Here is a 71,640-nt window from a genome sequence, read left to right as displayed (position 1 = left end):
GCGTGAGTGATACAAAGCCAGGAATAATTTATCCTGAAATGTGAACATGTAATTTCACTGGAAATGAAACCAGTGAATAGATCAGCAGTGGGAAAAAACACTTTCTCTGGTATTTTCTTTCCTGGCTCCCCGCCTCCAAATATCTACTCGACAATATCAAAAAGAGAAGCCTGTCAAAATCTGAAAACCAGGGTCTGTGAAATTGAGCTGCACCCTCTGGCAGAGGAGCCGGCATAAATCCAGTGGTTGTTATGGTGCGGGGGAAAGGCTGCCGGGTCAACGAGGGAAAGACAGAACCCCGGGAAACCCTGCATCTGTCAGAATCCTCGTTACGCTGCCCTCTGCCCCAGTGGCGGCGGCTCTGAGAGCAGAGCCGGCAGGCGCCGACCGCCGTCGTGCAGCACAGCTACCCAGAGGCCAAGCCGAGTACTTCTCCCTGGACCGCACATCCTCCGGAATTTCTTCCTCCAGAGCCTTCCTTCTTGCCGCGTTTTTAAATCCGTGCCTCTGATTCACCCCTGGCTTCAGCCCAAGTCATCCATCCCATCCACTCCTAAGTGCCAGCAAGTGCCACGGAGCCCCAAATGACAGCCCCCCTGGCCCCCCCAAGGCTTGAGCTGGAGCCAAGTGTGTTCTGATCTGGATTCTGTGCGTTTGGCACGTCTGCCTCACAGACGCACTGTCAGTTCCTCCCTGGTCTAGAGCCTAAGAGATGATAACAATCCACCGAGACGCGGTTTATCTTTCCCGCACAGACGGACAAAGCTTTGTCAGCCTCCCGGAAAGGTTTAATCAGATGTCTTTGAATATGTGAGAGGGAATACAGCCCGCTTAATAAACATGTCTTGCTTAAAAAACTCTTTGTAATAGCTCAAGATTTGTTTCCCTTTCTTCTCTTGACTTTTTTTTAATGCCTTTGAAAGCTGCCATTTGAGGCGCCTGATGTCTGAACTTTCCCCGCTCCGCGTGCGCACACGGAGGAGAAGAAAAGCCGGCTATTGTGGGCCGGTCTTCTTTTTGGCAGGAGAGATAAGGCCCGGAGAAAGCTGCCAGGCCGTCCTGAAATTTAAGAAGACATGCAACCAACCCAGAAGCGCTGGGCGCTGGGCTTTTAGGGATGCTCTTATATTATTTATACAGAGAGACAAAGATACACCAAAAAAATTCCCTTAGATGGAAGAAAATAGGGCACATCAACACCATGAACAAACTAATCAACCGTCACGAGAGCATGAAAGCCAAGCCGACGTGTGCTTTTTCTAAAGGATGAAACTTTCTGGGCTCCGGGTGTGTTGAGACCCAGAAAATAATCGCTTCTATGGTTTGCTTTTGTCCTTTTTCAAAAACGAGAACGCTGCGTCCTCTGAAAAGCTCACTGTTTTGAGAATCATGGACTGTTTAGAGCCTCGTCCACGCACCGAAATAACGCCCATCCTCCTTCCAAACCTCTAGCGGCCTCGCCATTGACAGGCACATCCAAAGCTACACGTCATCTGCTGGGAGAGCCCACGGCGTGTCGCCCTCACACCCCAGCCCGAGGTTTGTGGGTGTCACTGGGCAAAGGTTTCTTGCTGTCACGGATCAGGCCAGCGGGAGGAGGCTCGGCTGTTTCCTGGAGCACCTGCCACCTCGGCCCCTTAACTCAGGGTCTCGGCACCTGGACCCCCGTCTGCACACTGAGGGCCAACCCCAGATCAGGGGAAATAAATGAGATACAGGGTGTAAACTCCAGGAAAGGGCTGGCACGTGCGTGCCCTCATTCGAATACGAGCTGCGTGCGAGGACCACATTTTTTGCCCTTAATGTCCCTCCAGAGGCACAAAGGATTCCCGTTTGTCTAATATCCGGCCTGAAATGATTTTGAAACAAACTGGCTCAAACGGTCTGAATAAGTTCCTTCGCCACTGTCAGTTCTTCTTTGATTTACAAGGCATTCTGACACATTTTTGCATCAATTCACAAATCACCCCCTAAAACAACATTCCCTGGGAAACGCTGAATTTATGAGATGCTAAGCCAGGCCAGCAAGACGCAGGCCGACAACTGGAAATTAATCGGCCCCCATCCATCTTTATAATCCTGTACTTTGCTCACTGGTGAGTCTCTGTTTGCAAAACTGAAGCTGATGATGCTCCAAAGACGCAGGAACGAGCTGTAATCGGTCCTCTCGAGGCGCTCTAGCTCGCTGAAAAATGCGAACGCACTGGCAGAAAACCTCATAAAACAGCGGGGATCCTGGGGCATCGGGTTGCTCTGGACGCCGCCCCAGCGGCTTCCCGCCTCCCCCGCTCCTGCCTCTCCCACGCGGCCCAGAGCTGAGGCCCTTCCCAGCCGCCCTCAGACACCATGCTCTCCAGGGAGACGCAGGGGAGCCCACACCGGGCGTCTGCGGTGGCTGATCTTACATGTGCACCTGTCCCGGGGGAGGGACGCCCAGGTGGCAGTGAAAGGATTTCTGGGTGCGTCTGTGACAGTGTCTCCGGCACAGGTTAGTGTTTAAATCGGGAGACAGGTAAGTCAGTAATCCGTGTGGGCCTCGGCAATCCACGGAGGGCCCACTCGATCGGAACAGCGGGGGGCCAGCGTGGGGTCACTCTCTGCCAGAGCTGGGACGCCACCTTCTCCTGCCCCAGGACATCAGGGCTCCTGGTTCTCAGGCCGCCAGACGGGACTGAACTGCACCACCCGCTCCCCTGGGCCTCCCCCTGCCCAGCGCGGGTCAGGGGGCTTCACCGCCTCCATCATTACGTGAGCCAGTTCCTTCTGTGAACCCTTCCGAAGTCTAGCTCCATCCCTGCATCCACCCACCCACGACACCTGCCATCTCGACGCTGTCCGTCTGTCTGTCTACCCATCCCTCTATCTAGCCACCTACCTACTTACATCTGCTACCTCTGTACTGTCTGTCTACCTCCATCTATCCATCTCGCTAGCTCCTATTGGTCTATTTCTCTGGAGAGCCTGGACGAATATAGGATTTAGGAAATTTTTCTTTTCTGATAAAAGTCAGTCTCAGACGTTATCCCTCCCACTTCTGCCCTGAACAGGAAGAGGCAGCCTGGAGTGGGTCAGCGTCTGGCAGCCCTGAAGCACCAAGAAGGCATGCCACATCTGGGGAGGCCTCCCCAACTGGACGCCAAGGCCCAGGACACATTTTAGGTCCTAAAACAGGAGGCGGTACAAACAGCATTTGTGGAATTATTGAAGCCTAGTATGTGGGGATTCTCTTTCCCAAGGTGCGTGATCTGCTCTGAAATAGGTGACTTGCACTAGTCCTTTTCTATTAATTAATAAGCGCATCCTTTTTTAACAAAAATAAGGACATCTATGTTTGCATTTCAGGCAATCTTAGTTAATGTCCTGAGTCTCTCAGTGCCCTTGAGAGAGACTTCTGGAAATAGCTGGGTCATTGTCTTTTCCTTGGTTTTTGTTATTTAGTTAACGTTCCTTTTCTTCTTTTTTTCTGCTGCACCCACACGTGCAGAAGTTCCTGGGCCAGGGATCGAACATGTACCAGAGCAGCAGCGACAATGCCAGATCCTTAACCACTAGGCCACCAGAGAACTCCAACACTCCATTTTTAAATTAGCAAGTACAAGAACATCATTCCTCAAATTCTTCAAGTTGTGTTATTTTATTCTCTATATAAATGAAGTCCATTTAGCAGTTACTATTACCGGGGCTTGCAAAACTCACTTCATTGAATGCTCTGAGCTATTTCAAGCCGTATTTATGACCTGAAGTTCCTATGGTTTCCTATATTCACTTCGGTGGTCTCGATTATAAACAGAAACTTCCCACATATTTAACAACTCGAGTAAATGTAATAAAGTGAATTTATAAATATAATGACTCCCAAGTTCTCTTAGACATTCCAATTCTGTGTACAAGTGTTACTAAATTATCTTACGCCTTTCAATTTAAAATAACAAGTCTAAATTTAACTAAGCAATTACACATTTTAATTTGGAATCATGCATCTAATCTCTTAGATGCGCCATGTGTCAAATCCCCTTAAATATTACAATTACTTAAAACACCAAATATACACAGATTGTTTCCACCAGCCAAAAAGTGTTGACACTCTGGGCCGCATTTATTTGATGCTCTGAGTCTTCATTCCAAACTTTTTGGATTTAGGTTCTGTCAAGTGGGTCAAGGCCATGTGCCCATGAATGAAGAAATCCCACCAGCCCAGGGAAATCAAGCAACCCCTCTGACACAGAGACAGAGGGTGAACCCAGGAACCCTGACACCCCAGAGAGTTTTACCGTAACCTCATCTGTCATGGTGAGCTTTTTTTTTTTTGGCAGGGGGGGTCTTTTTGCCATTTCTTGGGCCGCTCCCACAGCATATGGAGGTTCCCAGGCTAGGGGTCCAATCGGAGCTGTAGCCACCGGCCTACACCACAGCCACAGCAACACGGGATCCAAGCCTCGTCTGCGACCCACACCACAGCTCACGGCAACGCCAGATCCTCAACCCACCAAGCAAGGCCAGGGATCGAACCCACACCCTCATGGTTCCTAGTCGGATTCGTTAACCACTGAGCCACAGCGGGAACTCCCATGGTGATCCTTTTTAAAAATTGTTGTTATGCAACTCAATAACAAAAAAAACAAACAACGCAATTGAAAAGTGAGCAGAAGATCTAAATAGACGTTTCTGCAAAGAAGAGATATAGATGGCCAACAAGCATATGAAAAAGTGCTCAATTTCACTAATGATTAGAGAAATACAAAGCAACACTACCATGAAATACCACCTCACACCAGTCAGAACGGCCATCATTAATAAGCCCACGAATAACAAATGCTGGAGAGGCTGTGGAGAAAAGGGAACCCTCCTACACTGTTGGTGGGAATGTACGTTGGTACAACCACTATGGAAACAGTATGGAGGCACCTCAGGAAACTAAATATAGAACTACCATGTGAGCCAGCAATCCCACCTGTGGGCATATTTCCAGACAAAACTTTCACTGAAAAAGATACATGCACCTGCATGTTCGTTGCAGCTCTATTCACAACAGCCAAGACATGGAAACAACCTAAATGTCCATCGACAGATCGCTGGATTAAAAAGACATGGTACATATACACAAGGAATATTAGCCATAAAAAAGACAAAATAATACCATTTGCAGCAACATGGATGGAGCTAAAGACTCTCATCCGGAGTGAAGTAAGTCAGAAAGAGAAAGACAAATACCACTTGATAGCACTTATCTGTGGAATCTAATATATGAAACGGATGATCTTATCTAAAAATAACAAACAAACAAACAAAAAACAGAAACAGAGCATATGGCCAAGAAGAGCAGACTTGGGGTTCCAGGGTGGGGGAAGGCAGGGGGAGTGGGAGGGATGGGCACTTGGGGGTTTCTGGGGATGCAAACTGTTATATCTGGAGTGGACGGGCAAGCGGATCCTACTGTCCAGCACAGGGAAATGTGTGTGATTGGGTCACTTTGTTGTGCAACAGAACTTGATGAAGCTTTGTAAATCAACTATAATAATACTAGTAATGAAAACATAAATTTCAAAGAAATAAAAATAGCTGTTATGCCAGAACACACTCTCAGACCGTTCCCTCAAATTGGGTGGTTTTCAGCACGTTTCCTCCTGACTCAGTGGCTCCTGGCCCAATCCTTCCAGAAGCATTTTCAACATTCTGGGCTGATCCGGGGTCTGAAATCCTGGGACAGTCCAGGCCCTGGATTCCACCCCCTACTTCGGTCTGACTCTGCAGAGTCTGGCGCAGGTCTCCCTGACGACAGAGACGTGAGGGGTTTCTATTCTGCTAATTCTTTCGGGGTTGGGCCGTGATGCTCCCCCTCCCTGCCGGCTCCTGGTAACTCCCGGAATGAAAAGATGAGAAGGAAAGCTGAGCCCAGGGTCCTGCGCATTCCCACAGGATTTCTTCACTTGGAGTTAATTAATTTCAAAAAAAGAAAACATTCTTTCTTCCTCTGCAGAAGAGTCCACCACAGCCAGCTGCTGAATAGCGTCTTCAGTGATGCCTCCAGGCTCCCCGCGCACTCGGGGACTTTCCAAGGTCCCCCGGCGTGACCTCCTTCTCAGAAAGCCTGCACCACGTTGGTATTTTGAAAACAGATCGGCTGTGTTCCTGGACTCTCCTTCTCCATGTGAAAGGAGTGAGCCTGGTCCTAAGTGGTCAAAAATGGATAGAAAAACTGAAAAATAGTGACTATGGTTTTAGAGGTTCCATCCACACTGAAGTTTTTCCTGCTACTGCCTAAGCTTCGTGACACGTTCTCCGGACCTCAGTTGCTGTGTCTGTAAAAAAGACTGGTTTGGACTAAGGGGCCTCTGGGTTTGTTTTTAATGAATGTTTGTGCTATATTGCGGTAGGGTTGATTTTCAGTGCTGTGTTAGTTTCGCGTGTACAGCAAAGTGATTCAGTTACACATATGCACGTATCTGTGCCTTTTCAAACTCTTTTCCCTTAGAGGTGATTACAGAATATTGGTAGAGTTCCCTGTGCTAAGGTTTCTTCCTTTGAAAAGATCACACGTTAACGGGTTGGCCAGAGAGAGCAAAAGGAACCCAGCACCAATTATTTTTTATCAAGACCCTTGTCAGGGCAAAACCGAAGAGGTGGAATTTTCCCTTCCAAATTGCTTACTTTATGGGAGCAATATTTTCATAAACGGACCTGAACTTCCTGAGATAAGAGAATGCATGAACTTTCAGGTGACCTAAAAGGAACATTGCAAGGGAAAGAGACTGTGACAATTACGCCGACGGAAGTCTGGTGAGGTTCTCCGCATCCTGGGGAAGCCAGTAGCAGAAAGAGAGGGGTTTTAGGGGTTCCCATCGTGGCTCAGCGGTCACGAACCTGACTAGTATCCTTGAGGACGTGGGTTCAATCCCCAGCCTTGCTCAGTGGGTTAAGGATCTGGCGTTGCGGCGAGCTGTGGTGTAGGTTGTGGTGCAGACACGGCTCCAAATTGAGCCCTAGCCTGGGAACTTCCATACGTTGTGGGTGCAGCCCTAAAATACAAGAAAGAAAGAAAGAGAAAGAGAGAGAGAGAGAGAGAAGGAGGGAGGGAGGGAGGAAGGAAGGGGAGGGTTTTTAAGAGGATGCGCTGTTACAGTTCCTGGATCGCTTATCCACCCGGAGGACTGGGAGTCAATCCCGCTCTAGCTGGGACTGCGGTGCACACAGCAGCAAGACCACTTCTCAAGGCATCAGGACAGAAAGGACCGGGTCTGTGGGTAACAGCTGAAACCAGGGCGCGTGTCATTACACGGTAAGGTCTGTTCTAAGCACGTCACCAACACGGCGTCCTAAGTCCTGTGTCGTGTTCCCACGGGCAAGGCGCAAGAAAACACGCGTTCAGAGATAGAGTCACTTCTCAGACACCAAGCTGGGGACGGATGGAGTCGGGGTTGAGGCCGCTGCGTTCAGAGCCACTTGGTCTCAGGGAAGCTTTCGGCGCCTGCCCTGAGCCCCTCCCCGTGCTCCTCTGAAATCCCATTTCCTCCCTTTTCACCAAATGAACAGCAGGTCCTATTTCTTGAAGGTGGGTCCTGTTTCTAATCTCATGAGAACAGCTTCATTCTGGGCAGCAGTCTACGTTCCTGTTACAAAGACTCTGTTTCACCCTGGGCCTGTTTGGAGAAGGATGGGTTATCTGGAGAAAATGGCTTCAAATGTATGACTGGGCGTCTCGGGCAAAGGAGCAGGTGGCGTGTGCAGGGGAGTTCTCAGAGCGAACAAAGAAATCGCCTCTCCCCATCAGCCAGCAGTCGCTAAAATAGGAGAAAAACAGAAATGGAATGAAAGGCTCACACGTCATCGGTGTAAAGCCTTCTTTCGTGGGACCCACCAGCGGAGAGAGAGCCCATGCCTACATTTCCGAGACTTCATTCTTGGCTGGAAGCGCGTGCCTCTCCCTTAACTCTGAGGGGGTGGGGGGCAGGGGGCTCTCTGTTTGGAGGAAAAAGAGCTGCGCTTGCAGGCGAAGTAACGGGGAAGAGATGGCACATCACAGGCACCCCCTCAGATCTCTTTGGAAAACCCATTGGCATGGTGGGGGTGGACCCTTCAGCCCAACATTTGGGGCTCAGGGAAGAGCGAAATCTCACCACCGTCACTGAATCAAGCTGTGTCTACTTTGATTTCTCACACAAGACTCTGACCTCGCATTACTTTTAAAAATAAGAGCAAAAGCGACTCAAAATACGTTTTAAAAACTGCTTTAAAATGAGTGACAGTCGCAGTCCGTTTCCTCCAGACGTTCTGAAGCTGTTCCCCTCTTCAGGGAAGGACCATTCATGTTTTAAGACAGGAAGAGAGATGTTGCATAAGACAAACAGCTTCCCTTCTAAGGGCCCAGCTCCCTCGGGACTTAAGGGACCACCTTACAGGACAGGAGGACCTGAGGAGGAAACCAAGGGCCAGCCCATCCCAAAGTGTCCTACCCTGCGGGCATCTTGGCATCTCTGTGCTGCTTGAGCCATTCCTAATGAGCACGCCTCTCTCTGCATCCACGGCCACCTCCCTCTGCTGCCCACGCACATGTGAGAGGTCGGGGCTCACACTTGTTAGCCCTTCCTCAGTGGGCACAAGCTGGGCCAGCTAGACAGGGCACATAGAGCCACTGGAGGCCAGGCTTACAGTGACCACAGGGCACTGGGCTCCGTCATAAGCACACTAAGCATTGCCACAACTTACTTTTTCCATAACATTTTCACTCTGATTCTATTCTGGGTAGAGACCATATTTCCCAGAAGGAGCTCAATGAGGCATCGCCTGACAACTAGGCAGGACATTTTCCTAGCTCTACCTACGCTGTCAGCATCCCAAACATTACCGTGGGCTGTGGAAAAGCATAAGCCAGCTAACAGCATCCCAACAGAGGTGGCGGAAGGAGAAAGGGCGTGCTTTTAGGGGAAATTTTATCTGCTTTGACAACAAACCATCCAGCAGAGAGATGGGACCCCACTCTGGGGAAGAGCTAAGGATCCATCGAGGTCCATGTCTTCCGAGACAGGTGGTGCACAGGTGAGCTTCACACGGGGCCCCGGGGACTTGGGCAAGACGGGCTCCACACCCGAGATTGTGGGGAAGGCGAGGCCAGTAGCATGAACAGTGGGAGCTGCACCCTCGACTCTAGGGCAGCGTGTCCAACCCTAAAACCGAGAGAGCCTGGGATTTCCCCAAACACCGCAAGGACATTCGAACTGGACCCTGATCCCTTCAAGCTTCTGTGCATTTCTGTGCAGTCACCCCACCGGGGGCAGATACGAGGGAGTCATGAACTTGACGGCAGACAGGATGGGGGGGCAGCATCTTAGCTGCAATTTCCCTGCAGCAGCAGCAGCAGCAGCTCAGTCCTCCCGTCCAGCCTGAACAGGTGCCTGTGGTGTGTAGGAAAGCCAAGCCATGCCCATTACAACTGAACCCCGGCTGGCCTGCCATCTGCATGGGTAAAGCTCCCGCTGCCCACCCGGCCAGGGTCACACCGCACACCCCTCCGTGCAGCTTTGGAGGGGTACCTGGGGAGTGCGAAGCCATCCAGCCGTCTAAGTGGGCAGGACCACGGTCCTATAAAGGAGTGGGAGGCCATCTGAAGGGCGAGAACCCTGGGGCGTAAACTGGGCAGCCCCGGGCAAGCAGCAGGTGCTCTGACAGCCCGGCCGAGGACAGTCCCTCTCCAGCCCCAGGTGGGCGCGGGCTCCTGCGTGTCCCCTGCCCGCCTGTGGGTGACTCAGACCTGGTCACGGACCAAATGGGAAACCCTCCACTTTGTCAGCTCCTTGTGACTGTGAGTCTCGCGTTGCCCGAACAACCGTTGCACAAAAAACAGCTACAACCTCCTGAACAGCTGTTCATCGGCTCACTTTTGTCACAACAGAGAAGGCGAAGGTTTTTTTGTTTTTTGGCTTTTTTTTTTAAGGGTGTTGGGAATTAAAGAGTAAATTTTAGGTAAGAAGGCATTTTACCTGGTACTTAGGAAAGAAAAACCCTTTAGAGCCTGAAGCTCAATCAGATTCCTGCCGAGGTTTCACCACTCCTGGCTGCGGGCGGGTTTTCGGAGGCGCTGGGCCGGATCCTGAGCGTGTTCTGAGCGACCTCTTGTGGAAGCCTGAGTCTGGGCTGCACAGCTTGTGCTCAGCCCGTGCATTCGGGATGGGAAACCAGCCCCGGGCTCGCTCACTAACGGGGTCGTCAGTGAACACCCAGAACAAAGAACCATCTGCTTAGCTGTTCTCAAGGAGGCAATTTTGCAAGAAGATTGAGCAAATTATCAATTTGACACTGCAATTACCCAAAATAACTGAATTCTGTCTTCTTCCTACGTCAAATCATTTTAATTTACCAGGAAAAGGGAAGGGGACATGAACAACTTTTAATTATCAAGACTCCGCTGATTTGGCCCCCCTCCCCCTCCCCCTCCCCCTCCCCCGAAACTGAGCCATTTAACGTCAAGATGCAGCCGCTCAAGGGGCCGCCTGAATGGGAAAGTGTCTGAGGTTTGGCTTTAATCCTTGCCCGGCCTGAGATGTAAACGCACGGCGGGCTCACCTCCTTCCCCCCGAACCCCAGGCTGCACGGGGCTCAGACCCAGGGACCCGAGGTCCACGGAGCGTTTCCGTGACGTCTCTCCGCACGTGCTGGGGACCCCGCGGCGGAGGGACCCGACCTCAGATGCAAAGTCTCCCTGGTTCAAGTGTTGGAGTCTCTACGGCAGCGGAGCAGCGAATCGCACTGCTTTAAGGCTCCAGGGGGCGGGTGCCCCGTGGACCCCGAACACGTTCTGCTTGGAATCTGGAAGCATCTGGGGAAGACGCCAGGCCTCAGGTATCACAGTGTTGTGTGTTTATCCAACACCACCAGCGGGCTAAGCATGCAGCACACACAGTCACCCATCGTCTGCACAGAAACGTAAGGTGACCTCTGCAGTTCCCTCTGCGGCACAGACGACCTCAGCGTGACAAGGGGAGCTCTTAGTGGCACTGGTGGTGCCTGGGCCTCTCTCGTTCCACCCCTGAGCCCGTGTGCCGCCGTCCTCTGCCCCCTGCCTGTTTTCAAGGCCAGGGTGCTGGGAAGTGGTGGACCTGAATTCTGAACTTGGATGTGCTCCAGGCGAGAGGCCCGCTCGCGGTGGGATTCCCCTGGCAGCCCCCACCCCCCACCCCCGAGGGTTCGCTTCCCACTCTCCGCCTGGGGCGTCCTGATCCACCCAGGCTTCCTGTAAAAGAGAAAAGAAAGGACAGCCCAGGCTGGTGAAGCCCCAGCACCGAGAAGGGTGTGCCCGCAGGGAAGGGCTGTTCCCTGACCAGAGGAAGCACCGCCCACGCTTGTGACACCACCCCACAGGGGGCTATGTGGGGGGGTCGCTTACCTGCTTGTGCATGAAGTGACACTGAATCCCTGAGTGTGATACCCCCCGCCCCCGGCCCCTGAACGCCCCTCTCCTTTACGTTTGAAAAGGTAACTGGAGTGCGGTTGACTTCCAGCATCGTGTTGGTTTCAGGCGGATGGTTATACACACACACCTATCCCTTCCTTCCCCCACATGGATTATGACAGACGACTGAGGAGCGTCACATGGCATTCTGGCTCACAGCCTTGGCTAAAAGGAGGGTGTTCAGAGGAAAGTCTTCAATTTTCCTTGGTGTGACTCTGTCCCTGCAGTAATTTGCACTGTCTATGTTTAAAGGTTTTCCTAATTGAACAGGTGCGGGAAACAAGAGGTCGGTGGCTGTATTTGCACAAAGTGTCAGAGCACAGCCATCGCTCACGAACAGTTGTTGAGTGTACTTATCCCATTAATACTGCACGGGGGGCGGGGGGGGTGTCAGAGAGAGAGAGAAGCCCGTGACGTCCCAAACTCAGGGTCAGGATGGGGAAAAGAAAGCCTCTGGAGGGAAATGCTGGCTTCTTGACCTTGAGGTACGTGCGGACTCAAGAAACTAATTGAAAAACCGAGAATATATGATCAGACATGTGCCTTGAGTTCGCAGAAGGGTAAAACACCACTTCCAAGCCTAGAAATATGACTGCCATGTAAAAATAAAATAAACACATGTCCGAGAATGTACTTCCCTCATTAATAAATAAGGAAGCAAGATATTAAGAGCAGCTCAGCAGAAACTGTCAACATCAGGGACACTCACAGGCGCTCAGAACCTGAGTGAATTTGCCAATAGATGCAAAACAGTTAAAGGGTCTACGAGCCAATAAAAAATCGTACTTTCCATAGAAAGGAAATCCGTTGCATCTCTACGAGGTGGAATTCATTTGCATTTGCTACAGACAAAAAGCATCCGCATGCATGTCTCTTTTCTGCCCTGACATCTATTCCTGCAGATCCGTAACCTAGCCTGGTGAGCAGAAAGTGAAGGATAAGAGCCCCGCCTCCACAACGTGGACCCCAGAGGGGCCGCCAGGCCACACCCAGCTCTCCACCCGAAAGGCCCCAGCCAACTCCTGCACCTGCACCCCCTCGGAGGATGTCCTTCTGTGGGAGCAGCTGTGCCCTGAGCCAGGACTGAGTTCTGGGGGACTAAGTCCTAGAAGCCAGCGGTCACCGGCAATTCACACCAGAATTGCCACCCCAATCCCGAATTTGCAAATTGCAGTTCTTAATAAATCCTGTGAAACAAACCCTTGCAGAAAAGCATCCAGACTACAGGGAAAACCAAGAATTCAGCAGTGGCTGGGGAATGCAGTATTAAATAGAAGATTTGCCTAATCAGGAGGAAAACAAAAGCACATTTTCTCCCTGAGTGAGGATCGTGGGGACAGGTAGCACTTTTAGGTGCATGGACTCCAAGGGGCAGACACTGCAGGAGAGGCCAGGCTGTCCACGTTCACATCTGATCGGAGCAGAGGTGCGCAGAATGTGGCCTAAAGCCCTCGGAGGTTCAGAGTTCTCTGCAGAGGCTGAACAGAAATTGTATTCAGCCCCCAGGGAGGCATTTGTCTCAGGTTTGTGTCAGCCACGCCGGCACTCACAGCTAGAAACATTCACGTGAAGACTTTTTTCCTCTGGCCCATCTTAAATTTCTATGCACCCCAAACCTGACTCAGCCGCAGATTTCTGGCGATAGCCCTGCTGAGAGCCAGACCATCTGTAGGCAGTCCTCAAACGTTTCAATGTGAAAACCTGTTCTAAGACACCTATCTGGGCAGACAACTATCTGGGCACCTCTTCTTGTTCCGTCATTGTCTGGTTGTGATTAGAAAAATAAAGCGTGATCATTGCAAAAAGGAAGCGGGGGGGATTTTTCCTCTGTCTCTTGCGATTCCACCAGTCCAGCCAGACAAACCATGAATAGTTAGGTCTGGGTGCCTCTTTAATTCAGTTTTGCTGAAAGAAATGACGGTCCAAATCAGCAATGTTCATCACACCTGAATTAACACTAAGATTTCCATCAAATTAAAATCATTTTGCGAGATTGGATTGTTTCTGCAACGCCTGAGGCCCAGAAATGGAAGCATGACAGTGAATAAAAATCAGGACATCAAATGGACCAGACAGAACATTGCCGCTCTTCAAACCGGGGACTCGGGGCTGGGGGATGAAATAATCCCACGCACACTTGACTCAAAGATGGGCTTCAGGAGGGGCGAACTACCCAGCTAGGTGAGGCCCTTGGAAGGCCTGCATTCTCAGAGCACTTCTTGGCACTGCAGGTGCTGAATGGGTGGCTAACAGCATGAAGCTGCAGCTGGCCCAGCATTTCTAGATGCTGATTCTTTCTCAGTCCTGAGAGCACAGACCGAACAGTATCCTCATGCATTTCGTGTCCTGGAAATACAGATTATTTGATAGAGCATCCAAGTTTAAGGGGGTCCATAGAACCAAATAAGAAGTGAGGGCGTTGGTGGATTTCATATGTATTTTGTGTACAGGTCTTTTATCTGTATATGTATGTGTCTATATGCATATGCATATATATGCAAAATACTCATAGAAATGCACAATTTTTTGGGTCTTTTTAGGGCCACATCCATGCATATGGAAGTTCCCAGGCTAGGGGTCAAATCGGAGCTGCAGCTGCTGGCCTACACCACAGCCAAAACAACACCAGATCTGAGCCACATCTGTGACCTACACAATGGCTAATAGCAATGCCAGATCCTTAACCCACTGAGCGGGGCCAGGGATCGAACCCACTTCCTCACAGATACTAGTCAGGTTTGTTACTGCTGAGCCACAATGGGAACTCTGAGAAATGTACAGTTTTAAAATAGGTTAAAGGGATGCTAGATAAAAGATAAATTTCTCAAAGTTGGTATGCTGTTAGACAGAATCTTGAAGAGACAGGATAAAATGCCTCCCCGTTGAGCCTAAGTGGAGGCATCTCAAATTAGCCAGGGAAGCTGTCCTGCTCTGTCTGACTCCTGACTGGGGGCTCAGCTCCACTGACTGTGGCTGCTGATTGTGTATTGCTGCTGCAGAAATGAAGACACAGGGGTTTTCAGCCCAGGAAAGCAAGGCTAACTGCTTACTCCTCTGTGAAACCATAGGAAATTATATCATCTTCCCAAAAACATCTAGAGAGAAAAGGAAAGAGCTCAATTTTTTAAAAGATTCCCAAAACATTAATGTGCATTGGACATTAAATAAATAGTAGCTGTCTAAAATAATGAAGATAAAAATATCAGATGATCAATTGGGGGAATCTCATTTATTGTCTCCAAATACAGTTATATCTGCGCCCCTTTCCAAGTCAGGTTCTTCCACCTGTGTTCACTAATTTGAAGTGAGCTTCTGCTGACATTGATGTAGAAAGGGGAAGGAAACTCTGGTTCATCATTTGAAAAACACTTTACTGCACAGGTGCCACAAAGCAATGTCTGTTTCCGAATACACAGAATGAATACACAGAATGCTTTTGTAAACTTTTGTCAAAAATAAAGAAGATTAAGGGAAGGAAGGAAGGGAGAGAGAGGGAATTTCTAAAGACAGAGGAGCGGTACCTCGATTTGAAGAGTATATCATATGTACCTTCATCAAAAATCTATACTATTGTATCTATTTTAATTGACTGTGGATTCGTAGGGAGCCCAAAACTGCCTCCTTAAAACACCTAAGGAGAAAGAGCAGCAGAACCCATGCTTCTTATTTCCTCCACCTGCGTTTCCTCTGAATCTCAGAGTCTTTGCCAACATTCCAGTTCAGTGACTGACATTCTCGCAAGAATATTCATACACTTTTCCATCTAGTTTATATCACTGTCTGTATTCCCTGGTGTGTGCTCCTGTGTTTTTATGTTGATCCTGGAAACTGGTCCGAGCATGGGTTCCTCCACCATGGATGCTTGGTCAGGGCTTCCTGAAAGGCAGGCTCCCACATCCACCCGGCCCCCATCTCCCACACCCCTCAACTGGAGGCCCAGAGGTCATCATGCTCCCGCACACCCACCCTTCCTTTGGCTTTGTTTCCATCCTGGGCTTTGTCTTCCTACCAACCACCTGCACTTGAAAACTCCATGAGTGAGGCCGGCAGTTCCTGGGATCCCCCCACCTCCTGGAACTTGCCTCTGAGGAGCCCCTGCACCCATGCTGGTCTTCTCATTCATCTTGGCACCAGCTTTCCAAGCACACTCAGCTGGCATATCCATGGGTCTCACATCCACAACCAGCTATACATCAAAAATGTTGGAAAAAAGTTCCAGAAATTTCCAAAATGAAAACTTGAATTTGCTGCAGACTAGCAACTATTTATATAGCATTTCCATTGTGTAGGTACCATAAGTCATCCAGAGATGAGTTAAAGTACATGGGAGGATGTGCACGGGTCACATGCAAATCCTGCCCCGTTTTATATAAGGAACTTGAGAATCCTCAGGTGGTGGTACCCACAGGGGGCCCGGGAACCAACCCCAGAGGATACCCACAAGTGACGGTGGCCTCTTGGACTCCAGCTCCTTCCTCTTTCAACTCCATCCTGTGCGCTTGGCCCAGGGTAATAAACTTTACCTGGACTTTCAGACTTTTTATTCTTTCTCAAAGAATCTTACTTGTTCCTCACCAAAAATCCATCTTCCCAGACTATTTTAATCCATGACTTTTCTACTCTTCCTATAAAACAAAGATACAATTTTTAATTAACTGTTAATAATAAAGACCTTTTAAGTAACAACCATTAACATGTGTCATTTACAAAACTGATTTCATGCGTGTTCATTCCCTTTGCCCTCTAATTCATCCCAGCATCAAAAATGCTATTGAAAATTCAGAAGATCACCAAGCGGGGTCTGATGTATTAAACAGCACTATGTCACTTGTCAGTGATACAAACACAACTCAAGCTGGTTTAAAGCAGGGCTGAGGTGTATTGGTGCATCTATACCTCTGGTTCTCTCTCCATCTCTTTCCCCATTGCTGTCTAGGTTTTGAGCTAATAGCCCTGCTCCAGAAGATGAGAGAGATGGCTGCAGGAAGCCCCAAGTCTGCTCTTTAAGGATTTGGCCAAAAGGAGGTGAGCGTTGCCCCCCACGCCCAGCATCCACACAGCAAATCTCCATGAGAATTCAGGCCACCATCGCCCAGGGGAAGTTGCTGTGCCCATGAGGGACCACGGGAATTTGGATTTAGTGGCTGGGGCAGGAACTCACCTCGGTGATGAAGAATGGAGGGACCATGAGGGAAAGATGGCCAGAAGCCAAAGGAGGGAGAACACATCTCTGAGGACCAGGGCAGGCAAGATGGACGGCTGCCGCCTCCCCAGGACACCTGACTCTCCTCCATCAGAGTTGGTCCCAGGCGTCACCCAGCCCATTCTTTACCTTGCCGGCTGCTTAGCCTCTCATCTGTCTGTTGCTCACACATCTCCCTCAGGTCCTGTCTCGTGTATCCAAATCCCATTCATCTTTCAAGGTTGCTCCCTTTCATCATAATTCTCTCACCACCTCAACACACTGATGCTGTTTTCCTCCTGTAATCTATAGTGTCAGGATGTTTTCTCACTAGGGCAGAGACGGACACTAGAAAGGAAAAATGGAGAAAAGGTGAAAAGCAAAGCTACAGCAAAAGAGGTTTCTGTGTAGCTTTGCACAGGACAGAGAACCCAGACAAACTGCACTGGGGCCTGAGAGCTGCATTTCTGCCCCTGATGAGGAGGAAGCTGGAGTCCAGGGGCTGGGAAGAGCAGTCGGGGAGCCAACTCTAAGTGTGGTTTTCAGCAGAACCAAAGCTGTACCTCCTTATTTACCAAAGAAAGCTCTAGAGAGCTCCCCCTGAGGGGTAAGTGGATTTTCCCCTCCTGCTGCTCTGAGCCCCGCTGTAGCACTTACCCAAAGCTTTTCCTGTGACGAGCATCTCTTCTGCTTCTTTGGGACCCTAAAGTAGGTCACTCAACATTTCATGAACATCTATTGCGCACAGGCCCTGGTCCACGTGATGGAAATGCCTCCAGCTCGGATTGCTGACAACAACCACAGCTAACAGCATAGGGATTTTATCCCCCGAATCTTATTTATCTGCTTTTTTTTGTTTTGGGCCTTTCCGTTTTTCTACTCTCCTGCCTTCTTCTGGATTGATGAAATACTTCAAAAAAATACTAACTCCTTTTGCTCATTATATAATTTGCATACCAAGAAATACACAATTTTTTTTTTTTTTTTTGCCGTGCCCACTGCATGTGGATGTCCCAGGCCAGAGATCAACCCCGTGCCCCAGCAGCAACCGGGAGCCACAGCAGTGACACTGGATTCTCAACCCACTGTGCCACCAGGGAACTTGCCCCAAGGGGTTTTTAAATAATATTTCACACTTGGAAGAAAACACTACCCTTGAACACACACCCAATTGATCTTCCCAAAAGCTGATCAAAGAGGAACCGCCCAAGTCAAGCTCAGGTCCCCAAAATTGCCTCCTACTTTGGGGCCACCCACTGGCAACAACCCCGTGGCAGATGGCTTTTTAGATACTCAGGTCTTTTCCTGACCTTTTCAAATGTAAATATCCCTGGGGGAAAAACTAACTTACTGTGGGCTTTCAGATGTGCATAGTCTGTGAAGTTCAGGCATGTGACTCTCAGGAGCCCTGGTGGCTTTCAGTCTAGTGGCCTGAAGTGGGGGGAAAAAGGTCCCTGAAGGGGAGCAGAGCTTAGACCAGAAGAACACTTTTCCTTCAAGGTCACCTTGGGCTTCACCCCTGCACAAGCTGACTTAGGGGCACTGACGCCTGCAGCAGAAGTCAGGGTAGCTTCAGGAGATGGCCGTGCATAGCCTTGACCTCACACCAGGCCCCTTGATAACAGGTCCTTCCTGGACCTCCCCACACCACCCCACACTCTGTCACCAGGGGTGTGGTCTAATTCCACACTGGCCAGCAAAGCTGTGTGGACCCACACCCCACCCCCCTTCAGAAGCTTTCCTGTCCTGTCCTGTTTCCTAAGTGAGCAAACATGCACCTGTTACAAAGATGAGGCTGCATTTACTCTTCTCGATGCTGGCATTCCAGAATCAGATTCCTTGGGATCAGAAGTTTGAACTCCAGCCACAATCGCTCTCCTGGTTGAGTAAATCTTAGGGATTTATAGTTAATGGAAAATTCCGCTACAAAAATAGAAACAGTCTGAAGGATTTCAGGAGGGTGGACGCAGCGGCAGAGTCATTCCTCCCGAGGCCATTGGTCAACAATGAGTGCGGTCGTGGGGAAGGAAAGACTCCGTAAGGAAAATGTCAGACAAATATTCAAGATATTTGTACATTTCTCCCAGAAATCCTAAATGCATTGCGCGATTCAGCTAATAATTCATTACAATGAATCATGTTGAGCACATCACAGCCTGTTTCACCACCCTCCGTTCCGCCTAAATCCATCCCTTTGTCCTAAAGACTTTATACCCGGGTCGGTTTTTTCAGTTGTCTCTGGTCTTATACCCGCTGTAAGAAATAAAATTGCCCACTAACATGGATGGAAGGATATAGCTGACACAGAATCTGTTTGCGTTCCTTGAATATCTACTTTCAATAGTGGGATTTCAGTCTTTGACTTCTTTTTTTTTTTAACCCAGCTTTATGCTGCTTTATTTTTTTAATTACTCAATGAATTGTGTTATATTTATAGTTGTACAACCATCATCGCAAGCAAATTTTATAGCAGGGTTTGGAAAGTCTTTTGCCTCTTTTCACTTCCATTCAGCAAGGTCCTCAGCATGGCTCTGAGCTGGTGCTGCAGGGAAACCAAAGCGGATGACACGCAGCTCCTGCCTTCAGACAGATGACAGTCTGTAGGCATGGGGACAGCGTGTGAAGGGTCAGCCCAAAATGCAGCTTTGAAGACCCTGGAATCCTTGTTCTGTCACTTACTTTCTAGGAGACCCTGAGCTAATCAGTTCTGGAAGCATAAGGTTCTCCATCAATGAAATGGAGGTAAAAATAGTCAGCCTAGCAGGTTGCGACGAGTGGACACGGTAGGCAAGTGAACGTGGAACTGCTAGACCCCCATGGAAAGGGTTACAGATTTATCCCCCTGGGCTCACCCCATCCTGCGTGATTTGAGCAGCGGGCTTTAGCTGGAATCCCCCACTCCCTCCTTTTGGAAATTGGGTTTTGTGTGTGGAGTGGACCCCATGTTTCTGTTGGGATGGATTTCTCGTCCCACTTAGAGCTTTCCCGTTACTCCCTGTTAACCCAGGATGGAAACCAGCTCTGCCGCCTGGGCTCCCCCACCTCCACTCACAGGGCTCACTGAGGCCGGGAGGTTGGACAGATGTTAACCCCGGCAGAGCACGAGAGGTGGAAATCAGACCTCCCTACGCCTAAGGGGCCACAGCCTCCCATCCTGGAGAAGGTGGCAGTTCCCCTCTCTCCTCAGACCCTGTGGTCCTGCTCCCCTGCCATCCCCACCCCTTACCTTCATCCTTCCGGCTCCTTCGCCCCTGAGGACCCACCTCCCAAGCACCAAGGAGACCGTTCGCCTTGACGCAACACGTTGGTCCTCCCGCTCTCCTCCTCCCCTTCCCAATCTTTCTGAACGGCGCCCTCGCTGCACCCGAAAAGGAGACCCAAAGAGAGGCGCTAAACCAAGACGGTCCTCGGCTGCAGGAGACTCTGCTTCCCAGTGTTTCAGCTGACTTCTCGCTCCTCCCTGCTCAACTCGTCCGTGACGAAGGACGTGACAAACGGTCCTGGCTCAGAGAATATTCTCCAGGCTGTCACAGGACGGGAGGGCAAGTGGCAGAATCTGGAGAGGTTTACAGAAGAGCAGGTACTTGAGCTGATCTTTGTTGAATATGTGCAAATTCTTGGGAAAGTGACATTTCCAGCAAGAAAACAATGTGACAAAAGACACAAGTGTTAGCAAAACATGGGTGTTTGGGAGTTCCCGTCGTGGCGCAGTGGGTAACGAATCCGACTAGGAACCATGAGGTTGCGGGTTCGGTCCCTGCCCTTGCTCAGTGGGTTAAGGATCCAGCGTTGCCGTGAGCTGTGTTGTCGGTCGCAGACGCGGCTCACATCCTGTGTGGCTGTGGCTCTGGCGTAGGCTGGCGTCTGCAGCTCCGATTAGACCCCTAGCCTGGGAACCTCCATATGCCGAGGGAGCAGCCCTAGAAAAGGCAAAAAGACCAAAAAAAAAAAGAAGAAAAAAGAAAGAAAGAAAGAAAAAAGAAAGAAAGAAAGAAAAAAGGGTGTTTGGAGAAGAGGACATAATCTGATGTGAATGAAGAGTTCGGTGTCCTGAGTAAGACGCAGTGGTGACAAACCAGTGAGAGGGGACAGGAAAGGGTACCCAGGGCCCCGTCTGGGAGGCCCCCGCGCATCACAGCAGGCACTTTAGACCCTCTGCAGGCAGCACGGTTGCCAAGCTCGGAAGGGACATTATGAAGGGGGGTGCGCCTTCCGCAGAGGCTTTGTTTCAATAACCTCTCAGATTCCATCCAATGTCCAGACGCTTTGATGCTAAGATCAGATCTGCGGATTTAGGAGGAACCACTGCATTAGGGGGGAAAGATTCAGGGATTTTGAGACTGGGATGGGGAGAACTCTGGGGTGACCACCTCGAGAGTTGAAAGGGGGACTAAAAATCTGCACTAAAGGGAATGCAGAGTGGATAGGAGGAGATCCTGAGAATGTTTTGAAATGAGGATTTATAGAAACGAGCAACCGATTAGAAGTATGAAGTGCAGAAAAAGGAACAAATAGAATTCCAAGGTTTAGGACTGTATTTTATGAACTGGGGTCTCATAACATCCTGCAGCTATAACACCTAATATGCTTTTGAACATAGTAATTTCCCATGCCTCACTACAGGCCATCAGAATCTCCAGGGAGTCACATTTGGGGAAAGGAACAGACAAGATCAGCTCCATGTTTAGTCATGTGAAGTTTGAGCTGTGAATGGCATCAACAGCTGTTACGTAGCAGAAGTTCACTTTTTGCATATGGACACTTACTTGTTCTGGAACCATTTATTGTTTTTCCTTAATGCAAAACTTCTGAATCTATCAAAAATCAAGTGTGTATATGTCTGGATCTATCACAAAACACACTAGTATTTCTCATTGGGGCATTTTTCTATCGTGTGAACAGCCCTTGTCCGTTAATGTAAGTCCTCCAACTTTGTTATTCTTTCGCAAAGTTATCTTAGTTCTTCTGAGTCCTCTAAATTTCCAGATAAATCTTAGAATCAGCTTGTGAATTTCTACCAAAAAAAAAAAATATAGTCTAATAGGATTTTGATTTGAATCACATTCTATCTATAGATCAATAATGGCAGAGCTGACATCTTACCGCACTGAGTGGTCTGATTCGTGAACACAGTGTATCTCCCCACTTACTTAGTTCTTATTTCATTTCTTTCAACAATGTTTCATAGTTTTCAGTGTACAGATCTTGCACCTCTTTTGTCAGATTTATCCTGAAGTATTTCATGTTTTGCTACTATGTCAATGCCTTTGCTTTTCAAATTTCGATTTCCAGGGACTGGCTACACACATAAGGATATATAATAAATTGTATTACGTGCTGATGAATGATAGCGGATTTACAGTGTTGTGAAAATCTCCGCTGCACAGCAAAGTGATTCAGTTGTGCATACACACATGTCCATTCTTTTTCAGATTGTCTTCCCATATAGATGATCACCAAGTATTTGTTGAAGGAATGAATGTTTCTGCACTTCCAACTCAAGTTAGAAACCTGAATTTGAAAAGCGAAAGTAGATAATATTTCTAAATAGACCATGGAGAATGAAAAAAAAAAAAAAGAAAGGAAAGGAAAGTATAGAGAAAAGAGAGGGAGCTGAAGCCTGGATTTTATTACCAGGAAAACATGGCGGGGCGGGGGGGCGGCGGGGGGAGCGGTGCAGAAACACAAGATTTTTTCCAACATTTTTTGTTTGCTTCCAGGAAGTTGTTTCTTTCCCTGAGTAAATGTGACTCCCATGAGCCCTCTGTATCACCACACTTCTGAACACCCACAAAACAGGCGGGACACTCAAACATGCCATGAGCTGGTGTATTCTTTTGGTCTTGCAAGTGCAGAAGAAAAAGTAGAAATGAGTATCTCCATAGAAAAAATTCCAAAAAAATGAAAGTATATGTGGGGAAAAATTGATTTGAAGACCATTTTCCAACATTTATAGGTTTGGGGTCTTTATAGCTGTGATCTAAAATTCAAGACTCTCCATATTTTCTTGTTAGATCACTGTGTGAGTGCATGCATGTGTGTGTGCGTGCGTGTGTGTGTGTGTGTGTGTGTGTGTGTTCATCAGGCACCCGCAAAATGGAACTCTGTTGGCAGAGTGATGCTATTCTTATAGCAGGTATTTTTAAAAGCCTCAGAAGCAGCAACAGTGCTGCTTGTAGAGAAATATTGAGCAGAAGTGGAATCAAGTGCATGATTCAGCCCCGTGGAGTCTCTGAACCACAAGACAGAAAGAACAGCCTGGGAGATAACGCAGACGGCCAAGCCGGCGCCACTCCAGGGGCTCCTTCAGTAGATCCGCCTGCAAACACAAGCTCTTTCCACAATTTGTCTGTATTTCTCTAGTGGAGGAAAATGACCCTGTAGCTGAAACGCAGGCTTCACAGTGCAAGAAAAACAACATCTGGAGCCTTAGCCGGGAGCAAGGCAGGCCCGGCAATGGGGCGGTGTCCAGCGGGGACCAGCCGTGAGATCCGGGGTCGCCCTGCATGCCACACCAACAACATATGTTGCCAGGCTAATGAATGTCGGGCTCATTTAGAATAAATTTGCATCCATCAAAGTCGAGCAGCACGAGCCAATGTTCGGTGCTGTGTAAATAGTCCTGGATGCCAGGGAGCTTGAACCAGGCTCCAGCCAGCTTCCAAGGCACTGTGCAGCCCTTGGAGGCCTTGGTGTCCCCTCCCTGGCAGCCATCAAGTTCCTGCTGTTAAAGCATCATCTTTGACACCTTCTCGCCCTCCCTCTGCCACCCTACAGTGACAGAGCCACCGCAAACAGGGAGGGGACCCTCAGCAGCCTGCCGGAAGGATTGGGAGTCACCCCCGAGGAAACGGCCTGAGCTCACGGGGCCTGGACTGTGTGAGCCCATCTGTTATGGGCTGAGTCATGGCCCCGGACCTCACGTGGTGAAGCCCTTACTCCTGGTGCCTCGGGATGTGGCTGCATCTGGACATGGGACTTGAAAGAGGTGACCAAGCTGGAGTAAGGACGTGTGAGTGGGGCTCTGGTCCAACAGGACAGGTGCCCCTTATAAGAAGAGGTGATGAGGTCACAGCCACTCTCGGAGGGACGGTCACGTGAGGACAGTGGGAAGGTGGTGTCCACGAGCCAAGAAGGGCAGCCTCGGGGCATCCAGCCCTTCTGACACCGTGAACTTGGAGGTCCAGCCTCCAGGACTGGGAGGCAATACGCGTGTTGTTTATAAGTCTTGACCCACATCAAGCCTGTTACAGCAGCCCGAGTGGACTAACCCAATAATCCAAACATTTCACCACGGGTGCTGTTTCATGTGTTTGTTTAGGACGTGTCTCCCCACTGGAATCTGACCCCATGGAGGCAAGAGGGGTGGCTCACCAGCTCCCCAGGAATGCCGGGCACCTGGATCCATGCCCACCAGGTGACCGACCCCAGAGAATCGTCAAATCAACATTGAATATCACATGGATAAATGAAGTCCCATCAGGATGCGAGTGGCTTGACCTTCCAGACACCTAAGAAGCCTACACTTGGCTGTGCTTCTCCAGAGACGCAAAGGAAGCCCTGAGCTTTCCAGGTTCCAAGAGTCCACCTGACTCCACCACATCTGACCTCCCGGCGCGGCTCCGGTTCGGGCTTCTGCCTCGGTTCCTGAACTCGTCTGCCTTCTCCTTCCTGCACTCAGACTTAATTTCACACCCACAATTAATAAGGTTCATATTCCAGAAGAAAGCTAAATTGTTCATTTGTGTTAACTCTGCACTCGGGACCCATAAGCTCACTGAGAGGGAGCAAAGCCACATTTTGTCTTTTCAAATCGAGCCCTTGGCTCTGCTGCAGAAGGGTCTTCAACCCTGGGGGCCCAGTCCTCCCCAGCTCGCTTAGAAAAACAACATTTTTTACAGAAGTCACCTTTCCCAGCTAGACGTATGGAAACACGATGCCATTTTAACACTGAAATCTTGGAAGGAAAAAAAAGGAGAGAAAGAGTATATTTATATAACAGAGTTTTCATTTGCTTCTGAGACTCAAATCTACTTTAACTGAAAATATCTCGCTGAATCAAGCTTCTGAGAACACACGAGAAAGGGTACTTCCACAGCTGCAGCCATGTGTCCAATAATGTGGGGGCACAGACGCCTCTGCATTGATAGCTTTCAACAACATCTGTCTTGAAGCTTTTGAGGTGCTACTATGACACAGATCAATAAGGTAAAAATTCACAGCATTATCTGTCTTCTCGTCCCAAATTGCATATGATTCCCAAGGAAATTTTACCCAAAAAGTCTTCAGTATATTCACTCATGATGCTTTCTCTTGCTGCACGTTCCACATTTACTGTTTCCGTCTGTACAACCCAACACAGCGCCTTCTGGGCTGTACTTCATCTATCAAGAAAGTGGGGAGCTTTTCTCTGATGAAAATCATCTCCTTTTCCGTGCTGTTAAGCAAATGCATTCGCGCCTCCTTCTGAAGCAGCAAAGGCTGAGCTCTTCTCGGAAATGAATTCTCTCAAGCTGTAACTCAAATTAATACAAGAAGGAAAAGAAGAAGGAGAGGGAAGCAGGAATGAGAAAGAAGGAAATGGAGAAAGAAGGTATCCCCACGGTTCTGAAGCACAGCTGCTGGATTTACAGCCAGTGCATCTGAAATGAGAGTCTAGCTCAGCCGTTAGAATCTACGCATGGCTGTTTGTCTTGTGTGTTTTTAACAGCAAGTTAGAAAGCCATTTGTGCAGCCACCAGACCAGAACTTTCTGCCTCATCAGCGGAGGCTCAGCCCAGTGGGAGGCGACTTCCAGGCCGAGGGTCTGAAGGTGGGGGCGGGGGGCAGGACGGGGGAACAGCCCAGAGGAGGAGCCGGTGCCTGTGGTGCTTCTGGGATGAGCTGGCCCTTAGGTCCACGGACGCATCTAACGTGTCCCAGAGATGTGAATTCAAAGTGGCTGAACCTCTCAAGTCAAATCAAGGTAGCAGGCTGGGGGGTGCAGATCCCCCATGCAGGAAGGAAGGTAAACTCCTGCACAAACCCACACACGTGCACACACCTGCACGCCCTGTCAGATTGCCCCCATAATGACACCCGGGAAGGGCATTCGCCTCAGGTGATTGCCACCAAGCCACGGAGACCACGGAACCCGGCAATCACCGCCACGCGGGATGGCGCCTTCGATTGCATCAACTGAAGGAATCTTCTGCATGATGTGAATCGCTGTCTGATTGTGAGTCTGACTGCACCACCACCAGCCATCGGCGAACCAAGGGAGTGAAAAGGAAGTTACAAAGAACCGGCCTCTCGTACATCCTGAAAGGAACGAAAACCACCCACGGGAAACCACAGTGGCCTCGTGGATCAAGGAGCAGAAAGTACCCACCATTCAGCTGCAGGGCAAGTCCTGATAGGACAGAGCAGAAGGGCCACCAGAAAGCGTCGCGTCCACGCCCAGACACAGAATCCCTGGAAAGTGCCACCTGCCGTGTTACAGGCGCAGTGGGAAAACGCAGGTGTCTGCTTCCAGCACCCCTGGGTCCCAGCCCGCTCTGGGCCTCCTGCCTGATGTACTGAGAAGGTTTCTCTTACCCTTGCTTGATGTCGAGAATCAGGATTAGATGACATCCTGGTGAGGACGCAAGACAAAGCGCAGATGAACTCAGCGAGTTAATCACCATCCTCTCCTTTGTGAAAATTAAGTCCACTTTCGAATATACTAATCAGAGGGTGAAAAGCAGGTTCTCAACCACCTGTCAAGTAGTGAACTCTAGTCTCCCGGCCCCCACCTGCCCAGCTCCTCCTCCGTTCAGGACACCCACATCTAGTCTCCCTTTTGGTTGCTGCGGAGACAGTAACTCGGGGTGTTTGTACGGACTCGTCATTATCTTCAGGAACCACCACCAGCCAAACAAGGTGCAGGAAGGAGGATGCTCCCGAGCTACCTGCCGGCACCTCTCCTCATGTGCCTGCGCCCAGTGGGAAGTAGTCCTGGGCTGGGAGGAGGGTCCCCGGCCGTCTCTATTGGTTCTCGTTGTCCCCTGCGCCCAAGGGCCCTCCTGGGTGGGGAGCTGTGGTGGGCGGCTGGAGACACCGGGTGCCTAGGCAAAGGCACTACGTCTCCCATGTGGTTGCCTTGGAGACTTGCCACCCAGATCCCTCTCAGGGAGGACCCTCCCTCCCCCAGTGGAAGAGCAAGGTCAGCAGGCAGCCTTAGCCACGACCTTTCCCCCAGGTCACAATGTCCTGGGGGAGTCCCCACCAGGTGGCAGGGTCCCAGAAGCCCCTGGGTCAGGCTTGGAAAGTGATGTGCCCTGGCTGTGACCAGTCACCGTTCAGGCACCAGCTGCCCACGGTAGCCCCTGCATCACCTGCTATCGATGATCAGAGTCACACAGGTGAGTGTAAAGACGGCTCAATCAAGTCATACGCTCAGCACATGCCGTGGGCATCGCTCACACCTCCTGGAGTCACTGATGGGAAGCCAGGTTACGTGGGAGCAGCCACCTGATTATCTGCATGACTCAGGTAGACGTCATTGCTCTTGAGATCAAGCCTCTGTCTGCCTAGGCTTGTGTCTTCAGAGAAGCACACTAAAAAGCAGGACGGGGTGCCATGGTGTGCACAGGATGAAGAGTTACACCCTCGACATCCTAGTGTGTGTCCTCATAGGCTGGGGCTGCTGTATCAGGGCCAAGGTCTGGGGCCCCAACACCAGAGATTTGCTCTCCCAGGGTCTGGAGGCTGATAGCAGCAGTGCCTGCCTCTGGCGAGATCTCTGTTCCTGGGTTGTACCCGGCCTCCTCTTGCAGAGTCTTCATGCGGTGCAGAGAGAAATCAAGGTCTCTGGTGTCTCCTCTTATAAGGTCACTAATCTCATTGGGAGGGGGCCCCACCCTTCAACGTCATTTAACCTAATTACTTCTCAGAGGTCCCATGGACAGCCACAGCCTGGGGCCTCAACACAGCCAAGTGGGGGCCACAAGCCTTCAGTTTACACAGCATGTTACTGGGTGGGTGACCTTGGGCAGGTGTTTGTCAAAGCTGCCACGGTGTCATTTGTCTGCTCCCAGGGTTTTGATGGGGGTCAAATAAGACATACATGAAGATGCACTGCAAACAGTTAGAAACCAAAAACACCTTCCGAATAACAAAGAACCCTGCCAGCCGGACCGTGGGCAACGGGTGCATCAACCTGGACCGGATCATCTGGGGTCTCTCTGCCCTTCTGCCTTCTGAGTGAAAAGCCAATGGCTGTCGAAGAGAAATCATCTTTTTTAAAAATCCAGGGTAATTGCATGAATCTTCCCTCATCCACTTCCCACATTTCTTTCCAGACACTGCGAAACGAGGCCAGACTCTCATTAAAACTCCGACGGTGACAACGATGTTCACGGGGTTGGAGGCAGCAAGTCAATTCAGAAGGCGCTTCGTGACCGACGTTGAGAAAAGAGGGGATGCCTGTCTACTGAGGACACACACCTCATCCCGTGTCTCTGGCCCAGGATGCTCTGCGGAATCCGGTCACACTTAGCACGCTGTGTTGTGCAAGGTGGCACCAGAAGTGAACGGTAAGATCAGCAGGAAGGGCTTCTGAAACCATCTCTGAGAGCAGGCGGGACCTCGCCTTTAGGGACAGTGGCTGTTTCTCAAACCCCTCCCTACCCGTCCCAGGGATTCGGCCCATTGTCATTATTCGTGCGTTTAGAATGGATCAGGCCTGTTTCTTACCCACAGGGCTCCATGTTGCCCTGCAGGAAATGACCAGTAGATCCCAGGAGAGAAAGGAACCCTAAACCAGATTCCAGGGTCTTGGGGCTATAGGGTCTTTCACCAAAGGCACCAACGAGCAGATGCGGGGCGTCTGGTGGAGCAGAGATCCCCCGCTGTGGGTTTGTCACTCTTAAACCTGAGCCTCTTGCCTGTGGCATTTGTCCCCCTGCAGAGGAACTCAGAGAAACTGCATAGCTGTTGTTTCCTCACTAACACAGAGCACTGGTTAACTTTATGACAATGTGACTGAAAGTAGCAGTTCCCAGTGTGGCTCAGCAGGTTAAGCACCCAACGTAGTGTCCATGAGGATGTGGGTTTGGTCCCTGGCCTTGCTCAGTGGGTTGAGGAGCCGCCGTTGCCATCAGCTTTGGTGTAGGTTGCAGACACGGCTCAGATCCCGCATTGCTGTGGCTGTGGCAGAGGCCTCAGCTGCAGCTCCAATTCAAACCCCAGCCCAGGAACTTCCATATGCCGCAGGTGCAGTACTCTTCATTAGAAAGACGGTAATTGAATTAAGAAGAAACAAGTTGGGTCCCCATGGAAGCTCTTCACCCACCCAGAATATGTACCTCCAGGATTTTGAGGCAGAGGGTAAGTTCCCATCACCCTGAGACATTGGAAAGGGCGTGGACTTGGGGTTCACTCTTATTCCGGTTTCAGCTCGGGGTAAGTGACATGCCCCTGCCTCCCTGCTGGAGCACGAGCTCCCTCCCATCCCAGTGGGCTGAAACCCAGTCCTAGGATAGGCTGCTCCCCCAGGCACCTCCTCCAGGCATTGGAGGGGAAGGTGACGCTCAAGCAAGCAGGAAACTCCTCTGTGCGTGTCTCGATTCCACTACGCAGTCGCCACGCAGATGCCTGCCTGGTTTGACAGTTTATGATACATCAACCCAAAAAAGCCAAGAAGGCCTGGGAAGACTTTTGACACCGACGGGACCTCCTTCTGCCCTCCCCTAGGAAGGCTGCGTGTCCTTGGAACAGGGTCAGCCTGCACCCCCCGGCCACTCAGCCCTCCTGCCGCAGGGACCGGCCATGGCGAGCATGTCCTGCTGTCACTGCGGGCACCCAGGCCTTGAGAGCGGTGCCCCTCAAAGTCCTGGGGGAGATTTGAGAAGGAAGTCATCAGACGGCCTGCCACGGGACCCCAGCCGTCCAGTCCCTCATGGAGCTGCACACGGCCTCCGCTATTCAAGGAAAGGGCTGGAGAGGCAAGAGGGAGCCAGTCAACCCAATCGACGTTGTTCCTGATGGCAGGGTCCCCAGTTCTTCAAACGCTTCGATGTTCCCACGTGTTGAAAATGTTCAAAGTGGAGACCTCAGCTGAGGAAGCCAAATGGGTCCCCAGCTCAGGTGTTTCCACGTCACATGAACTCGAGCCCAGACCTTCTTGCCACACGAGGGTGCACCCGCCCCCCCACCCAGAAGTATAGCCCTTGCTCTGCTCCTGCAGGGGCCCTGATGGCAAGGGCCCTCCACCACCCTCCCTGGCAGCTGGGCCCCAAAAACTTCTGTCACCAAGATAAGTAATATTTTCATGCAGCATTTTTTAAAATCAAAATTCATGCCAAAAGCCCACGACGAACAAGATCACAATTATAAATAAAGACAGGATCTGACAGAGCTGTTTTGAGATAAACCAAAGCCAGGGCCAGAAGGATGTGAGCCTCTGTGTGTGTGTGTGTGTGTGTGTGTGTGTGTGTGTGTGTGTGTGTGTGCGCGTGTGTGTGTGTGTGTGTGTGTTGTCATGAATTCTTTCCAACAGCTCATTTTTTTCCAGAACCTTAAGAGTGTTGAAAGCTACTGAAATAATTGAAAAGGGGGTTACTGATCTCACAGCATTATTTTAATTTTAAATGTGCTATTTACATCAGAAAATAATTTATTCGAATTTTACTTTCCTGACATGAATGGAAGCAAATGTGCTAATCATATTTTCAAAATCTGCTTCTTTGTGTATCTCATTTTCAGTTGAGAGAATTGCCATGTTTGGCGATTTCCCTGGACCAAGTAGCAAGTAGCAATCTTAACTCTGGGTACACCATGACTCATTTTGTTAAAAAAAAAAGAAATTCTCAAGACTGCTTCCAAATTTAGATCAGATTTCACTGGGCAGAATTCACAAATGACTTTCAGAAGATCCAGACATGATGCCGCTTTTATATTACAAATTATTGATAACACAGGCTGCTGAAAAACAAGGATTCCAGATGAAATTTGGCCAAGACTTAACTTGTCAGGATTTTCAGAGGCGAGACAGTGGCTGCTTTTTGAAAATCAGAGGAATTCATGCAGAATAACTTATTTTTGGATAAAAATTCAAAATCTTAAGATAGTTTGTTTAATTTTGCATTTCTCCATTTCGAATGTGAAATGCGGGCATTTATAACTTCCCAAATTTCGATTTGATAACCATGTTTCTTATAATAATTGATACCCTCATCTGATGAATCATATATTTCCAATTTCTTTCCTTTCCCTTTTCATTTATTTTCAAATGAGGGAAGAATATTCGTGTCTTTTGCTAAAGTTTTCAATGCATCAAACATACTTTTGAAGTCATTCTCTCTCATTTGGTTTTATTCACAAGGCTTGTTGAAAACATGGTAGGCAAAGAAGACAGTTTGGGAGATATTATTGATGACTTTGCTTCCATTAAAGCAAAGAAGGTAAAACTATAATGAATCCTGGTTTGGGTATAAATACAACATTTAACTTGAAAAAAAAATGCTGTGAATTTTAATACTCATAATTTTCCATATTTTTTCACCTACTTTAATATTTTTGGGGGAAAATGCATAACCCTCACATAAGGTAAGGTTTTCTGACCGATGAATATAGCTTACTCTAATCTAACCCTCCTTGAAAGGTTCCAGGCTTAATGTATTACCCCTCCTGGATTTAAGTGATGGGCCCTTTACATCCTAAGGAATGAATCTCTAATAGTGTAATTTCATGCCCCATGAGCCCCTAGTGGAAGACCACGTTTCCTGGGACCTTCCTGAATCCAATTCTTGATCCTAAATAATCAAGAGGAAAGGTGCTCAGTGGCCTGGTGAGGCCTGGAAGGAGCATTAGTTTAAGCCGCTGCGTCAGCTCCCCAGGGTCGCTGTTAACAAACCAGCACAGACTTGAGCTGAAAATGCCAGATGCCGATCCCTTCGCGGTTCTGGACGCCAAAGCCTGGGTGTCGGCAGGGCTGGCTCCTTCTGGAGGCTCTCAGAGAGGCCCCTTCCTGCCTCTGCCAGCTGCTGGTGGCTCCAGGCGCCCCTCGGCTGGTGACACACCGCTGCCACCTCTGCCGCCCTTCACGTGGCTTTTCCTCCACACGTCTGTGTGCCTCCTTCTCTGTCTGTCCAGCAGCCCGGTCACTCTCCTGACGGCGGGCCCCCCTCCAGCACGACCTCATCTCGAGCATCTTACATGCATTACATGTGCAAAGGCCCTTATTCCAAACAAGGCTGCCCCGCCGCCCCCAGGCCATGAGACGCATCTCATCCCAGGGCAGCCGACAGCCGCGACGGGGCAGCCTGGGTGAGGGCATGGGCCCCGAGGGGCCCAAGAGCAGCCTCCCAGCCCCACCCCCACCTGCCAGCAGGCTGCAGGGAGACTCCACAAACAGAGCTGAGCCCTGGGCGGGGTGCTCTGCTGGCGGGGGCGGGGTCAGGCTCGGGGGTGGGGGGCTGGCCCAGCCGCAGAGACCTCCAATGCCACCTGTCAATAGACCAGCTACTCGCTTCCCTCAGCTTCCTCCTGGGAGAGAACTGCCAGTGCCCAGGTCTCTGGGCAGACAGGCCATCCTGGGCTTGCCCTCGGTGGCACCGGGGCTACAGGGGTGTGGACAGGCCGACCCCCATTCCAGACGGAGGACAGGGTCGGTACTCGGGATTCTGTAAGGTAATGATGCGGCTGAATCGTGGCCAATTAAGTCTCCGAGACAGACCTTTGGGTGAAGGGGAGAGAACAGCTTTACTGCTCTGGCAGGCAGAGGAGGCCACAGCCGGCCAGTGCCTCCAGGTGTGTCCTGCCTGCAGAGGGGACAGCCAGGGGTCTTCCAGGTTTAGCCGGGGGTCATTGGTTAGGGCGTCTGCAATCGTCTCCCCCCATAGGTCAGTTCGGGTCATCAAGGCCGGAGTCAGCTGGACGGGACGGTTCCAATGACGAAAGGAAACGCCGGGTGCAATAGCGCTCTGCCCAGAACGTCACCCCAGTAAAAGACAGCAGTTAAGCGAGGAGGAGATCGGTTGGCGAAAAGCCGTCCACCAGGTGCGCTGTGACGCTTACCTGGAAAGTGAACATTAATAACAAGTCCGTGGGCCGAGGCAGGGTAACGTCACAGAGGCTGTTTCTCTCGTTTTCAGCCGTGACACTAGATGCTAATCACTGAGTCTTGAGTCCGCCTTTGGAGACGCAGGGGAGGCCGCGGAAAACGTCTTTTCCTTCAAAACACAAGGACTCGGGGTCCTGCATGGTTTCACATCACCTGGAAGGAACGCCTGGTTCATTTAGGGGGTGAAGTCTTGTATTTTCTGGCTGTGCCTTTCCAAGTCTCCGAGGACAGCTGCCCTCCCCAGCCCTCAGGGCGCCCAGGAGGACGGCCAGCCACGTCCCCGTTCCTGGGGGGCCGGCTTTGTCCTGCTAAGCCCAGGTCTTGACCGTCCGCCTCAGTGAAGCAGGCAGGCCTGCACCCCCAGAGGCTGTGGCTTTCCCATCCCACACCCGCCACAGCCAGGCGCCCTGAGGTCGCGCATCCAGGGAGCAGCCAAGGCCGGCCCTGCCCTGGGGCCCCGCCACTTCTTCGGTGCCTTTGCAGCAAATATTGTGTGAGGTCACCTCCATGTGAACTCTAAGAAAAGGATACAAATGAGCTTACATATGAAACCGAAAGAGACCCAGAGGCTGAAAACAAATCGATGGTTACCGACGGGGGAAGGGCAGGGAGGGGTAAATGAAGACTCCGGGATTAGCAGACACCCACAACCACACACAAAACAGACAAACCGCAAGGGCCTCCAGTATGGACAGGACTCTACTCAGTATCTTGTAATGGACTCAAATATATGTGTATATATATCTGAATCACTGTGCTGTACACCTGAAACTTTATTATAAATTAATGACACTCAGTAAAATAAATAAAGAAATTTTTTTTTAATAAATAAATCTCAGGAGTTCCCACCGTGGCTCAGCGGGTTAAGAACCCGACAGGGATCCACGAGGATGAGGTTTGATCCCTGGCCTCCCTCAGTGGGTTAAGGATCCAGAGTTGCCCTGAGCTGCAGTGTAGGTCGCAGAGGCACCTCGGATCCCACGTGGCTGTGACTGCGGTGTAGGCCAGCAGCTATAGCTCCAATTTGACCCCTAAACTGGGAACTTCCACATGCCAAGGAGGCAGCCCTAAAAAGAAAAAAAAAGACAAAAATAAAATAAAATAAAAATAATAACTAAGTAAATCTCACAGCCACTTAGAGAGAGCGTGCCGTGGTCCGGGGGAGATGTCTTTGGGGAAAGACTTGCTGAGCCTCTTGTCAGCCGCCACTAACCAGAACAGCCCAAGACAGCAAGCCCTTCGGAACGTGGCGCTGGAGATTTATGTTACAGTTAAAAGCCTGGCTGTGTGCTGTTAGCATGTGTGGCCTCCTGCCTGAGAGAGGAAGTCAGTAGAAATGTGCACTCTGGGCAAAATCAGTGAGTTTCTCTGGAAAGCAGAGAGAAAGAGAGAAAGAAAATAAGAAGCATTAAAAGCCAATTCAGGTACCACCTATGAAATACTCGTGCTGAAATGTCAGGTGTGAAAGTGCCCGAGCTGCTAAAAACCCCCTGGCCCACATCCCTGCTCTCCAGGGGAGCTGCCGCTAGAGTCAGGTGGCTGCAAAGCTCTTGAAATGTGGCCTGTGGGACCAAAGAAGGGAATTCTTAGTTTTGCCCACCTTTAGTTCGTTGGAATTCAGACAGCTACACGTGGCCAGTGCCTGCAGCATTGGACCCTGCGGCTCCCATCTCGCTCCCACGGATGGGAGCCATGGGCACAGAGGCCCCATTGAGGTACATCCAGATTGTGGATGCAGGAGGGCTCCCCCGAAAAGCAGAAGCAAAGGGAGGAGTGTACCCGGGAGAAAGCCGGTGTTAGGAGACAGACCACGCGGTTCCCGAGGCCGGGAATTCCAAGATCTGCAGGGCGCGGCAGCAGGCTGCAGGCCCGGGGAAGAGCTGGTGAAGCAGCTGCGGCTGAAGGCACCTGCTGGCAGAGTTCCCTTTGCTCAGGAAGGTCTGTCTTTTTCTTCTGTTCGAGCCCTCCACTGATTAGCGGGCTTCCCCCAGTTTAGGAATGGCAACTGCTTTACTTAAATTCCACGAATTTATTTTCTCTTTATGGCCACCCCCACGGCATATGGAGGTTCCCAGGCTAGGGGTCCAATCGGAGCTGCAGCTGCCGGCCTACGCCACAGCCACAGCCACGCCAGATCTGAGCTGTGTCTGTGGCCTACACCACAGCTCATGGCAACGCCGGATCCTTATCCCACCGAGCAAGGTCAGGGTTCGAAGCCGCATCCTCGTGGATGAACCATTGCACCACAACAGAAACTTCAAACTCCATGGATTTAAACATTGGTCTGATCAAAAACAAACAAACCACACTCTCACAGACACACCCAGAATATCATTTGACCAAATAGTTGGGTGCACAGTGGCCCCACCCTGTTTCCTCATGAAATCCACCACCACTGGGGCATCCTCCAAGCCGATGGCAGGAAGAAAACGGCAGAGGACGGGGAGGCAGGCAAAACTCGAGACTCAGAGAGCCCTGGCAGATCCTGATCAAAGCCACCGCCCCAAAAGGACACAGTGGAGACAGTCAAGGGACCCCGCTTGTGGGCAAGGCGCTAAATGATACCAAGAAGCACTGTTTACTGGGTGAACGGCAGCATCAGAGCGTCCACACCGTTCAAGGATGCCCAGTGAGGTCAGTGGGGTCGGAGTCACCTTTCCTGAGAAGTGCATTAAAATAATCCCATAAGGGGCCACACCAGATCAACGAAGCTCATGTAACCAAAGCGGGAAGGGAGCTGAGATTTGGAGGTGGTCTGTGAGGGGCAGGGCTCTTCTCCACTCTGGATGGCCTTGGAAATTTGCATACACGTTCTCAGGAGGCCATTAGAAGTGCTACTTGGTCCCTGCCGTGAGAAGACCACACACGGCATGTGACATGTGGGCGAAACCAGCCGTTCATAGAAATATCTTCATGCACCTTCTCGCTGTTCTGTTTCATCTGCAATTCATGACTGAAAATGCAAGCCTGTTTTCTCTCTCTCTCCACATAAGAGCATTCAGAGCTGGAATTATGTTAATAGAGTTTGCCCAAGTTGGAGCGAGAACATTTGCAGATCCCCGCTGCGAGAGCAGCTCTAAATATTAGTAAAACATTAGGTGGCCACAGAACACACGTGGAGGATTCTGAAGCGTGTTAACGGCGGGCTCATGCACAACCGGCTAGTTCAGCTTAAAGATGGGCTCCGGAGACATCTGCATCCTAATTTGTATTTTATTCAGCATTCCAAGAGGAGAGACACCACCATGGAAATTCCAGACTGCTTCATCCTTCTTTTCTGAAGGCACCATCATTTTGGCAATCCGAAAGCCAAGCAACAGGCCTAAAATGGCACGTGGAGCCTGAGCGGAGCCAACAGCCGATGGAGGAACACACGTGTGAAATTTATATTAACGTTTCTCAATAGCAGGTGCACAAATGAAGTTCGCAGTTTCCCCTAAACCCCCAATTTATGTTCGTGGGTTTTTAAATGTTTTCTAATGCTCTACAAGAAAAAAAAAAAAGACAGATTTTCTTTCTCGAAAATTTTAAAGGCTCTTTTCCATAATAAATTTTCACTTTAGAACTCGGTAGGGTGTCTCATGAAACGAAATGAAACCGTTTTGTTTTTCTGTCTTACAGAAAGGAAGATTCCCCAAGCTGTCGGCAAGTCATAATTAAAGCAGCAAAAACCCACAGTGGAGATATTAATATATATCTCTGTGTTCCTCTGAAAGCCAAATTTCACCGGTTATGTGGTTCTCTAGATAGAATTTCGATGGCCAGATGTGTAGGCTCTCGCTGCATCTGCAAGAGAAATGAAAGCGCTGGTAGAGCCTGTGCAAGTAGAGGCAGCAACGTCATTCTCACTGAGGAGGTGACTGACCCCAAAAGACAGAGGGCAAAGGCTTTCTGGCTGATGGCAATTCTTTCACCTGCTTCCACATCTGAACCTGAACCTGTAACGCCTTCCTTTGCGGGCAGGCAGAGGCCTAAGCGCAAAATACCCCCAGGACTTGTACCGTCGCCGCCCTTGGTAAGGCTCTCAGAGCCGAATTTTCTTATTCCCTTGCAAATCCAGGTAAGTGTCCAATTCAAAATGAGGTTTTTCCTGCCAGCCAGCGGCCCATGGTCACAGGATCCGCACGTAACTCAGCCTGCCAGGGACTCAGGACCCACCGCTGCTCCTTGGGGGTTTCTTTGTTAAAGGAAATGCATGCCAACCTACTGAAAAGAGAGCCCCCTCAGTGTAGCTTCTAGCAAATTCCTAAGTAAAGTGGTCAGAAATCCACTCTTTCTGCAGGGAGCAGGCCCAGCTAAACCACGCAGACAGTGGCTCTGCTGAGTCATTGAAGAAAGTTCAACAACCAGACTTAGAAAATGAAACTGGGAAAAATATAAAGTCTTTCTTCTCTCTTTGGAACGTGTTCCTCCTGCGTGATGGATTTTCGCAAATCCAATCATTTTTCATCAGGCCAATTTCCACCACAGGGAAAATATATTTAATGCCCCACTGCCAATGTTGCTGAATGATCACAGAATATGTGTACATAATTTGTAGCCCGCGGCAAGGAGCAGGAGGCTTTCCTGACGCCTGCACATCAGGCCCTGCCTTGGTGGCAAAAGCCTCAAAATGTGCATCACGGTATCGACTTTAAAAATGTGCACGACCTGGAGTTCCCGTTGTGGCGCAGAGGAAACGAACCCGACTAGGAACCATGAGACGGTGAGTTCGATCCCTGGCCTCGTTCAGTGAGCTGTGGTGTAAGTCGCAGACACGGCTTGGATCTGGTGTTGCTGTGGCTGCAGCTCCGATTCAACCCCTGGTCTGGGAACCTCCATATGCTGCGAGTGCAACCCTGAAAAGTAAAAAAAAAAAAAAAAAAAAAAAAAAGCACGACCTAAAAGTGGAGGGTTAAGTTTTATTTGGGGCAACGTGAGGACTAGAGCCCAGGAGGCAGCCTTCAGAGAGCTCTGGAAACACGCTCCACGGAGGCAGGGAGGTCCATATAGATGCGATTTTGGTGAAGGGGGAGGAGCAGGCAGCCAGACACACATTGTGCAGAAGGTCACTGCTCGTCTCATGAAGGTCACCGCTCGTCTCGAGGAGCAGACCTCACCGTGGAGCATTTTAGTGCTTTCCTAGATACGAAGAGATGCAAGAATCGGGCTCATAAACTCTTCCCCTGAAAGTATCTAACATCTGAGGACCTGTCCTGCCGGCGCCCTCAAGCCCAGGGCACCGCACTCCTGGTCTCCATCCTGAGCCCCTCAGAGGGTGTTGAGGGCAGCGGGGCTCAGGATTCCGTCTCAGGGAAGCCGACGGCCAGCGCCCGTCTCCGGCCCACGGTGGAAACCAGAGGTCTCCCCTGAGCGTGGACTGGCAGGAGGAGGCCCGTCCACCCAGCGGAGCAGAGGAGGCAGCTCCATGAGACTGAGAGCCAGATGGGAAGGAACGTGGTTTGGGAGGCAAACCGATGAGGAAGCCGACCTCCTCCCAAACCAGCTCTATCAGGCTCTGAGCTCTCCTCTTAAAAGCCCTGCAATGCCCTTCCCAGCTCATCGGAACCTGCGGGGCCTGACATGAAGCCTGCCTCACCCGTCGTGCTAAATGAATGCCTCTCATCACCAGCCAGCCAGCACCAGGCCTTCCTGCAGGTGCCCTGGCAGGGCACGCGGCCTTGGTTCTGACAGGTAACGACAGCACTCGTGAGAAGGGTGAGTATCGGAACACGAGCCAGTTTGTGGTCCTCGGAGATGTGTGAGCAGCACCCCCGGCCCCCAGCCGGCCCTGGTTTCCCCGAGGGCCCGTCCCCTCTGGACATGAGCGGTCCAGAGCCCAGGGCAGCCCGGGGGCCGGGTGGAAACGGGACATGGGCTGCAAATCACAGGTGAGCCTCGGGCTCCCGTCCATAAACGTCCCATAAATAAAAATAAAATGTGAAGTCCCACGCCTCCTGTTATGTACTCTTAAGAGCTTCCTTTCCACGGTTTTGCTTCCATCAGTGCATGACTCTGTGTGTGCGCGTGTGCGTGTGTGTGTGTGTGTGTGTGTGTGAGACTAGAGTGTGTGAAAGACAGAGATGAATGGCCCTCCTGAAGATCAAGGCCTTGCTATTAGCTCGCCTGTGCCCGCGTTCACCACATCACTCATCTAAAACACCTTATAATAGTCTGATTGAATGGGAGGGTGATTTTTATGATGTGAGTTAAATGGAAATTAGGGCGATTTTTGAAACTCTAACATATGGCCCTACTGATTACTTTCCCAACAAATTTTTCATGTGGTCTTAATCTAAAGTTAAAGAAGAGTCTACAAGGGGAAAAGCGGGGGTGAGCACACACCCTGTGCCCCAGGCCTCCTAGGAGGACCATAAAAAAACAAATTTCCCAAAGTCAAAGGAACAGGGGAGGCAAGTGGAAAATTAATGGTCAGGAGAAAAAAAAAAAAAAAAAACACCTTCAGAAAAGCACTCCTGCAAATATCTTTCCTAACAATAGTTTTCAGGCAGAATTGATAAGAGGAAGGGGAGATTTTCTGATAAGGCTGCAGCCAGACCGGCACCCGAAAGGGGCTTTGCCAGGCAATCAGCCCAAATACCAACATCAAACAGCTTTAATGGAGGCCACGGTCCCCTCTGATCATCCCTCCTGATAGGACGCAAGTGGGGAAAAACCTCCCTGAAAGATCCACCTGGTCTCTCTTGGTTTAAAAACACCTTCTTCAAGCTCTATAAGACACACATGCCGTCTGGGGAAATTTTTGAAAATGCGCGTACGTAGGAAAGAAAAGAGAATAAGCATTCAAAATTCCAAGACCCGGAGGCGAGCCGCGAGTGGCCATGACCATTTGGTCCTCTCTCTGGTCCTTGAAAATAAAACATGCGTGCGTTCCTAACCTAACGCGGCTGGGATCACGCTGCTCATGAGTGTCGTATGTTGCTTCTTACTTAGTTGTCTAGGCTCCACATTTTCCGGTGCCATTAAAGGCTCTTCATACGATTGCTCCTAAAATCATCGAAAGGTGTGACTCTCCCTGGACCATCTGCATCATATCACATTTTAATAATTACATTTTTTTTTTTGTCTTTTGTCTTTTGTTGTTATTGTTGTTGTTGCTATTTCTTGGGCCGCTCCTGCGGCATATGGAGGTTCCCAGGCTAGGGGTCGAATCGGAGCTGTAGCCACCAGCCTACGCCAGAGCCACAGCAACGCAGGATCCGAGCCGCGTCTGCAACCTACACCACAGCTCACGGCAACGGCGGATCGTTAACCCACTGAACAAGGGCAGGGACCGAACCCGCAACCTCATGGTTCCTAGTCGGATTCGTTAACCACTGCGCCACGACGGGAACTCCAATAATTACATTTTTAATTTCCCTTCTCCACCAAACACCTAGGCCAAATTGCATATTTTCACTGAATTAACAAAATATCAGAACATATATTGATCAAAGAATTTGTATTCTTTTTCTTAACATCAAAAGTTGTTTAAGAGCTGTTGTTTAGATGCCAAAATACTGAAACATACGGAAATTTGCAGTGGCTTTGGAGGCAGGTGGAGCCAAATACCAGAAATGAAGTCAGTTTCAGGGGTACAGCAAAATGATTCAATTACACACATCTAGCTATTCTTTTTCAGATTCTTTTCCATTACAGGTTATTACAAGGTATTGAATAGAGCTCCCTGTGCTGGAGAGTAGGTCCTTGCTGGTAAATCAACTATACTTCAATTTAAAATTTTTTAGAAAAGAAATTAAGCCTTCTCAGAGTTCCCTTCGTGGTGCAGCGGAAAAAAATCCGACTAGGAACCATGAGATTGTGGGTTTGATACCTAGCCTCACTCAGTGGGTTAAGGATCCGGTGTTGCTGTGGCTGTGGTGTAGGCTGGCAGCTGGAGCTCCAATTAGACCCCTAGACTGGGAACCTCCATATGCTGCAGGTGTGGCCCTAAAGAAGCAAAAAGAAAGAAAGAGAGAAAGAAAGGGAGAAAGAAAGAGAGAAAGAAAGAAAGAAAGAAAGAAAGAAAGAAAGAAAGAAAGAAAGAAAGAAAGAAAGAAAGAAAGAAAGAAAGAAAGAAAAAGAAATTAGTCTTCTCAAACTGCTTGGGAAGGTTTGATTGTTTGTGACACATGCCATTGCATCTGGGTAAAGAAAGCTGCCCTCTGTGACAATAGGCAGGAAAATCGCCTGTGTGTTAAGACAGTGGAGGTGGCTCTGGCGTTGGGGGTGTGCGGGGAGGGTCCAGGCACCGGAAGGCACTGGGCTGGTCCTTCTCATCCTCCTCTGCGGCTGGGGGCTTTAAAGGGCTGCTGGGGGTCCACAGACGGTGCTCAGGACCTAACGGCTACTGAGGTCACAGTTGCCAGTAACAAACTCTAGGACACAATACCCACTCGTAATTGCAGTTATTCTAATAACGTTGTTATTGATGCTACGGCTGCTTCTAAAACTATAGTTATTATAATAGAATGGTTATTAATGATACAATGCTACTATTTTATAATGAATATACAGCTATTAATTTTATAATATATAGCTATTAACAACATACTAGTATACACAGTATGCTATATTATTAGTATTAGCAATATTCCTCTGCCACAGTATATTGTACGGGAAGCAAAATGGCTTTAACAGTGGAAAGACTGGATTAATCTTGACAATAATTATTTTCATACATGCGTGTGTATGCATTAGATGTGTGTGTGTGTGTGTGTGTAAAATAGATTCCTTAGGAGGGAAACAGGAGTTTTGAAAGAACACAGGAGAATTTTTTAATTCAAGACAAGAAGACAATTCAGGAAACGTAATGACAGATCTTATCTAAATATTGGTGCCAAAACTGGCTATAAGGCCACATGGGGTCAGCAGATGCAAGTCACATCCCAGAGGAAAGGGAACACTGAATCGTAAGGGGTCTGGGAACAAAAGATGCTGAAGAGGGGGACACACGTCAGGAGTGGGGAGATCCTGGAAGGGAATCCAAGGGAAGTTATTTCATCAGCAGGAGACAAGCGCTGGGGTCGCCGGGGAGGGAACAGGGCCTTGGCTGCACCTGAAGTTTCTTCGCTAAAAATAAGAAGGAATTGAGTCCTATACACTATAAAAAAAAAATTGTATAAGAATATGTGTTGACATACTTCTTAGTTACAGTTTAAAATACCAAACAGGATTTTTTCATTAGAGTTGCCATATGATCCAGCAATCCCACTTCTGGGAATCTACCTGGACGAAACTATAATTCAAATCGATGCATGCATCCCTATGTTCATTGCAGCACCATTCCCAAGAGCCAAGACATGGAAACAACCTAAATGTCCATTGACAGAGGAATGGGTTAAGAAGGTGTGGTACAGCGGAGTTCCCGTCGTGGCGCAGTGGTTAACGAATCCGACTAGGAACCATGAGGTTGCGGGTTCCGTCCCTGCCCTTGCTTAGTGGATTGAGGATCCGGTGTTGCCGTGAGCTGTGGTGTAGGCTGCAGACGCGGCTCGGATCCCGAGTTGCTGTGGCTCTGGCGTAGGCCGGCCGCTACAGCTCCGAGTGGACCCCTAGCCTGGGAACCTCCATATGCCGCGGGAGCGGCCCAAGAAATAGCAACAACAGCAACAACAACAACAAAAAGACAAAAAAAAAAAAAAGAAGGTGTGGTACAGATACACAGTGGAATATTAATCAGCCACAAGAATCACGAAATAATGCCTTTTCCTCGACTAGAGACGATCATACTTCGTGAAGTAAGTCAGAAAGAGAAACACAAGTACCACGTGGTATCACTTCTATGTGGAATCTAAAAGATGGCACAACTGAACCCTCTATAGACAGAAACAGACTCACAGGCGTGGAGAACAGACTTGTGGCTGCCAAGAGGGAGGGAGCGGGATGGATGGGGAGCTTGTAGTCAGCAGACCAGACGGAAGCTATTATTATACGTCGAGGGGAAAACAGCAAGGTCCTGCTGTGTAGCACCGAGACGTATGTTTAATACCCTAGGATAGACCGTATTGGAGGAGAATATGAAAAGCCTCAGTGAGAGTAAATGGGTCACAGTGCTGTACAGCAGAGATAAACACGACATTAGCGAATCAACTACACCTCAATAAAGAAAGAGAGAGAAAGAGAGAGCTTTGACAAAGCTGACCTTAGAAAACCATTATTTACACTGAGATGCCATAGGGTGGGAACTTGGACCACAAACTGGTTGGTGGGAAGGGCAGAGTCCCTGCCGTTACCAGCAGTGAGTGTTTAAGACTCTAGCAAAAGAAAAATAAAACACAGCTCTCACTGGGGCTTCATCATAAATCTAAACACTTTGCTAATTGCCTGTCACCACTACAAATAATATGCGTTTGGGGGGAGCTTTTTTTAAAAAGCCCTGGGAATAAATCAGAACTTTTAATTCATTTGGAGACAGATGGAAGAAAAAAAGGAGGGGGGGAACCTCTAGGATAACAGAGGAATCTGGAGCTTTATCTGAAAGGTGTTACTGTGTAACGTGAATAAGAGAACGTAATCGAAAGTCAGCTGGACACGGTTTCCTGTACAGTAACATTTTCTTCTAGTTTCAAGACCCAGGAGCCAAGGTGGCCAATGGCACTTGGGAGGGGTGTAGAATGTGAGTCTCCTGCAGGAATGGCCGCGAGCCCCCACCTCTCTGCAGGCCTGCGGGGCCTCAGCTGTGCTTTTAGTGCCTCTTCTTCAACCTCTCCAACGACCATTGGTGGCTCGGCGACACTTGTTTTTTCCAGAAAGTAGAACTCCATGTAATATCAAATTACACCACGGCTAGTGCCATGCTCCTGAAAACCACTTCTCAAATCCCACCAAGAGTCTGACACACAGAGATGGCCTGTCCCTGAGGGAGGGTGTCCCTGGAGCATATTTGGCCCACAGTGTGCTAATTTCTTCGAAAGATGGCTGCGTTCCAAGAAAATGTTTAGAAATTTAAATGCAGAGCTTCAATTCATGTGCTGATAATAATTATCACAGCAAAGTCACTGTGCTGAATTCCCTTTGGGTTTTAACAAGAAAAAATGTCAAACAGACGTAAAATTTAGGATAAAAATCTACAGCTAATTATTGAGGGGTAACTAGATGGAATTCAGAGGATTTTAGGGCAGTGAAAACACCTGTATGACACCACAATGGTGGACACACTCCATGCATTTGTCCAAACGCAAAGAAAGCACAACACCAAGAGTGGTCCTGATGTCAACCATGGACTCTGGGTGATGATGATGTGTCGGTGCAGGAGCATCCATTTTAGCAAATGTCCCATCTGGTGGGGATGCTGATGGTGGGGAGGTTGATGGCGGGGATGCTGATGTGGGGATGCTGATGTGGGGATGCTGGTGGTGAGGATGCTGGTGGTGGGGATGCTGGTGGTGGGGATGCTGATGTGGGGATGCTGATGTGGGGATGCTGATGTGGGGATGCTAGTGGTGAGGATGCTGGTGGTGGGGATGCTGGTGGTGGGGATGCTGACGGTGAGGATGCTGATGGTGGGGATGCTGATGGTGGGGATGCTGATGGTGGGGATGCTGATGGTGGGGATGCTGGTGGTGGGGATGCTGGTGGTGGGGATGCTGACGGTGAGGATGCTGATGGTGGGGATGCTGGTGGTGGGGATGCTGATGGTGGGGATGCTGATGGTGGGGATGCTGGTGGTGGGGATGCTGACGGTGGGGATGCTGATGGTGGGGATGCTGATGGTGGGGATGCTGATGGTGGGGATGCTGGTGGTGGGGATGCTGATGGTGGGGAGGCTGATGGTGGGGATGCTGATGTGAGGATGCTGATGTGGGGATGCTAGTGGTGAGGATGCTGGTGGTGGGGATGCTGGTGGTGGGGATGCTGACGGTGAGGATGCTGATGGTGGGGATGCTGGTGGTGGGGATGCTGATGGTGGGGATGCTGATGGTGGGATGCTGGTGGTGGGGATGCTGACGGTGGGGATGCTGATGGTGGGGATGCTGATGGTGGGGATGCTGATGTGGGGAAGGCAGTGATTAGGGAAGGGCTGGGGTATGTGGGAAATCTCCGCACCTTCTGCTCAATTTTGCTATGAATTTAAACAGTTCTAAAAAAATAAAGCCTATTTAAAAATCTATAGCAAATCATTGATCAAAGCTCTTAAACTTCACTGAGAAACAAACTGGGACGTTATTTTTTTCCAATGTGACTGTGAGTTGCCTTAAATTGGAAGAACTGTGTTTTTACCCACACAAAGAAGAAAAGGACATGCAAATCACTACCACCGGCTGAGGCAGAGCATCTTCCCCAGCTGGTTCGTTTCACTCTTGCCAAAACCATCAGCAGACTTCCCACATCCTGGTACCCCCACGGCCACACGGACCCCTGTCCCAGTCCTCTCCTGAAACTTCTCTGCACCTCCGTCAGGTCGCCTAGGTCAAACCCTGACAGCTGGAGGACCTCTGGGCTCAAGAGACCACACGCAGCCACAGGGCATCCTGGACGCAACCAGCATCAGTATCGGGACTTCTCTGCTGGTCCTGGAGCTTCCGGATTGTACTGCTGAAATTTGTCAAAGCCGTACCTTTCTGGGAAGTGGCGAGAGAAACACCCAGTTCTGCTTACAGGTCCCAGCACCTCCAATGTGTTCCTAGACCAGCAATGTTGACGTTCGCCAACAAAGCGGATGCCTAGCCAGGGTTTGGAACTGTAATTATTTGTCCGTGTAAAGAGTCCAGGGCAGGTGACATTGCATCCTGCTGTTTAATTTACAAGGTAGGTTTTCCAGCATCACTGCATAAATTCCCACAGTCCCTCTCCCCCTCTAAACAGTGTTATTACCCCGTTATGCACGAGGCTCAGAAAAGCATGAGGGACATGTGAGCTCATGGGAGGGGAGCAGGGGCCCTTGCTCAGCCTTCCTGTTGCACCACGAGCATTCCAGGCCACCCCTCTACTCTCAGAACTCCAACTGCTGAAAGCAAGAATCATCTTGTTTTTAGATCCACCTGCATCCCAGAATGAAAGAACCCATGAGGTGGCAGAGACATTCCGGTGTTTGCTCCTTGTTATAGCTAACTTGGGTCAGGTTAATAATACAATAACCAGCACATAATAGGCTCCAGGGCTAACTGGCCATGATAGAATGTAGGTAACACAGATCCAGCCTGAGAATACACTTGTAGGTTTTGCCTACACCCACGGCCAAAAAAAAAAAAAAAAAAAAAAAAAGAATTAATTCTATTTTACTATTTGTTGTGGAAATATGGCAGCCATGTAAAAAACACTAGGAAGACAGGAGGAGGAGGCAGCCAATTTGTTTAAACAGCATCGAGGCTCCATTGCCTGCATGGAAATGAAAGCCTTCCCAGCAAAATGATTTATAAATAAAAGACGAGTAACTACCGTATATTAGAAATGATGCCTTTCCTGCCTGGTGCATCGTAAAATGCTTCCTGGAGCTCACAGAATCCCACATGGCAGGAATGTAATGAGGAGACCAGTGTCGGGGGACGTGGGGGGCCTGTGTGGCCGCTGGGAAGGGCTGGGCTCCTGGCTGCGTGGTGGTCTGGGGTCTTAATAAACTGGAAGCAGCACAGCTGTGAACCTAGTGGAACGTAATCCATGTAGCAGGACAAAAATTAGTCCCACACCATCTATCAGCACCGTTTCATCACCCCGAGAAGGGGGCTCTCTGACGTGAGGACGAATGTTTATGAACCATGCACATTTCCTGACATTTTAAAGGGAGAAAAAAGATGTGCCGTGCAAGGCAATATATTTATTTGAGGAGCAAATGCCTGACTTTTTCAGCGAGATGGCCCTGAATGAGCCAAGGTTGGAGCAAATGACCGGCAGGGAGTGTCCATCATCAGAGCATCAGCCCCAGGCCAGCGGGAGATCGGAGGGGACACCTTCCAAGAACCCGAGTCTCTTCTTTGTCCACATGTGATGGATTTACTGACAATTCACATGAAGACTCAGCCTTCCCAAGAAAGCAGAGGAGGAAAGGCAAAAGACTGTCCTTGTCACATTTCAATAGAGACAAATGACTCAGCGCTCACAAAACCAGCAGAAACGGGACATGGGAAGAATGCTCTGTGTGTTACAGGGACCGCTTTTAAGTACCTCTTAACTGACTGTGTTCTCAATAGATTCTCTCCCATTCATTTGCTTTACTTTTCTAATTTTTTTTTCTTTTTAGGGCTGCACCTGCAGCATATGGAAGTTCCTAGGCTAGGGGTCCAATCAGAACTGCAGCTGCTGGCCTGCACCACAACCATAGCAACAGCAGATCCGAGCTGCATCTGCAACCTACACCACAGCTTGTGGCAACACTGGATCCTTAACCCACCGAGCGAGGCCAGGGATTGAACCTATATCCTCATGGATACTAGTCAGGTTTGCAACCCACTGAGTCACAACCGGAACTCCTGTTTTCCTTTTTAAAATAATACAAGTACAGAATTACTTAGAAAAGTGCTGTTGACTACAAATACAGGGGAGCCACATTGGTAATTTTAAATCTTCTAATTCACTTTGAAAAAGTAAAAGAAGCCAATGAAAGTAATTTTAATAATATATTCTGTGTGAACCAATATAACTGAAGTTTTATTTCATTAACTCATTGATACAAACAATATTGATGCGGTCGTTACCCACTTTTTGTCACACCTAGTCCTCAGATCCTGTGAGTGTTTCCCACCACCTGCTCATCCGGCTCAGATGGGCCACATGCCAAGAGTTCTGTGGTCACACATGGCCAGCGGCTGCCGCACTGGACAGCAGAGAATTCAAATATCTCGTCTTATCAGGTTCCAGAAATCAGACACTCTAAATAAAATTTTATTATAAAATGTGTTCTACACTTCGACACTATTTCCTTGGCAATTAAGAAGGCAAAAATAGAGCCATTTCGTGGGAGGAGGGCATTTGGGGTCAAGTACAGCTATGGTTAAAGAGACACTTCTTACTCCTAAATGTCTGGACTAGGAGATCTCCGACCCGTCAAACGGGAAGCACGGCCTTCATCGTGCAGGAGTTTATCTCCTGTAGGAGGAAAAGCTAAAGGATTCTTGGTGCAATGAATTCCATCTTGCTTTTAACAGGATGTAGATTTAAAAAGCTGAAAATCATCATGTTAATAATAACAATAGCAAATGAGGGCACAGAACACAAAAGAAGCAGACTCGCAGACACAGAGACACACTAACGGTTACCAATGGGGAGGCGGAGGGGTTAAGAGGCAAAACCAGCAGGTATAAAATAAGCTACAAGGACGTACTGTACAGCACGGGAACCATAGCCAATATTTCGTGGTATCTTTAACTGGGGTACAGCCTTTGAACCTTGCGAATCACTCTGTTGTGCACTGGAAACTCACAGAATATTGTACCCTGACTGTGCCGCAATAGAAAAGAATACGTCTAAAAAAATAATAGCAACAACACAACACCATCGACCGCACCCTCGATCCCAGAGCCCACGGTTATACAGTCCTCAAAACTCCGTGAGATAAGTGCTATTACTAACTGCATGGTATTTATTTATTCTTTGGCCACACCCACGGCATGCGGAAGTTCCCAGGTCAGGGAGCAAAGCACAGCAGGGACAACGCCAGATGCTTAACCCACTGAGCCCCTAGCCAACTCCACGGGCTTCATTTGAAAGTGAAAAAAACAAATAAATAAATTGGAACGTAGAGAAGTAATTACCTTACTTAAGGTCACAGAGGCCAGCACGGTGTTCATCCCGCAGCCCCTCCCACCTCCCTCTGGCGGCCGCGTGGAGGTCAGCGACCCTCCCCGTCCCCGAGCCCCAGCACTTAGGACAGAGGTGATCCCTGGTGGTCTGTGTGTTTTCCTGGAAGAACAAAGAATACAAGGAAAAAGGAATGGAAACGTAACCCCTAAGAATTCCTTTTGACCAGCTTTCTAACTGTTTTGAAGGGGGTCCAGGAACCCAGACCAGAGCTGCGATTTTACCCTGTAATTCAGGTTCATCGTGGTGAGAATACGTCACCCCTGAATCTTTGTCCCCTGGATGCACAAAGCATTTGCTTGGGGACACTGAGGAAGATCGCCAAGCAGAGGGAAGGGGACCTTATGGGAGAGAGGTCAGGAAGGAGGAAGGGAAAAAAGAGAAATGAGAGAAAACACAGGAGGGCCAGCGTCCCTGGGAGCTTTGGGTTTTGCTGGTGCTTGTCCCCCTCTTGCTGAAGACGCGAGCCTTAGCTCAGTCAGGTGCTTCCCTCTCGTGTCTGAAATGCAGAATGCAGATGTCAGGCTCCGGAAAAAAGGAACCAAGTCATAAAGCCCGTCCCTTTGCAGCTCCAGAGCCCACCCAACTGGGGGCTCATTTTCATTACCATCAAGAAAAAACCCCCAGGAGTAAAATAATTGCCCGACTGGATGGCATGCTTACAAATCGGAGATTCCTCTCTTTTCCCTCCCAGTGGTTTCCATCCCAGGATCCAGCACAGCCGCCCTTCACCAATCTAATCGCTCCCCTCACAGGTGCCGCAATGACTTCTTTCCGACACATTTCTGGGTGGTTGCAGCATCGGTACCTCGCACGTTATTCGTGTAGCCGGTGGCTGTTGTGATTCCGTTTTGCTTTCTACTGTTTTAGCCGTGATACTTGCTTCGCATCTGCAGAATAATTAGAAGTAAAGGGCCACCTGAAAACACGGACCGTGAAGGCACGACTTGGAGAACAGGAAACCACTTCTGACGTTGCTATACCTCAGTGTGCTCGGAGCCCTCAGGTCCCAGAACAAACCATCACATGGCTGCGTGGTGAGTATCACGTGTGACCAGAAAGAGCAAGTCAAGAGGCCGGAGCTGCTGAGTCTTCCTCCTGGACACAGCAGCATCCTGGGCACCCAGGGAGCATCACAGCGTGGGAGGCAGGGCCGCCCGAAGCTTCCAGCATCCTTCTTTCTCTTTTTTCCTTTTTTGACCACACCCTCAGCATATGGCAGTCCCCAGGCCAGAGACGGAACCAGAGCTGCAGCTGCAACCTACACCATAGCTGCAACAATGCCGGCTCCTTAACCCACTGCGCTGGGCAGGGGATAGAACCCAAGTCCTTCCTGAGTCCTTCCTTCTCTCTTAACTGAAGACTGGCTGAGCCATGGTCAGGTCCCAAACATTGCAGGCCTCCTTGAGCAGGCAGCAGCAGAACGGAGGACAGAGCCGCCCAAATGTCCCTGCTGTCCAGACATTTTACATGGATTTCTGCATGGAGGTTGAAGATGTTGGAAAAATTGTAGAGTCCTCGGGGTTTGTGAAAGTCCCACAGACCTGGCCAGACCGCAGGCCTGACCTTCTGTCTTCACAGGGAAAATGGAAACGGGGCTGGATATCCGACTCCACACCTCGAGCTGGGGACCTTCTCACAGAGGGGGCAGTGGGCTCAGCCGGGTCCGAGACACAAGTCTGATTTGCCGGAGTTTCCGTAGCCGAGGGGTGACAGAGCAGGCCTGTGATGGAAGCGTAAAATGTACTTGTCCCAAAGCCGTCCCTTGGGGACACTCTCTCCATTTCGATGTTGTCTTGTTATTCTGTTTTCAGGGGGTGTTTCCCCTGCACACTGGCTACTCTGTTAATGGGGCCGCCTGTGGGGGGCCCAGGACCACAGTTTAAACCTGCCTTGGTTTCGCACTCCCAAACCCTGTAGAAAATCAATCAGATCAAGAAGGGAAGAGAGCTCTCTCTTCAGTTGAACGTTGAGAATAGAATGAGAAAAACATCAAGTGTTCATGTGTTTAAAAGAGCACCCAGGAGTCTACAAACCTACAGAAAATGATTAGACAGGTGCACCTGATCAGACTCGGAAAAGCCTGGATTCTGTGCCCATCAGCACCTCCCTCAGGCCGGGACCAGTGTGTGACAATGCCACCCCTCCTCATCACCAGGCCCAAGAAGAAGACTCTTTTCAAAAATCTGAGAATCCAGTTGAAAAAATAAGGATGCAGAGAGACATTTAATAAACTTTAAGTTTTGCCTATGTAATAACTCCCGTTATTTTTAAAATCAACTTGGGAATAAGGACGGGAGATTTTAATCCTAGGACTTGATTATTTACTGCTGTGTAATTTCACGCTTCTCCTGAGGTCCGGCGACAAGCCCAAGCCTGAGGCGATGCCTGTACTACGGGACTTCGGTGTGAAAGGAAGGCACTTCTTTACACCGATCGCCTTTCCATGGGGAGAGACGACCCGGCCAAGGCCAGACGCAAGGACCCCGCCTCCAGGGAGCCTCGCAGCCTCTCGAGTCCATTGGGGTGGCCAGCGAGGCGAGGAGGTTGATCTGTCCTCATGTTCTGGCGCCAGACGTTGGGCCACACCACCCATTGCCCCTGCTGGACGCCCAGCCGGCAGACCACAGGTCAGCTGGGATGGGGAGACTGAACCTCTTGTTGGTTCTGTTCCTCCTGCTCCCCTGCCTCTCCTCCGAACTCACCCCTCCCCTTGCCCCGCCCCTGCCCCATCCTTCCTATTTGCCCCACCCTGACCCGCCCCTGACCCGCCCCTTCCTCTTTGCCCCGCCTCCTGCCCCTCCCCTGCCCCGCCTCCTGCCCCTGCCCGTTCCTGGAAAGAAACCCTCCCAGAGCCCCTGAGGTTGGGAAATTGAGCGACTCTCGAAACTGCCACCTTCTCTCTTCTCTCCTCTGGTTTCTTATCTAATGTTTACTTTGCACGTGCTCACCTCCCTGTAAAAATGAGTCGTGTCGCAATAACAAAAAGTAAAATCAGTAGTAACAATTAAAAACAAATAACTGTAACGATAAAATCTCCATTATCACTCATCACTGCTAGGGCCTTAAATTGTGCCTGAAGTGGAAAACAAAGCACGTTATGACAGGTGTGCACATCTTTGCCAAGATGAACGTGCTTTTTCAATGTCCACCAAGAACCTGTTTCTCGTGTTTCAATACTTCAATGTTCTTTGGCAGAAGAGGTGGAAGCTGAGCTGATCCTGCAACGTGATAAATCTTATCCCAGACCCCACACATCTGTCTTCAGCCTTCAACCTCCAAGTGGCTTTCTCCTCTCTGGTTCGCTTTGGGGGAACGGGAGCCATTCCTGGAAACCTCCTCTTCCTGCGGTTAAACGGTCACAGTACTGCTCTTCCTCCTGTTTCCTCCACAGGCTCCCACTCTCCTGTGATTTTAGTCTCTCCTTAGTCATGGACGGTCTTTATCCCCTCCTGTGACGTGCATCTTCCCTTCAAGGGTAAATCCCTTTAATGTGAGGGTTAAGCAGGAGGCCCAGGGGACCGGGGCTCTGACACACATCAGCCCGTCAGCCAAACTCCAGCAGGACGGCCCTGGTCTTCCCAGCCGTGAGCCAAGAAGTAAACAAACAACCACCAGTTCATCGACCCAGTTCACGCGGTGTGCCTGCGAGGCTCAGTAAAGGGCCTTTAATGAAGGCGGTGGCAACACGCCTCGTCCTTCCTCTTCTCCTTCCTGACGCATTTCAGATGGGGACAGCTTATGTGTGTGTTACACAACCAAGAACTCAATTATGTACAAGCGAAGTTGGTACCCAATAGCACTTATTATCATGATGCTTTAAAATAAAACACTTATGAGTATCTCAACCTAGCATGGAGGACACCAGCGACTGTATTAAAATATTTTAAACATCTTTATACAGAGAATCACTACGTACCTGCTTGCTTGCTCTAAACACTACATATACAACCTAAGGAATAGAAGAGGAGTCATATTTTATTTCAAAAACCATGTGATTTCATGTCATTAAGAAATTGCCTAGGAGTTCCCGTCGTGGCGCAGTGGTTAACGAATCCGACTAGGAACCATGAGGTTGCGGGTTCGGTCCCTGCCCTTGCTCAGTGGGTTAACGATCCGGCGTTGCCGTGAGCTGTGGTGTAGGTTGCAGACGCGGCTCGGATCCCGCGTTGCTGTGGCTCTGGCGTAGGCCGGTGGCTACAGCTCCGATTCGACCCCTAGCCTGGGAACCTCCATATGCCGCGGGAGCGGCCCAAGAAATAGCAACAATAACAACAACAACAACAACAAAAAGACAAAAGACCAAAAAAAAAAAAAAAGAAAGAAAAAGAAATTGCCTAAACTTACATTAACATGGGTTTGGTTTTTTTAGATGGAGTATCACTTTTTTAGCATTCCACTGCCAAATTGACTAATCTTAACTATGCCTTGATGTTCACCTGAGAGAGAGGTTGGAAATGCATCTCTGTAAAGAGGGGAAGTGTTTTAATAGTTTTCATTACAATGAACATACATAAGATATATGTCGCATCATAAAAACACGATAGATACTGGACAATAACATCAAACATAGAAATGAAATGAATCTCTCGATATTAGTTATTTAGCCCATCTGTATGCAGGTCGCCAAACAAGATCTCTGTCTGGAAGAATATCCCCCATCACTTTCCTTTGGGCTAAAAGAACGTGGTCAGATACCCCCATCCATGGACCCGCTGATTTCCCAGAAGAAATCAGATGCAATCGAGGGAGTGTAATCTCATCCTAGAAACTACGTTTAAGAAAACACTAAGGTGTACTGGGGACCACCAGTCTCCCAGCTGCCAGGGTCAGCTGCTTCCACATAATGTGGGCTCCCCATGACTTCTGAAATGTGTGGGCCTCTAATTCAAAAGCATTGCCTTGTGGGATCGCAGAGGCTTATTTCACACGCCCTGCAGACACACTTGACAGAGTAGAGGGGCCCACTGGTGAATTTCCCATCTGCGTGTGACTCTCTCCAGGGTTCCGTGGCTGTCTGGCTGCAGTGTTACGATTGCAGCATGGAACAGAGCTGTTTCTACATCAAAATACGCTTCCTTTCCCGAGGTGTGTCCATAATCACAAGAAGCTCTTTCGAGACTGTTCTCATAGCCTTGGGGTTTTATCATTTGCCCAAGATGAGCTCCTTTGTGCGAATTTTATTTGTTCAACCTCCTGAGTGGTTCTGCCTATCTTCTCTTCTCTATGAAAATAAAAATAGTGGTATAGAATAGTCTTCTGAAAGCTTACACTTTATATCCTTTTAAGTTAAATGTTCCCTTATTTTCTGGCTCAGCTCAGAGCTGGGCGCACAGTTAGCGCAATGCAACATTTATACTGTACTTGTGCCAACCACATGCCCTGCGTCTGGGTTCTTGCCCTCGGCTTCGGCTACATGTTTTCAAGATTGGTCCACATTGGAGCCGGTGTCAGTGCTTCACTGTTTCACGGCTGACTCTGCTCTCTGGAGACATCCCACTGCCTTTATCCATTTGTCTGTTTTGCTTTTTGATTTTTTGATGAACTTCTAGTTGATTCACAGTGTTGTGCCAATTTCTGCGCTACAGCAAAGTGACCCCGTCACACACATGTAGACACGTGTTTGTTTCCTTTTTACATCCGAACCTGCAGCACATGGAGGTTCCCAGGCGAGGGGTCACATCGGAGCTGCAGCTGAAGCCCATGCCACAGCCACTGCAGACTGGAGCCGCATCGGAGACCTGCGCCGAAGCTTTGCAGCAACGCCGGATCCCCAACCCACTGAGCGAGGTCACGGATCGAACTTGCGTCAGACGTCATGTTGAGTTCTTAACCTGCTGGGCCACAGCAAGAATTCCTATATACACACTTTTCTCACATTATCTTCCATTTCGTTGTGTCCCAAGAGATTGGATCTCGTTCCCTGGGCTGTACGGCAGGACCTCGTCGCTTATCCATCCTCAGTGTAAAGGTTTGCATCTGCCAACCCCCAACTCCCGTCCGTGGGTCTGTGGATGGGCAGCTGGATTATTTCCACTTTTTGGCCGTCGGGAATAAAGCTGCTGTGCGCCCTTGTGTGCGAGTTTCTGTGTAGACCCGCGTCTTCATTTCTCCTGCGTAGATACCTAAGAATGAAATTGCTACATCATCTGGTAACGCTGTTTAGCCCTTTAAAGAACTGCCAGAGGCCTTTCAAAGTGACTGCAGCGTGTTACATTTCCACCAGGAACACGAGAGGCTTCGGTCTCATTTCACACATCCTCGCGACACTTAATGTTGTTTGACTGTTTGACTCCAGCCATTGCGGAGGGTGTGAGGTCGTCTGCCACTGCGGTTTTGACTTGCGTTTCCCTGATGACTAATAATTGCGTTGGAGAATTGGCTCTTGTGCTTTTGGACCATTTGTGTATCTTGTTTGGCGAAATGTCTGTTCAGGTCCTTTGCCTATTTTCAAATTGGCTTATTTGTCTTTCCATTACTGAGCTGTAGGTGTTCTTCGTATATTCCGCATACAAGTTCCTTATCAGACAAATAATTTGAAGATATTTCCTCCCATTCTTTGCGGTGCCTTTTCACTTTCTTGGTGTTCTTTGAAACACTGGAGTTTGGGGAGTATTTTGGTATTCGGTTTTTGTTTTTGACCCTGCCAAAGGCATGTGGAGGTTCCTGGGCCAGGGATCAAACCTGAGCCACCACAGTGAAAATGCCGGATCCTTAACCCACTGAGCCACCAGGGAACTCCAAGAGTTTTAAACGTTTGATCACGTGTAATTTTTTCTTTCTCTTGTTGCTTATGCTTTGGGCATCGTAGGTAAGCATTCTTGGCCAAATCCAAGGTCGTGAAGGTTTGCCTCCTGAAAGCCAGATAGTTCTGCTCTTACCTTTAGGTCCTTGATCCACTCTGAGTTAATTTTGTGTTTCGTGTGCAGCAAAGGTGCAGGGCATGCTTCATCACGTGACCATGTGGCCCCAGCACCGTTTGCTGAAGACTCTTCCTTCCCCATTCAGCGGTCTTGTCACTTCTGTCAAAAACCAGCTCTCCGAGTCTGTAAGAATGTCTTTTTTTTTTTTTTTTTTTTTTGTCTTTTGTCTTTTTGTCTTTTGTTGTTGTTGTTGTTGTTGTTGTTGCTATTTCTTGGGCCGCTCCCGCGGCATATGGAGGTTCCCAGGCTAGGGGTCGAATCGGAGCTGTAGCCACCGGCCTACGCCAGAGCCACAGCAACGCAGGATCCGAGCCGCGTCTGCAACCTACACCACAGCTCACGGCAATGCCGGATCGTTAACCCACTGAGCAAGGGCAGGGACCGAACCCGCAACCTCATGGTTCCTAATCGGATTCGTTAACCTCTGTGCCACGACGGGAACTCCTGTGAGAATGTCTTTATAGACCCTCAGTGCAGTTCCATGGACCGTCTGTGTAGCCTTGTGCCAGTACTGCAGCCTCTTGACTGCCATTCCCTGCAAGTATGTTTTACCGCTGGGAAATGTGAAGCCTCTAAATGTGGTCTTCCTCGGGATCGTTTTGGCTCTTCTGGGTCCCTGGCAATTCCATGTGAATGTGAGAAACGTCTCGTCACTTTCTCCAGGGTGGAGGCTGGGACTCCGACAGAGATCGCATCCATTGCAGATGACTTGGGAGAGTATTTCCATCGTAACGTTGTTAAATATTCAACCCATGCACAAGGGACTTTTTTCTGTTTACAGTCAGACCGCAGAGCTATTTCGAGTTTTGTGCCAGATCCCTGGAACAAAGCACATGTTGCAATAAAGTGAGTCATGCACAATTTTTTTGTTTCCTAGTTCATATGAAAGTCTAACTCCGACCCTCGTCTATTAAGTGTGTAACAGCATGATCTGAACACTGCGATGTACAGCCCTTAATTAAATAAGACGTTATTGCTAAAACTGCTAAGCACCCTCGCAGCCTGTAGGAGTCATAGCGGTGGCCTCAGCTCTCACGGGCCGCAGCTCCCCATAACTAATGTCACGATAACGAAAAAGCCCGGAAACATTGTGAGAATTACTAAAATGTGACACAGAGACAGGAAGCGAGAAAACGTTGTTGGGGAAAGGCCACCATTAGACTTGCTGCACACAGAGTTGCCACAGACCCTCAATTTGTAAAAAATAAAATAAAGCCAAGTACAAGGAAATGAAGTGTGCCCATATGTAGATTTTTCGAGTTGCTTTCAACAATGTTTTGTAGCTTTAGCCTACATTTAGCACTTCTTTTGTTAAATTTATTCCTACGTATTTTATTCTTTTTGTGGGTTTTGTGGGTGGAGTTGTTTCCTTAATTTCATTTTCAGATTGTTCATTGCACGTGCATGGAAAACACCATTGATTTTTAAATATTGATCTTGTACCCTGCAATCTGGCTCAGCTCATTTATTACTTCTAACAATGTTTTACTGGATTCTTGGGGATTTTCAATACACAGATCACTGATTTTCATTACTTTCTGTATTGAACAAACCTTTCAATGGTGTGTGTTGCTTGCCAGCACTATTGTAAGCTCTCTACAAATATGAACTCATCTAATCCTTGGAACCAGCTCCAGAGCCGGGGCTGTGTTTATCCCCCTTGGCAGATGGGGAGCCATCTCTGCCCATCTGAGACCAGTGCAGGACCATGAAGGTGACTTCAGTTGGCCCAGCCTTCGTCCCGTGCTCACCGGCACACGGCCCTTCGCTGCTGCGGTCACTCTGCGCCCCCCAGTCTCCCTTGGTTCACCCTCCTGCCCTCTCAAGGCCGAAAGCTCTGCTCTCCGGCTCTGCAGGGTTTATCCTCCTCCAGGAAAACAGCTCCCTCGCAGCTGGCAGTTACCTGGATGCTACAACGTTTCTCCCTGGGGTCAGCGATGGGCAGCCCTGACATGCGGGAGGTGGTGGTGGAGCCCAGAGTCCCGCTCCAGCGAGTCGGGTTTCCATGTGGGCAGGGAAGGCAGGTGAGCCCCCCGTGTGTCATCTTCCCATGTCCTTGGAGAGGACGGGCTCCTAGGATGGACGACCCTGCTGTGACTCAAGGTCCGGATGTTTCGCCCCGAGGTTCCAGAATCTGGGGCAGAGTTGCACCTGACGCTGATGCTGTTAGAAGTACAAGGAGTCCTCCAGGGTTTATTTAGGGTTACTTTAATTGATCTTCATATGATAATAAAAGCAATAATGTTCATTGTAGAGAATGTGAAAAACACATCAGAATATAACGATTAGGAATTCCCATAACAGCTCAGCAGCAACGAACACGACCAGTATTTGTGAAGATTCAGGTTCAATCCCAGGCCTTGCTCAGTGGGTTAAGGATTCGGCATTGCTGTCAGTTGTGGTGTAGGTCGAAGATTCGACTTGGATCTGGCGTGGCTGTGGCTGTGGTGTAGGCCGGCAGCTACAGCTCCAATTCGACCCCTAGCCTGGGAACCTCCATATGCCGTGGGTTTATGCTAAAAAAAAAAAGAAAGAAAGAAAAGAAAAGAAAAAGAAAAAAAGGCAAATAGTCCAACTCAGACGCAGAGAGCAGAACGGATTTCGGGGAGGGGCAGGAGCCACGCTGTTCCAAGGGGGTTAAGGGTCCATGACAATGACCTTGACAGACCCAGAGCCTGCTGTTTGGCTTCTTGCTGGTGGAAAGGGGGTTTCCTCTTGGGAACAACTAAACTGAGTCTCAGACTGAGGCAAACTTGCCAAGATGGCCAAACAGCCAGGACTGCACCCACGTGGTCGCCCTCGGCCAAGCCCTGCGCCCTGTTCTGCTCGGCCTGGGCTCTCCCGCGTGCGGCGGGAGGCTGGGGGTGATGCCGATGGGGATGGGCCTCCGCACACCTGCACTGAACCGAATCACGGAGACAGAGTTTGGGGCGAAGTAGAAAAGAGTAGCTTTCTTGCTTGGCCAGGCAAAGGGGGACCACAGCAGGCTAGGGCCTCAAGGACTGTGCGCCCCCAAGTGGGCTGGTGAGGAGTCTCGCAGTGTCAAGGAGCGGGGCGTGGTCAGCTCGTGGGCGTTTCCTGATTGGCTGGTGGTGAGGTCACAGGGCGTCAGCATCTTCCGCCTTCGGGGTCCCACCACACCCGGGTCTCCCCGTGCTTGTGGGCGGCACACAGGTGAATTTTTCCACCTGGTGGGGCTTCAGCGCCTGCACCACAACCCCAAGGACACGGCTCAGAATATTATCTGTAGTCCTTGAAGAACTAAACGTCCTTGATTTTGTTGAATGGCTAAACTATTATTTTGTCTTGCTTGACAGTTTTCCTCTCTTACTCCTCTGATTCAGTTCATCTTTTGACGAAAGTTTTTCCACAGACAATAGGCAGGCGGAGGCCATGTGTGAGGGCGTATCCTGGGGAGGCCCCCAGGGTCCTGCGCGGTTAGAGGGGTGGATGCGTGCCGTGCTGGTGAGGACGCCCGACGCTGGAAATGACACAGCACGTGTGTCCTGCGTGTCCCCTGGTGGGGGGTGGGGGCCCAGAGCTGTCAAAGACCCACCAAACTAACCCAGCCAGCACCAGCCACCGAGGCTCAGGAGGGAGCAGAGCTGTCACTCGCAGAAGAGCCACCCTCACCTTGGGCCGGGTGGAGGGGCAGTGACAGTCAGAGGAAGGCCAGGTGACCCGGCAGTGGGCACCAGCATCCACTGTCCTCGCCCCTCCAGCGCCAACCACTGGCCCCAGGCAGGAAAGGCTTGCACTTCAATGACGATTTGTGGCAGTCTGTCACCTTTGTGTTCTCAGCGAAGAACGACCAGGGGCTGGCGCAGCGATGCTGGTGCCCCTGGCTGGTGCCAGCCCGAGGGACACTGTAACCCGGGAACCTGCCGCTTTCTATCGCTTGTTCATTTGCATTATCGTAATTATCCCTTCACGCTGGGCGTAGCTGGCGGGTGGAGGCTGAGACTGGAGTGGTCAGACCAGGGCTCTGCGGCCCCTTGGGGGCGTCGTGCTCCCCCTGGTGGCCTCTGTGCAGGTCTGCACACCTAAGAGCCATTGGGGTGACAAGCAAACCCCAGGACAGTGCTGCCAGGAGGGATCCAGGGCCACACATAATCCCTTGTGCTCCTGGAGTGACTTGAATAAAATGACAGATGCGGCCGTGGTTTCTTCCAAAGCTGCCAGCCATTGAGGGTTAAAGGGCAGGGTTTGCATTAGTGCAAGACCTTAAAAGCTGACGTGGAGCGTGTGAATCTGTCATAACCATCAAGGCTACATTAGATTAGCATCATTCCTGTTGAGTCCGTGTCCTCACGGTGCATGGAACGGGGGCACCTGGGGCTGCTCAGGCCTGTCCAGTGCTGCCCGTGGCGGGCGCTGCTGGAAGTCACTTCATTCGATGCTCAGGAGGTGGACACCAGTGTTCCTCCCGCTGACCAACAGGCGGGGGGTCGCCCCAGCTGTGGAGCTGGCAGGGGGCGGTGCCCGGATTCAAGCCCGGGCAGCCATCCACAGAGCCTCTGTCCCAGCCACCTGAATACACGGAGCCCACCATGTGACAAGGACACACAGGGAGGCAAGGAGGTGGCCTGGAGGCCACAGCCCAGCAGAAGAAGACTATTGCACTTTGGTTCATCAGATCTAAGAGGAGTGGTGAACAGGTTGACAACGCTCTAGATGAAAAGCGAATTTATACACCAGCACACACGAGGGATGGTGAGAACGCGGGGGAGATGGGCTGAATGCTCGTGTCTCCGTGCTTGTGAACAAGCAGAATTCCACACCCTGTATCTCACGGTGGATGAAAGAAAACGAGCTGAGCCGGGGAGCAGGCAACGCGAAGCTCTGCTGGTAGCAAGAGCCTGGGGCTTTGCAGAAGCGCCCGTGCCCGGCCCGGGGCAGATGTGGACATCTGGACTCACACGATGCTGGAGAAGCTGCTGAGGATTCTAAGGGACGGGTCCAAACAGCTCCAGAGCCCACATGAGGGGCCCCCGGGGGACGAGGACGGGACATCTGAAGCTTCAGAAACGGTGGTAATTCAAATGAGGCAACTGTCAAATGCGGTGCCTGCCGTCCACGAGTCCGAATGACGTTTGGCGACAACCAAGTGCTCATCTTGGAGGAAGACAGACTTGATTCGTCATCCTGAGAACCAACGCACCGACCCTCCCCGGTGGACCCGGTGGGTCATCAAATCGCCAACAGCGGCAGCCGCTCTCACAGGACTGGCTTCTTCCCGGAGAAGGAAGGAGCCAAGACAGCTGGACACAGAGAAGGGCCGAGGCTCCAGGAGGAGCAGCCCCGCTCTGCTCTTCTACGCGAGCTTCGCCTGAGGCCCCTTCCTCAGTCCACTATGCATTTTGCTGATTCGTTGTAGCGGTGCCATTTTCTGAGGAAATGACTTCTGGAACCCATGGCAGGGTCTTGCAAACTCAGGCAGAGTTTTCTGATTTTTGTGCATCTTCCCAAAAAAAAAAAAAAAAAAAAAAATGCACCATTCACGTGCTCCTACAGGTTCCGCCCGCCCTTTCCTCTCCCACCTGAGCTGTGACATTCTTTCAGCACCTCCGTCCTTTCCCTCCCTCACCCAGGACCTCGCAAGTTCACCCTCGGGGATGAGAAACTCATGGGACATTTATTTCTTGGGGCTGTGAGAGCTGCAAGGCTGAAAGGCTGCTTGATGGGCCTGAGGCTGCAAGGCTGCGTTTTCCACCCCCGCCCCCATCGGGCGGCCCTACCCCCACCCCCCACCCCACCCCGATCCTTCCCAGCCTTCGCCTTGTTCATTCCGGCCCTCGGCCCCGTCACAGTGCCTCAGAGGAGCTGTGACCTGACTGACTCCTCGCCCTGGAGTCACACCGCTGTCTCTCGGCTGGGTGTCCCGGCAAACTCGTGCCCCCGCCCCATGCCCCCAGCACAGTCACGCCTCACAGAGGACCAAGGTCCCCCACAGCCCAGCCTCAGGGCACGAGGACATGAGGACTAAAGGGGAGACACTCTTGTTAGAAGGAGCGAGAAAGAGACATTTATCTCTTGGACAAAATGGTGGCAGGTTACTTGGGGTCCTGCTGGGGCTGATTTGACGGAGCTGTTCTCCGTGAAAGCTCCTGGAAAACCAGAAACATTGAAAAGCCACCACCTGGCCCGTGGTTGTGACCGGGAGACGGGTGGAGGTCCTTCCTGAGAACCACCCAAGAGCTCGGATGTCTCACCGCTGGGCCCGCGGAATGAGGTGCAGCAGCGAAGTCTAACTGCATCTTTGCCAAGTTTGGGCACAAGCACGGGTGCTGCACTCCTGCCCATGGGCACGGGCATCCGCCCAGAGGCCCAGACCTGCGGACGGCACTGAGGACAGGCTGAGGCCACCTGTGGGGCATGGGGGAGGCCCGTCCCTGCCCCTGGCAGGTGGGGAACCCGAGGGACCGAGGGGCTCCAGCCACGTCCCAGGAGCCACGAGGTCTCGCCTCACAAGCAGAACATCGGCTGGAGGCACAGAGCCGTCAGGACAAAGTGACTCGAACGGGCCTGCTTCTCCCGGCCCCTTTCTGTCGCCCTCCCGCTTCGGACCGTCCTCGGTCAGGGTGTAACCTGTGGTGTGGCCATTTCTCCCGTTCCTTCGCCCTCAGGATTTCATTGCCCAACCTCTGGGCTCCAGGAGAGGGCGCTGTTTCTTTCTCCTGACTCCACTTTTCCTCCTTAAGCATCATGTTCCATTTCCTTAGTGACAACTTTGCCCAACTGTTTTGTCTTATAATCCACATTGTCCTCTGTCCGGGCAGAGCAGTCTCCATACCCGGAACCTCACGCACACGAACATTCTGTGTAAGGGCAACTCTGGGGTGTGGACCCAACAATCAATGCAGACTTCAGGGGGAGTAGGAAAGAGGCCTGGGGAGTTCCCGCTGGGGCTCAGCGGTAACGAATCTGACTAGTATCCATGAGGATTTGATCAGTGGGTTAAGGATCCGGCGTTGCCGTGAGCTGTGGTGTAGGTCGCAGGTGTGGCTCGGTTCTGGTGTGGCTGTGGCTGTGGTGTAGGCCGGCGGCTATAGCTCCAACTAGACCCCTAGCCTGGGAACTTCTATATGCTGCAGGTTCAGCCAAAAAAAGCAAAGAAAGAAAGAAAGAGAGAGAGAGGGAGAGAGACAGGGAGAGAGGGAGGGAGGGAGGGAGGGAGGGGGAGGGAGGAGAAAGAAACAGTTCTGTATTCAACCATCACATTTTCTTTTTTTTTTTTTTGTGACATATGTCTCCTTTTTGTGAAGTTTTATTTTCAAAAAGTTAATAGCTATTTAAGAAAATAAAATCACTCCAACAAGAGCAATATACAATTTTTTGTGTGTACACTTGGAACACCACCACCTTTCCTTTATTGAAGCACAGTTACAGTAAAATATAATATACGTTACAGGTGTGCAACATAGTGATTCATAATTTTGGAAGGTTCTACTCCTTTTACCATAAAATGTTGGCTCTATTCCCCATGTGGTACAAGACATCCTTGTAGCCAAATCTCACACCCAGTACTCTGTATCTCTTACTTCCCTCCCTTGAAGGGAGCCGTGGAGTGGACTTCACTCCCCGAGGGCGAGGCCGACTTGGCCAAGGCCACCACCGATGCTACCCGGGGGAGGCAGCTCCATGGGCCACCTGCATCCTGGAAGGGGCGGCATGGCACTGCCTGGAGCAGCACTCGCCGAGAGGGGAGAAACCAAGCCTTACCTGCATGCAGCACTCCTGCCAAAGGGTCATCTGCGGCTGCAGGACGTGGGGTCCACGTCCCACCAGGAGCTCGCGTCACAGGCAGGGGAGCGTGGTGGGCCCTGCAGGGTTCACAGTGCTGACCGAGGGTCTCCCTCCAGGGCCTTCCAGCCTCAGGCATCCCCTCGCTGGCCACAGCACGGCCACCAGGACCTGTGAGCGGCTAGTGGCGGGGCCTCTGGACACCCTGATCGGATGCGAGCCAGGCAGAGGACCGGCGATGAGCCTCACAGGGACCTCAGACACACGAGGGGGTGAGGTCTCTGGAGCTCTAGAACCCGGGGCTCCCGACCGCTGCCTCCAGGACAAAGAGCGGTTATGGTGCATCCAGCCACTCTGCCTGAGCGGCCAGGCGGGACCTGTTGTTAGGACAGCCCACAGCACATGTGCCATGTCGGGGCACAGAAGGCGTCCGCACGGAGCTGCGGCCACGGTCAGGGTCCCCAGGCATTTCCCCAGGGCCCTGGGCCATGCAGAGGCTCCAGCAGCCGCCCTGGGAGGGTGCGCACAGACCCCCAAGTTCAGCCTCAAGGCCGGGATGCAGATCTCTTAGCCACCAGTGGGGACAAGCGGGCGGCCCCGTAGCATCAGGGCTGAGCTGCCCGAGGCTCTGGGTGAAGCAGGAATCGCCAGGTCATGACATGCAGAGCAGAGCTTCACACAATTTGAGTAAATACTTGCAGGAAGGAATTTAATGTGTCTTCAAGATGAACCCGCCCAGAAGTGCTGTGGTAAAGGACATTCAACAATTTATTCACCAGGCATTGGCTTTACACTAAGAGGGGCCATGCACCGGGCCCTCGGGAATAAACAAGGGAGCCTAACTCACCTTAAGGAAACCTGACCTCGGCGCGAAAGCTCATGGTCAAAACCCCTCAGCCCACGCAGGGCTAAATGACAGGTGTCTCCTCCTGCAACTTTGACCACTTCGCTTTCAATGGCCCTAAAATGCAGCCTCAATCTAGGATGCTTAGACTTCCTAGAACGTGTTCCCTGGTCGTACTTGGATGATTAGCAGAGATGATTAGCTAACAAACTTGGGAAATTGTTTTGTGTGGTCAGTTTATGAAGAAACAGCTTTCGGGAACTGAAGGTATGAGGTTGGCACAGTCTAGAAAAATACCAAGTCAGGACCAGAAGGCTGAGATTAAAAGAAAGAAAGTTACTCTCCTTTTTTATTGTTGTAAAATCAACATGTCATAAAATGTACCAGCCTCGCCGTTTCCGGGGCAGTAAGTACATTCACGTTGTCGCACAGCCATCACCATCCCCTCCTCCAGAACCTTCTCTTCCCACATTGAGAGTTTGGCCTCCTTATTCACCAATTCTACTCGGCCCTGACCTCAGCCCCGGGCACCCACCAGCCTGCTTTCTGTCTCTGTTATTTGACCCCTGAGGGACCTCATGCCAGTGGCGGCATCATGCTGGGTTTGTGTCTCTGTGTCTGGCTTAGTTCCCTTAGATCGTGTCTTCAAGTTTCATGCACATTGTAACATGTGTTGGAATCCCCTTCTTTTTTAAGGCTGAATCATATTACCTTGTGTGTCTGTACTCAGTTGTGCTGTCCATTCCTGCATCGAGTGGACACTTGGGTTGTTTCCATGTCTTGGCTGTTGTGAAGAGTGTGCAAATATCTGAGTCTCTGCTTTCAGCTGGTTTGGAAAATTACCCAGAAGTGGGATGCTGGATTCTTCCCCAACTCTAGATTCCATTTTTTGAGGAACCACCACTGTCTTACGGTGGCTGTACATCTCACCTCCTCTCCAGCAGGTGTGATTGGTGCATGTCTTCACAATACTTGCTAGTTCCTATTTTGGTTTTGGTTTTGGTTTTTGTGTAGCCATTCTACCACGTGTAAGTGGTAGCTCGTGGTTTTGATTTGCGTTTCCCTGATGATTAGCGGTGTTGAGCATCTCTTTAGAGGCCTGCTGGCCACCTGTGTATCTTCTTCGGAGAAATGTCTACTCAGGTCCTTCTCCCACTTTTTACTGTTTATAATATCAATCTCTTAGCACCAAGAACCTATGGCAACAGTCCGAGAGACTTTTATTTACAAACATCTCCCGAAAAGTTTGGCTGTGAGGTATGGAAGCTTACCTTTATCCAGGGAGAATCACGCAACCTCAAGCAAGTGCATACAAAGCAACTTAACATTCAGTCCATTAAGCACTCAGTTCCCTGTGTATAAGGTCAACCTATTAAACAATGTTTCTGTGACCGAAAATGCTCTTTTTCATGATACAGTCAAGATAAGCGCCGTTATCAGAAGTCACCTCTCCTGCTACCCCAAAAACGCACTTTCTAAAGTAAAGCCAGGCAGATGTCTCCCTGATTATCCTCATGTGGTGCTTCTGTCCCGTAGACCCGTCCCAGCTCATCACAGCCTCAGACCTCGCACAGCCTGTTACGTGAGCCCGCCCCCTCCCCCAGCTCACCTGGGTGGGAAGCAGCAGGGCGGAGGCTGAGCCAGGTCAGCTAGAGGGAGGGCCTCTGTCCCTTCACAGTGTCACAGTGTCACAGTGTCATGCGCGATCAGAACCCATGTTGTCATTACTGCCCTTCCGGTCCACGAAATACCACCCGTCCTGTCTTCAGAAACACATTAAATGTTTAAGAAGAGTCTAGGGCTCTTTGGAGAAACAGAACCCACAGGAGGTACATTTTTTCTAGATAAAGATAGATAGATAGTAAGAAATTCGCTCATGTGATTGCAGGGACCTGGTAAGTAAGGATGGGGAGGCCAGCAGGCTGGAGACCAGGGAAGAGTTGGAGCTATGGCTCAAAGGCATCTGCTGGAGAATTCCCTCTTGGTCCAGGGAGCTCAGTCATTCGTCTATCCAGGCCTTCAACTGATTGGACCAGGCCCACCACACAAGGGAGGGCCATCTGCTCTACTCAAGGTCCTCCTTTTTTTTTAATTTATTTTTATTGAAGTATAGTTGATTTACAAAGTTGTGTTAGTTTCAGGTATACAGCACAGTTAAATATATATATATATATATGATTATTTTCCATTATGGTTTATTACAGGATATGGAATATAGTGCCCTGTGCTCTACAGTAGGTCCCAGTTGGTTATCTATTTGATAACATAGTGATGCGTGTATCTGTCGGCCCCAAACTCCTCATCTATTTAAACACTTTCACAGAAACATCAGAAACAATGTTTGGCCACAGTTCTGGGCACCAGAGCCTGGCCAAGGTGACACATGGAATGACCATCCCAGGCAGCCAGGAGAACGAGATCATTAGAGAAACAAGAAGGGCGAACAGAATGTAAAAGCAGTACACACACACCCACGCACGTGCACACACGCACAGGTCCAGCGAGCTGTCTGCACTTCTTCGCTGGTTCTGCGGCCCCTGCCTTTCTTAGCCGGACTGAACAACCACAAAGACACAAGCAGAAGAGAATCTGGAAGGAAAGAAAGACTCAGAGTTGAAAACCACCAAAAACCCAGCTCCTTCCCAGTGAACCCGAGACGTTTCTCCATCTCGGAAGTGATTCTTCCATGCCCGCCCCTCCCCATTCTCGTGGAATGTTCCATGGAATCGGGACGGTGGACTTATAGGCAAAGAAGACTGCGCTGGCCTGTGGCTGCAGCAGCGGGAGCCGGGGCAGGAAAGCGGTTCGATTACGTTCCTGGCTGCGGTGAGGGGTCCCCCGAGGTGGGGGCTCAGATTCCGGAGTGGCGAGATATTCCTCTCACTCGGGCTCGTCCCCGGGAAGTGTCACTGCCCGAGCAGGTGGGGTGAGGGGAGGCGGGGCGGAAGGGCTGGAGAGCGGGGTGCAGCTCCGCCGAGAAGCCCACCTCCGCCGAGAAGCCCGCACGGGAAGCCGGCACCTCGCCTGAGTGATGTTGGGAAATGAGAGAAAGTGGTTTTCAGCCCCTACCGGCCCACGGACAGCAGCAACTCCGCACGTAAGAGCCTCTACTTCGGGGTCAAAGACACACAAGCTCAGCTTTCACTCTCACCTGAACGTTTATTTTTGAACCAAGGAGACCTATGTCTTTCATTTGTCCCGTCTGCTGCTCCAGAAGGAGAGGAAAATGAGAAAGACATCCACAACTTAAAGCAAAAAAAAAAAAAAAACCATGGAGGAGCTCCCATGGTGGCTCAGTGGGTTAAGAACCCGACTAGTATCTATGGGAATGTGGGTTCAAAGCCTGATCCTGCTCAGTCAGTTAAGGAACTGGTGTTGCCATGAGCTGCAGTGTAGGTCACAGATGAGGCTCAGATCCTGTGTTGCTGTGGCTGTGGTGCAGGCCGGCACCTGCGGCTCTGATTTGACCCCTAGCGTGGTGGGAACTTCCACATGCCATGGGTGTGGCCCTAAAAAGAGAGAAAGATGACATGGAAATTTGGCAGGAACCAGGTTTGCAGAGGCTTGTAGATTCGTGTGGCCCTAAGCTATGCACTGTTCTCCCAGAGCCTCCAGAAGGAACCAGTCCTGCCAGCACCGCGACTGTAGCCCAGTGAGACCCCTTCCAGACTTCTGACCTCCAGAGCCATGTTATTACACACGCATCGTTTTAAGGCTCTATGTTCATGAGGTTTGTTTCAGCAGCACTGGAAACTAATACACTCACCTGAGGCCAAGGAGGAGCCGAACAGCTTTCCAGAATCACCTGGTTACAAACTAGAGCAGGGCAAGGACGGCCAACACCGTGGAGCCAGGCTGCTGTGGCCTCCATCTGCAGCATGTGATGGAAGCGGCCACAGGCTGGGCAAAGGCGGGACACCAGCTCAGCTCCAGCAGCTGCAACCTCGAGTTACCTGCAACACCTGTAACAGCCCTGTGGCTGCTCCCTGCCTCCTGAGGGCTGACTCCTGCCTGAGAGGCAGCGTCGTCATGGCGTTAATACCACCAACCTGGGCCCGGGTCTGAGTCCCAGACGGCCCTCCTCCTCCAAGCTGTGCCGCCTTGGGGCTTGTTACTTAACCTCTCTGTTCCACCATTTCCTCTTCTGCAAAATGAAGAAATGAATGTGACCTATCATCGGGTCAAGCTCTGCAGGTGACAGGAACCCCGTGGGAACTGGCTTTTATGATGATGGAGAGGAGGACACTTAAACACATTTCAGGGAGAAGGAGCACTTTATTGATTTAGGACCTGCTGCGAAAGTTTAGTGAAGTCAGTGGGCAACTTCACTGTTTTCAAGACCAAAGTTTACCCTTCATTTTGATTGTCCCCGAATATTCTAGTTTCGTTTCTGATAAAGAGCACCATTTATAGCCTGCCCTGTTTGTCATGATTCAGGTTACAGGATCTCAGGAAGAAAGTCCGCTGGCACCCCAGCCATCACGGCCCCATTTCTGGGAAGAGGTTTACTGATGAATTGAGCCAAGTTTCATTTCCATCAGAGAAAATGGCTCATTACTCCGGGACGGGGGAAAGTGGCTAAAGGCACCCTGGCGTTTCCATCTCCTGGGCACTGCTTCCAGAAACCAAATGCAGCTACCCTGGTGCTCTTATGTGGAGCAGCTCGACTCCGGAGCCGCCCCTGGACAGACCCCCGTGAATTCACCCCATCTTTCGCAGGGCCCCAGAGAGGCAGGGTCAAAAAATAATGGTGATAAAGGGACACAGAGAAGTTTTGTCTTTGCTGCCAGACTTTATTTGACTCTACATCGTGCTGCATTTAAAATGTAAAAATGGGGAGTTCCCGCTGTGGCTCAGCAGCAACAAACCCAACTAGTATCCATGAGGATGTGGGTTCAATCCCTAGCCTCACGCAGTGGGTTAAGGATCTGGTGTTGCTGTGGCTGTGGTGTAGGTTGGCAGCTTCAGATCCGGTTCAACCCCCGGTCTGGGAATGTCCATGTGCCAGAGCAAAAGAAAAAAAAAAAAAAGTAAAAATAGTAAAGTGTTAGAGTCTATCTTAAAATAGTTCCATCCTTGTTTCCCTTTAAGCCAAACTCTTAAGGTTTACTAGGCGTTACTCTCACGTTGGAACGTGGACTCACACCCGCGAACAACAGGGACCCAGAATGCCCGCACCTGTCATAAGGTAACCCCTAAGGGATGGCTTCTAGAAGTGATCGTGGTATAAATTCTTTACAGACTTGAAAGAATTGCTTCTTGGCTTAAGCTGTACCTACTGCCTTCAATCCTTTCGGGCCTTAAACATCAAGCTTATGTTCCAGAAGCAGGAAGACTTCCCTTTGCGGTTCACTTACATGGACCATTCAAATGGCTGAATGTACGTCCAAACAGAACGTGCTCCGTGCGGCAACGCTAATGACACAACTGCGAATCCATTAGTGCCTGAAAACACTGTGCCGGGTGACAGCAGAAAATCAGGTTTACAAAAGCCCCAACCTTGGAAAGAAACTGGCAAACTAGTATCACATACGAAATATTAGAAAACAAAGTATAAACTCTTGTTTCCAAAAGAGCTGCATAAACGGTAATGTAGTTCGGAGGGAGGAAAATTGATCTTGGAGGATAAGGGGGGGCTTCAATGCGTACAAACTTATCGGACCCGAGAGGCAGTGTGCTTTCCTTGGCACCTGTCCGAGAGAGAAGATACAGAACTTCTGCCCTCAGTCCTGCGTTATTCCGCAAGCACCGGAGAAGGGATTGTGAGCCTGATCGGGGATGTGCCTGTGGAGGACAGGAAACCGTCAACACGATTCCCTCCCACTGCTCTCGGTCTGTCTACACCCCAGCACCTGCTGCACAGGGAAGCGGCCCCATCACTGTGGAGGCTGACAGGCTGAGCAGAACGAACCTCTCATGGCTCAGCTGTTTGTGTGCAAGAAAATAGTCCCTGTGTTTCTTCCAAAGTGGCTGCAGCAGCCGCCGTGTCCCGGGATGCCTGGTTCTCCAGCCCTGTCTACCCTTTGTCTTACCTCCTGTTGGGACTGTTCTAGCAGATGTGCAAACGCTCTCGTTGTGGTTACAATTTGCATTTTCCTAATGACTAATGAAGGTGAGCTTCTTTTGTGTGTTCATTAGCGGTTCATATATCTTCTTTGGTAAAGTATCTATTCCAACCTTTTGCGCATTTTTTATGGCTTGTTTGTCTTCCTGTTATTGAGTTGTAAGATGTGTTGTATAGTCTACATATAAATCTTTGTCGGAGATGTGTTTGTAAGATATTTTCTCCCAGTCTTGGCTTACCTTTTTGGTTTCTTGTTGAGATGTGTTTTGAAACACAAACATTTGGGTGACATCGGTTTGTCGGAGTTTCTTTTATGGACCATGCTTCTAGTGTCCTGTTTTTTCTTTATCATTTTAATAGAAAGGATACTGTTTCTATCAAGTATTATAAAACAGTGATTCTTCTTTGTTATTAGAGTTTGTTTTAATTCAAGTATTGGAAAATATCTCCTCATATACTTAAATGTTTTCCACCTCCTGTTTTCCTTCTACCTACGTTCCCCCATTAAAAGGGATAATATTAAGCTTAAGTTCTAAAAAAGAAAGTTATTTCCAAATTCCTTGCTTTTAAGCATATCTTTCCTATCTTTTTGTGCCTTATTATTAATATTTAACCAATGGCTGTCGATAACTAGTTCCAAAGGGCCACAAAACAATGGTGCCATGCTGGGTAGTTGGTGTACTTTCTCTAGGTATGTCAGCCTGACGCGTTGACTTATTCACAGACAAGAAGACACGAGGGAAAGGCAGTTAAATCCGTTTCTGAAGTTTGCCCACTAGTAAGTGGCTGAGCTAGATTCCAATCAAAGCCCAAAGCCTGCGCTCATTATCTATAAACCATCTTTATTATAGTTATAAATGAATAAGTGGTTGTGTGTGGGGAGGTCCTTGAGAAGGGCAGCGGGCTGCCCGCACTTGCCAATCCCGATCCCAGGCGACTGGTCATGGGCAGGTGTCCTCGTCTAGTTAATGTGAACTAACAGGCCTTTCCTCACAGGACTGTGAGGGTGCTCACGAGAGTTAGACCCACTTAACGGGCTTGGGATGGTGCCCGGCCCAAAGCACGACCCTCACCAGAAAGCTGCCCAGCGTGACAGGTCCCACTGCCGGGACCGCACTCCCATTGGGATCATGGCGCAGCAGGTCCATAAACTTGCTGTGCTGAGCATCTTTGATAAAAGCACCCATGGCGCTCCCCTTGTGACCCGGTGAGGTAAGAACCTGACTAGCATCCATGACGATGTAGGTTCAAACCCTGGCTTCACACAGTAGGTTAAGGATCCTGCACTGCTGCAAGCTGCTGCGTGGGTTGCAGGTGCAACTTGGATCTGGCGTTGCTGGCGGCTGCAGTTCCAATTCTACCCCTAGCCTGGGAACTTTCATATGCCGCAGGCACGGCCCTAAAAAGGAAAGGGGAAAAAAAAAATCTTCCCCTGCAAGGCAAAGTTATTCAGAATTATAGCATATTAGTGTCTCCGCAGTATTCGCCGGGTGTGATTTATAAACATCACCAAAATGGCAGCGAAAAAATGATTGCAAAAGAGTAAACTCTCGAGTGCGTATTTTACCATCAATGATGGATGAAGCATGTCTCCCAGCACATTGTGGAGCCCTCATGCAGAGAGACTCCCGGCATATAAATTC

The 71,640-nt window shown here is 50.0% G+C and overlaps 1 long non-coding RNA gene across 1 annotated transcript; it reads right to left on the bottom strand.

The window, feature by feature from the left end:
* Positions 1-30,203: 30,203 nt before the first annotated feature.
* Positions 30,204-48,544, bottom strand: LOC146399622 (uncharacterized). The gene is made up of 2 exons (XR_014818239.1): positions 48,378-48,544; positions 30,204-36,193 (listed from the first exon to the last, which is right to left on the bottom strand). It is a non-coding gene; the product is annotated as an uncharacterized LOC146399622 (long non-coding RNA).
* Positions 48,545-71,640: the final 23,096 nt, after the last annotated feature.

This window comes from Sus scrofa, chromosome 10 (assembly GCF_054392235.1).
Source record: "Sus scrofa isolate SSC_HxYL_T2T_F1_AM1 chromosome 10, Sscrofa_HxYL_maternal_Yorkshire_Landrace_v2.0, whole genome shotgun sequence".
NCBI classification, from domain to species: domain Eukaryota; kingdom Metazoa; phylum Chordata; class Mammalia; order Artiodactyla; family Suidae; genus Sus; species Sus scrofa.
Note: the sequence above shows the minus strand (reverse complement) of the source record. Positions and strands in the feature narration are given on the sequence as shown.